Genomic DNA, 52,253 nt, shown 5'->3' with positions numbered 1-52,253 from the left:
CACATGTTATGATAATCCCCTTTGCAGCTAGACAGGACCAGAGAGGAAAACTGCCCAGTTAGGACCGAGAGGTGTGCTAGAGGCTGAGAGACAAAACTTGGGGATAACTAACCAGGGACGGCAGGAACCCCCCAGCCCTCAGCCTTGCGGTAGCAGGAGGGAGGAAAGATCCTCCAGCGCCACTCCCCGCCCCCGCCCTCCCCCTTTTTCCCCCTCTCTCCTGGGCCCTGGGCATCGCACCCCCACCCCCGCAGGGCACCCCAGCCCCAGCCTTGTCCTCCTGCCCCCCCGGCACCCGCAGCGGGGACAGCCGGGGGTTTCCAGGCACCGGCACCGGGTTTGGCGTTGGGTTTGGTTTTGACTCTTTACCCCCTGACGCTCGCTGTGTGAAGAAGCAAATCCCTTGGAGGTGGGGGAGAAGTGGCTTCCGTGACAACGGAGGGAGGAGGGAAATAAAATAAAATCAAACCATCCCCAAATTAAAAAAAAAAAAAAAGGAGAGAAGAGCCAAGAAAGCACTTGCTTCTCATCATCTCTCAGGGAGAAAAGCCAACCCTGTTCTTCTTATGACCCTCTCCTGCGGGGAGCAAAGAGAAAGCAGGTACCGGGGCAGAGCTCCGAACAAAGCGGGGTTCACGCTGCCCGGACCCCATCGCCACCCCGGGTAGCAACGGGAGGGGCGAGGGGGGGCAGGAGAGGCTGCCAGGGGGAACCCAGGCAAAGCCAAAAGCTCTCCACCAAAAGCAAGGAGCAGAAATGAAAGTTTCGGAATAGCATCCAAAGAAGTGCAAAGGACCGGACCGACCAGCGCTCCCTCCGCGGCGCATCAGCCCCTCGATGGTGCGTTCGAGGGATGTGACCGTCCCCGGCCCGCTGCATGGAGAGGGGTAAAGCCACGGAAAATCCTTGCTATTTATTTATTTATTGGAAGCGATGTACGGGTGACACCCAGAAGGCATCTGAGCCCTGAAAAAAAAAAAAAAAACGGCAAACAACACCTCTGGATCCAAACAAGAAGAATGAGACAGCAGCCTTGACCCTATGCTGGGAGGAAGGTGAGCAGAAAGAAAGAAAGAAAATACAGAAAAGCCATGCAAGCACCAAACCTGTAGATTACTGCAGCATTTTTTTTTCCTTCACTGAGGACAGATATTTTACTGACAGCCATGCAGCATAAAGGCATCATGCTGATTGTGTTCTTGGAATATTTTATTTCTGACCACGGGGAAGCAGGTAAGCAAAATAAATCAATATTGCCATTCATGAAACAATTTATCCTAAGTTTAGCAAGGGGAAAGGGGATAAAAATCAGGTCTGTTTGTTAAAAAAACCCCAACCAAACTATGTTAACATCTTTATTTTAGATTGGATTTTTATAAGCAACCTGGGTTAGTCAATGTATACAAATGCTGCTTATACCCTGCAATACACAGTTTCATAGCTCAACCTCCTCCCAAATAACTATAATAGGATGTACAGTTTCATACATCCTAAAAAAAAAAAAAAAGTATTTTTGTAAACAAAAGAAAAGTAAGAGAGAAAGAAAGAGGTAGATGGATTCAGATATGCTGGATATTTGTTTTGGGCTTGTAACACTGCCTTCCTCGGCAGGACAAGAGTGAAACGACAACATCCTTGGAGAGCATCGCTGTCAAAATCTGAATTATTATCTGTTAACTTCATTTTGCATCATTAAAAGTCAGAGACACTGTTTAGGAATTACTATTTATCCAAGACAGTCCATTCATTCAGTGTATTCCCTGATTTAACAGTTAACATGCAGTGGACAAGATTAAATTAGCATTAGAGAGAAAATGGATTAGGACAGAAAGAGAAGTTGATTAGTTGTATGTGTATACATGGGTGTACAAATAAGCATATATAGGAATGATACAGCTGTAATGGTATTTACACAGGGACCTAAAAAAACTGGATTATGATGAAGACAAAGTCCATAAGAGAAAGGAAGCAAAGCATTAGATTGTTTTCTTCTTGTTGTGGTTTAATACATCTTTAAGCTTAAAAGGGATGAATTATGCAGATCAGGTCAGAAAAATAAAAATAGGTATTGATAAAACAACAGTATATCCTTGGTGACTTTCCCTTTGAGATACTGGCTTGGGATCTCTCTTTCTGTCCAGGAAAGCACACCAGTGGTTTAAATTTCACCTGCATGCTCAGTGTTAGCACAGGAACAACACTGACATGCGGTGATTTGAAAGCGACTGGAGTGTTCAGCTGCCCTGCAAGCTCCAGTGAAGTCCAAGGCAGATCAGGTGCCTTCACCTCAGATTATTCCCCAGTCAGAACCTTTTTGATAACACAGACAGACATCAGATTTCCATAACTGCAAGAGTTATTTTCTTAAAAACTGAAAACAGCTCATGAATTTACAATCCTGTTGTATTATCCGGTGACTCACTTGGGAAAAGGGCTGGATATTACAACATTGCAGGGAAGGAGTGGAGGGAGGACACAGTACCTTCGTCCTCTTAGTGTCTTATCTTGAGCATTCACTAGTTTTCCAGGCTAGGACTCTCCCTATAGGACACATATGTTGATACATAGCACAGAAAGGTTACAGAGATGTCTTGTGAAGTTGCTGATAATGTTGCGGACAGCAGTCTGTTATAAACTAGCCCACATTTGCTCTGCATCCAATTCACAAAGTGAAAATGAGTCTTCAAGGAAATGCAGCCCACAGCTGCCTGCTTGGAAAGCAAATTTGAGGGGAGAGAGTGCATTCTGTGTGGAGCCAAACACACTCGTGTTTAGGACATAGTGAATAACAGTGAAATAATTGGATATTGAAGGCAATGACACTAAGGATTCAGTATCACTTTAAATAAATATACGCTGCTTGGTCAAAAGGTTGCACACACCATCAGCCTGTCAGAGCACAAGGGTTAGCCCTTATTTATCTAAAAAAATTTTTTTTAGAAGCAATTTAAAAATCTTGAATTAACCTTGAATGTTTACAGGTCCTGTTACTCACAGGGTCAGTACTGCTAAGACTAAGCTTAGTTCAGACAGTGTTTAGCCAATGTGTGTAAGATGATTTGGAAATCTCAGTCTTTTTCTGAGCAGAGGTGTACAGGGAAGTATGTTTTTAAGCTACTTGATCAGCCTATACAGTAAACTCACTTTTCAGCCCTATGGTTGGTCTCTTCTGGTCTGAAGTGAAACAAATTGATGGGGCAGTTGTGTGGGGAGTACATGGAGGACGAGATTTGTGGACAGGATAATATTTGCCTTCTGTCATCTCTGTGCAGAGAACACAGTCAGGATTGTCAAAATTGGCTACTGAGGTCTTTAAACATAATGCCAAGGGGAAAAAAAACCTTAGTGATTAGGCTGGAGGAGTGACCCAGGTTTTATATTGTGAGATGTGACTCTTGGGTGATCCTTCCTCTAGTCTTACGCAGGTGGAGGGTGTTGTTCCCCTCAAATAAAGTCTGCAGTGGTTTTAAAACACTTGCACATTGGGACAGTGAACGGGACTGACAACAGCTTGGGCTCTTGCTTCAGCCCCGGCCAGCCCAGAGCTCCCCAGGGGAGCAGCACCCAGGGAGCAGCTCCCCCCCAACTGGGACCCTCCAAAAGGAGGCATGGAGTGGTCAAAAATGGCCATTTCCAGCACCAAGCTTAAAATCAATTGCAGGACCAGCAGGGTTTGGTTTTCTCTGCTCCAGGGTTATTCAGCTCACCGGGAAATGAAGCTGTAGGTGTTGGAGCCCATCCTTGCTGCCGGAGGGATGATGCAGCATCAGACTGCAACTGGCCACCATGGGATATTGCCCAGACCTGGGACTTCATTCTCCTGTCCGTGCCTCAGCTCATGGAGGCAGCTTGGTTTCGTAGCACATTCAGAACTTCACCTTTGGGCTATTTGTGAAGGCTGGTTCATTAACTCCAGTTGTGAGGGCTATTTTAATGCAGAAATATATCAGTCTACTCACAAATGGATGAAGACTTGCCAAACTTACTGCATCTTGGACCCAGACAAACCACTTCTGTTGGAACCAGCATTAAGGGATAAAGTTCTCGGTCTGATTAATAAAAACTTGAGCAACTCATGTCCCCGGGTTAGGTAGCTTTAAAAGAACATTTCAAAGTTTTCGGTTATTAAAAAAAAAGTTAAAGAGATATAGAACAAGTGAAATCCAGGATGGACATACATGCTGAAACTGCTCCATCAAAAATGTAGCAGAAGATGCCCAAAGGAACTGTGAAATTCACTCTCCTATAGGAGGCTTGAACACACAAAATCATATGGAAAAGCAATAAAAATTCCACTTCAAATCGCTCAGAAAATATTAGGCATCTTTTAATACATCATCAGGCTTTGACTGAGTTGCCGTATGACCTTTCTTCTGTTTGGTATCCAATGGAGGGTGAAAAAAAAAAACCCTAAAAAAACCTGAACCTGTTTTTAGTTAATGTCTACAACGTTCTGTCACATTACAAGGCTCTGAAGTAGGAGATCTCTGTTTGAAATGGTGTCCCAGGAATATCAATAGTATGACCTCCCTTGAACTGTATGATTCCCTAATCATCAGGTAACACCATTGTTACACCACGTGCTGGGCATGTGCCATTGACCTGCCACTTTGTGGCACAGCTCTGAGGGACCAGAAAACAAACAAATAAATTAATCATACCATTTATGGAGCCAAGCCATCCTCCATGGAGTAAAAGCTAATCAACTTCAATAACATGCAATGCCCATGCGCAATCAAACTGTTTAGTTCTTGATGAATTATTGAGTGAGTCCTCCTGGCAGCTGGGGTAAGATGTTTGTTCTCCTGGCTGCTGTTTCTCTTCTGCAGCAATTCCCTCTCCCTGTCCAGATTCAACATTTCATGTTGTTTCCACAGAATCAGTGAGTGATGGACAGGCGGCGCTGTCCTTGTGGCCAAGCAATGTCCTGCCAATTGATTTCTTTAAACACAAAGCTTTTAATCGACTGCAGATTTTGTTCTCCAAACTCTCTCCTTCTCTAAAACTGCTTTCTGCTAATTTGCACTTTGTTCTTCTCCCATTTTCCTAATGACACAGCAGTTCAGACAGGAACTGTTTATTGATGCTGTTGCATTAGCAGTCAGGGCAGATCAACCTTCTTGTGACTGTTGTTCAGGAGAACAGCCATGGTTTTCTTCCTTTTCCAGGTTCAGTTAAAAACAGCTGAAAAACTCAACACAAGACTAATAGCCCATTTATGGGAAATATAAAAAGCAGCCATTCCTTTTAAAAGATGTTTCCTTTTTTACTTTCTCACATTCTTGTCTGCAAAGCTTCCCCTGTATAACTCCTTAAATGTAGAATCCCAGCAGCCCATTTCCTCTATGAAAGCTTGAGTGGTGTGATCCATCAATAGAGATGGACTTTCTTTTAATTACATGTTATATTTATCCATAATCCAATAGCATTTGTAACGTGGACCCATTCTTAATGAAAACTAAGCAACCTGACTCTTAATCAGAGCTAATGCTTCTTCAAAGCTCAGCTGCAAGACAAGTCCCACTTAAATTCTCTGGAAGCAAAGATGAGACCTTTCTGCAGCACTGAGCAAAATCAGTTAATATCCAATCTCCTTTAAACACAGAAATTGCTACGCTTTCCTTATTTCCAGTAATTTTTACCAAATAGCTTGGACATGAACATGAACCTACATGCCACTTGCAAAGACATTCTTGATGCATGCAGTTGTAGCTCATTCTATTGTTGCAATGATAGATTTATCTTTATTTCAAGAATTCTGCATGACTCAGTGAAATTCCCCCTCCAGGGCAGACAAAAATTTGGAATTTCAGATGCTCTGCAAAAAGGAAGAAGCTCTATACAACTTGTGTGGAAACCCGAGTGCTTTCTCAGGACAAAAAGACTCAGAGAAATTGCAAGGAACTTCCCAGATAACATCTCTGAAGCTCCTGCTGTTCCCCTGTAACTGTGCTAGGCTCAGATGGAATAAGAAGTTCATAATCAGAAAGAAAATACACTGAAATGGTCATCAAGCAACCAGGATGGTGTGAGGACTTGGTGGAGGATCCCCAGTAGTGCTACAAATCACCTGCTCAGTTGAAGTTTGGGAGCAAAGAACAGAACTGATAGAGCCAAACATCTCCATCTTCTCTCCCGTCCTCTCCAGCTGACTTCTGCAACTCCTCCTCTCATGAAAAGCCATCTCTGTGCTGGCACAGGGAGTGGTGGTGGGACTGAGGAGGGGCAGCTTTCATTCCTTTGATCTGAGGAGCATTAGGTGCACATGTAATTCAGGCACTACTACCCTCTAAGTCAGTCTCCTAGAACTTCACTGGGATACTAAAAGAAAATCTTGGCCAGCCCACTCCAGCCACTAGTGGAAAACAACTTTCACTAGGAGGAAATCTACTGTGATCGGACACCCCCTCCTTCCTTGAGGCTGCTGCTTACATTGTCTGTAAGGCAAACACAAATCCAGTCCAAGTTCCTTTGACGGTGGCTTCCACCTGTTTCTAAGAGTAGTCAAGAGCATTTTTGGATGATCTGCTCCCTTGTTATCTGAAGCTTAAGACTACCTGATACTGTACATAAGCTAAAATGGTGTGCACCATTGGTCAATGGGATTCAGTGGACATACAGCAACTTCATTTTGTGTCCTAATCCTTGCATGCAAAATGCATGAGGTGTTTTCCAAAACAATGTCCATCTCTGACCTTTCTTTTCTAGCCTGTGCAGAAATATCACTGAGGAACTAAGGACAGAAGCAACTCAGAGGCAAAACTGTACCTGCTGGACACATTTGTTCGCCTTAAACATTCCTTTGGGAAAAAGGGACATCAGTTTCATCCAACTATTAATTAATTATTAATACATTTACAATTTGAGTATTTTTATAGGGCTGAATTAGAGAGTCTTTTCATTGACGTAACTTGATCTTAAAACTAATTTTGCCTGAGGAAAGGCTGAATATAAACCAAGTAGGAATTTTAAAATTTGACCTAGAATGTTGAACTAACAGCTGACCTTTGAACTGCTCCTCGATTACCCAGGGTTTACGGTCATCCTACGTTTCATTGGAAGGGTCATTTCCTGCAGGACTTACATCCAGTCATCTGACTTGTGACCTCTTGGATTAGATTTATGACCTTGCAAGGTCAGTTTTTAACTCCTTCTAGACTGTTAAATTGCAAAGAGGACATTGTATGTCATTACAAAAGCAGTTCTACCCAGTATGGTAGTAAGGTTGTGGAACGACCTTTAATTTCAGTGTCACAAGACACTACTGATTTCCGAACAATATTAAGAATTTGTAGTTATCCCTACCTTTCCTTAATTTAGAACTAAGTAGATATATACACTGAAGATACCAAAAATTTGCCAGTATTTGCAAACTTGGAAAAACAGGATATAGTCACCTACCTCCATGTCAAGGTATTTAAACAAAAGAGAGATTGATTTTCAGCTCTGCTAAGTATTAACAACTCCAGCTGATCTCAATAGGAGCAGTAGAAACTCAACACCCCTCAGAATTATGCGAGTAACACATAATTATAGAAATACATGCTTTCTTTATATGTTTGTACATGTAATTAGTGTTTGTAATTTGCTGGGCACAAATCATCTCTTATTGTATCTACAGTGTATAGTACAGTCTGACTTTGCTTTCTGATGACAATGAAAAGAAATGTATTGAATAGATTCAGTCATCAGATACAGAGCTTTACTAGAGTCAAAGTAAGAAAACACAAGATTTCTGTGGTTAAACATACGATTCAACAGACCGATGCAACAGCATTTTCAACTAAAATCAAAGTTAAGCGCCATAAGCATGAGTTTTCTAAAGACTTCAGTTTCTGAGTTAGGCACCAAAACCAAGGACCAGATTTATTGAGCAACTCCCTCCAAACTTTTCATGGAAAGATGAAGTAGCTCTCCTTAGAAGGAATCCTCTTGGATGTCAGTCCCCACATGAGGACTCCAAACATCTGCATGGTCACCTGTGTTACAGTCTGAAAACTATTAAAGAGATTCTACTCAGTTGTGTTTCTTTTGCCTGTCTTTCAGATCCCACGAGGCCTCGAGCCTTCCGCTGTAATGGCCATTCTTGCAACCCTCCGGTGGGAAACCTTGCAACCGGGAGGACGCCAGTGACTCTCACCACGTGTGGCCAGAACAGCACAGAACTGTACTGCTTCTACCCCAACCAGAACCTCTTCCATCAGGTCTCCCATGGCTGTGGGCAGCCTCGCTGCACCAAATGCAACGCCAACCAGCCCGATAACTCCCATCTCCCTGCCGACATGACAGATGATTTCTTTGCAAACCCTGTCTCCTGGTGGCAGTCTGCCCAAGGGGTACACAGGGAAGAGATCAGACTGGACTTTGAAACAGAATTCTACCTGACCCACGTCATTGCTGTGTTCAAGTCACCTCGCCCAGCTGCGATGGTGTTGGAAAGATCCCAGGACTATGGACAGACTTGGAGGCCCTACAAGTATTTCTCTGTCAACTGCACAGCGACTTTTGGACTCCAGGATGATCTCGTTGAGGAGGGCTCCATGTGCACGTCCAGGTATTCAGATGCAGTGCCCTGCACCAGAGGAGAGGTAAGTGATAACTGAGGTTTGGACTTAAGTTTAATGTCAAACAGCTGAAGACCGGCTGAAAATCAGAGAGTATGTGCTCAAAGAGATACTCTGCGTATAAATTAACCAAGGTAGCCCATTTGCAAAGGCTTTGTGTTAAAAACATAAAGGGGAAGAAGAAGAGAAATTATATATCAATGAAAATGAATGGAAATGCTTTAACAAATTTCTTCTCATGAGAGTTGCACAGGATAGAATTAACTTTGCCTAATTTTACATCGCAGATGCCAATAACTGAACTAGAATTCCAACAAAATAGATGTAGGGAAATATACATTTGTAGAGTCTTATTTATCCAAACTGGTTTCCTATTTTAGGACGACATGAACTGCATGGTCTTTATTTTTTGTCTCCATATAAAAAGTCGTAGATGCTTGGATGACTTTTAAATAAATCTTTCCCCTAAGTTTAATGTCACTTTTCTCACTGGGGGTGACCACTCTGATTGTATCAAGCCATAGACTCCAGAAATGAAACCATTTAGAAGCAGGTAGTGGAAGCGAGCAGCCAGGTTTCATTATTCCACAGTGAGAAAAGGCCCTCCCTTGGTATGAATATTCTGATGTGCTACTAAACATATGCAGAAGGCTTTCTTTTAAAATAAATGTACAATTGCTCTGATAAATTCCTCTGACAAGAACACTGACTGCTTAGTAACCAGATACTTAGTTTAGTTATAACCCTTTTCACTCATCAGTCTTGAAACAGATTAGATAGGAAAGATGGTAAATATAATTGGTATTGTTTTATAGAGGAGACACAAAGACATAAAGGGAGACTATAAGACATTCTTGTAGTCACGACAGAGGCTGGAGTCCTTTCACTTCCTTCTCTCTTCCTTAGAGAAGTCACAATCCTCCTGGTTTCCCTGTCTGGAAGTGATCATGCAGGTTTGGCAGTAACACTTTGCTGCAAATTAAGCTCAGGTGTGAGGTGAATGGTCCAGATAGGCTTCAAAACCACAGTGGTTTCAGCAGCGCATTTCAAAATGTGCTTGAGAAGAAAGAAACTAGTGTACTATACCTGAGACAGGGAAAGAGCAGAAAGGAGAGACTGAGTTCATCTTTGTGCAACAGGCTGGGAAACATCTCTGCATATTAGAAATTAGGAGCAGATCATCTGACTACTACACTGGCCTGTTTCTGGAGTAGTAATTCTGCTGGTTAGTTATGATACATTTAAGCCAAATACATTCAGATTTCTTCTGTAGAGAGATTACAATTTGCCATGTCAATACAGAATCTAGGCAACTAATCTAATTTTCCACTCATGTGCCTTCCAATCAGAAATCTGGAAGTACTTTGCAAGGTCTATTTAATGATCTTCAGCACACATATAATGGTCTCGTTGCCATTTCGCAGATGGAGAAAGAGCAGCACAGAAAGGTGAAGTGTTTCATGGTAAAACAGGACAATTCTGCTTGAGTAAGGAATAGAATACAGGGTCTGAGGCAAATGCTTTGGCCTTGAACGCAACAACTCTTCCTTCTCTAGCACACTACCCTCTGTTGCCCTGCACTATGTTGGCTTTTGTGCTTACTTAACCTTGGGGAATATCATTAAGACCATGTGTTGCTGCTACAACAAATCTTAGAAGTGGATGGCAGAAAAATCAAATAATGAAACATTCATCCAACACAAGCCTTTGTGATTACAAGTGTCAAAATGATTCTGTCAACTTGGGCAGCAACTACACTGAAAGGAATATGTGTATGCTCCATCAATCTATGCGGTGGCAGTATATGTTAGAAAACAATAGTAATAGTACCCTTGCAGATCCCAAATACTTTCGTAAACTGTTGCATGAATTGAATATGTACAGAGGTTGCTTCCTCCATGGGACGGAGAGCTGAAGCTTTAAAGCAGCACCCAGAAATCTGTACGGCAACATAACAGAAAACAAGGCAAATACTGTTTCATAGCACATTAACCCAAAAGGATTCTGAAGTTCTGGACAGACTTTAGAGAGACCTCTTAATCAGTACATGAAATGCCACTACGGCAAGGGCGCAAAAGCGTCGGGCTTTCCAGGTCAGCAATATGACACAGCGGATTCTTTTGTGAATGAAAATAAAGGAAGGCAGGGTGTAGTTATTTAAAGTGATACCTGATTAGATTTGCCACAGTGACACTGCTACTCTTATTACAAGTCTTGCAGGAGCTTTGCCCATGAACTGCAGTTTTACAACCTTATTGTAAAGATGTCACAAACGTCACCAGGGCATCCCCTCAAGCACTGACTCACGACTGACTTGGAAAGAAGCTGATTGAATCCCCACTGCTACTTTCTGCAGTGTTCTGTTTCTTTTTCACCTCCACTGTGACCTACCCAATTACCGATGCTGGCATAGCCTTGGACTGCTGAGAAGCTCACATCATAAGCTGACAGCATTTCTGAAATGATCAAAACTGTTTCCAACTTAAATGCTAACCAATGCTCTCAAATAAATCCCAGTTTTCTCTACTGAGGGGATTGAAGTTATTTCCACTGCATGATACTGAAGTTTTTCTTGGGCATTGTCTTATTCATGTTGAGAAAAGACACAAATTCCTTTTTAACAGGGCACAAAAGGAATCAGACAAGGAGATGGATTACCAAGAAGACTTAGGTTTAAAACCCATGTGGGACACATCATGAAACAAGATTTCAGGTCAACTGGCTGCCAGAACTGAGAATGTAGGTGTGAAAGGAGAAGGTGGTAGAGCTGCAGTAATATGTAAATAATAAATAAATAATAATAATAATAAATAATAAACCAAGATGCGTCTCCCCAAATCAGCACACTCTGGTCATCCTTCAAGACCACTGAAAGAGGCTTTTCCTGGGAGCATGATGGGAACCTTGAGAGAAAAGAAACTTTTAGGAGACTAAAATAGAAGCAAAAGACACTTGGGTGAGTGATGTGACAATGTCACAACAGAACACAATATATCACTGATTTAAGGTGTATCTCTTCTCTGTGGTAGATTATCCCTCATCGTTCACCTCTGACAGAGTCACACGTCTCCGTTCCATCTAGATAAGGTACAGTTGAGAGAGAAGATGCCATGCACTGGGGAACAAATCCTGTAAAAATACAAGGAGATGACTTCCTAATGTCCCCTTTGCAGTTTTCTTTGGCATTTACTAAATCACTTACTTCTGTTCAGATCCAGAGCACTTCTGCAGCTAGAATCTCTCTACCTGAGATCCTAGATCCCCCTATCTTAATTCTTCTGGCAAAAAAAATCTTGCTCTATTGATGATTTCTGGTCTTGGACGCAAAGCAATTTCTTCACTGTCAATTGCCCACACATCATTTTCTTCAAATGAAACACTACAAAACCAATACCTAACTTCCTATGCTTATAAACATTTCTCAGTGAAAATCCTCCACTAGCTTATCTTAAGTCCTGACCGGCCTGTTATAGTACCCCACGTTTTGCCTGTTGACTTCTATCACTATAAAAAATTATATATTAAATGGGAGCAAGTGCTTCTAACCTTTATCCTCTTGTTCAGGGAGAATATTCTTAACTATTCTTAAGGGAGGAGAGTTGCTTGTATGCTCATCAGCTTCAGTATGCCAACCTCCACCATAACGTCGTGAACTAAAAACAACCCCACCTTTTTGAGGTCTAATATAAATGCAGCTACATGCAATGATTACACGGGGTCCTATGCATCGACTGAGACCTTTTTTACCTACTTGTCCATCCCTCTGTTTTTCTAATTTACCGAGCACTGTTCTATATAGTCATGGAGCCTAAAGCAAACCTTCAGCTCAGCTAATGTAAATCAAAACTGTGGGCCAAACAAAAGAAGAAATTACCACAATGTTGCATCAGATGTTAGTGTGACTTACAGTTCAAACATCATATGGGGGAAACAGGGACCAAAATATTCCAACCTGCATCCTGACAGCACGTGCACTAAAGGATCTGAGAGATTAAGAGTACATTTTCAATAAACTGGAATATCAGCAAATGAAAACAAATGTTCTCCTCCATTGAAGACAATGTTTGCATGAAAGGAAGACATTAGCATGCAAAGCAGGGCAGGACACCGACCTACTTATAACCACCAGACCCAAAAGGAGACCCTTCCCCTATTGGGTCTAGCGAGTGGAAGGGAGTTTTGAATCAAAGGCTGATTCATTTATGTGAGTGTCTGTGTGACAGATGACACCAATGAAGTGTGATATAATAAACCCATTACTGGTATTCACTGGGGGCTGGAAGAATTGTGTATGCCTGAATTAAGTAACTGGTTTCTATGGCAACATGTTAAGTGTGCCTGGTGCAGAAGACCTGTTCATTCTCCGTTTTGTATCCTGTGGTGACCTCTTTAGGGACAGAAGTCCCCAGCAGTGCCTCTTGTCAAAGATAAGTGGACTCACTTTGTAGCCGAAAGACTTTTAATCACTCTTCTAAACACACTCTGTGCATCAAGACATGTTGCGATGGGATGCGGTTCTGTCTTCCTCAAAAGCTGCCAGGTTGTTCAGCCAGGGTCAGCCCTATGGACGGCCTTTTCCTCTGCACCAACACTGAAGTTCTCTGCAGCCTTTCTCCAGCTAAAGGGACTCCCTGAGCAACACTCATGGGACCACTCGCACAGACACCCAATGAGGCCAGGGCCAGGGCTCTGTGTGGAATGTATGGGATTTTGTTCCAAGGACCTACATGTTTTTCCTGTCTTTTCTCAGGCTTTTCTCTAACCGTATTCATGCCAAACCTTTTGATAAACACAAGAGGATCCCCCCCCAACACACACGCATACCTCGTTAACTGGCAACATCAATAATTCAAGAGGTGACCACTGAGGCTTCAGTGCCTTCTTAAAGGTCTGATCTCATATGGCAGTGGGGTCACTGGAAAGAAACATGCTCAGCCCATCACAAGGTTGAATTCCTAGCAGCTAAGATGCAAGGGCAGGGTTTTGCACTGCAATGAATTGTCCAACAGTCATCAGGACCAGCCTATTGAAGTTGCATGATGCTTGGGTTGTTCCGACTTCCAGCCGGAAAGGATTCCAGGAGGGATTAGTCACTAGTGAACGTAAGTGCCCAAATGTTATGACTAGGGCTGTCTGTTCAGCATTTCGTTTAACTTGAACTGTAGAGGAGATAAAATGCAGAGGCGAGTTGAGAGGAAGCAGTTAACACCAGCAGTGTAAACAAGCAGATAGCGCTGCCAGGCCCTGCGTCCCTGGAGGAAGAATTAAGGGGCTCAAGGATTTGTCTCTGAAGGGAATTTGAACTGACATGAGACCAGTCCAGCATTCCCATCCCTGGCAAGTGAACTTCAGGAGGGCACCAAGTGTCCTACTCTGACCTGGTTTGCAATGAGCCATTTCAGAGGCATTTGGAACCTTACTAACCAGCCAGAAAGACACAGCAGGGTTTTTTTGAGCGTTGCTTCTACATTTCTTGAACGTACGAGGCAGCAGGTATCAAATTAATTTTTCTTCTCACTCTGTTTTATAAAACCTTAGTGGAGTTGCAGCTGTGACTTTTTTTTTTCCCAAGTCTCAACTGTGAAAAAAAAATTATTTAAATGCTATGCATATTAGAGATTCATTGTTGTAATTTTCAAACTCCAGGCAAAAGAACATTTCATTGTTTGCTCTATAGTTGTCCACACATCACTGTCAAGGTGAGACGATACCGTTGGCTAAGTCTGTTCATGCACAAGACTTCAGCCAAGACTTAGAGATACAAGTGGCTCCGCATATAAGAAATGGATGGTCTCTTATGAAAGTACAGTCTTTCCCTGTCATCATATTGGCAGCAATGCCTAAATATTAATATTAATGCCACACTGACCGGATTGCTGGAATAACCTCAAAGCAAATACAATCTGAAGGGACATTGACCATTTCTGGTTTGGAAAACACAGAATGAATTCAAGATGCCACTCTCTTGGTAGTAGCTGAGTTTACCCAGATCAGAGAAATTTTAAAAAAATCAAATGCACAATTATTTCTTTAACAAACTGTCCCATTCTATACTGGCTTTTAAGTTTTATTCTCTGGAAGGAGAGAAAAGCAATGGATCTTGACTAAAAACCACTTTTCCACAAATCCTCAGAATGGGCCTCCTAATAGCTAAGAATAGCTGAACTTTCTTTGTGCTCCGAATAGTATTTCAAAACAGGGAAAAGTACTTCTTAGTACAGACTACTGTACCACAAGATGGAAGAATTCATTTTAGTCAAGGGGCTCCATCAAATAAATCAGTGGACATTTGCCACTGGATAGGAAAAATTCTGAGACAATTGTTTACAATTCCTTTAGGAGCAAAATCAACTCACATAAAAATTTCTTAATGAAGAGTTTTTAGGACTGACGTGAGTTTTTATTGCAGCTTCCTTCTGACGGGCCCAGTATAAGCACACAGACATTTCTGACCTCATTAACCTGATTGTGTGCAGCATGATCAACACAGCTTAAGAACGATTTGTAATATCAAATTCTTGTTCTGCACGAGGATCTTCTTTTGCAGGAGGCCATGCATTGGCACTGCTCTCCATTTCTGACTCATGTTTCTTGACCTTAGGCTATGAGCTTGCAAGGGGGAACCTTTGCTGTGTCCACATCTTTTCTAACTAATACTGGCTGGAAGATCAGGTTAAGAAAACAGAATTATCTGCATCAAGAATGGAGAAGCAAAACATATGGCAAGAAATCAAAAATCTGAGACACTGTCTCTGGAATGAAGATGATCTCCTGACTGGTGATAAAACATCTCCCTCTGTGAAGCCGTGCCAAGTTGTGTACGGCAAAACCAGCCCCCTAAGAGCAGCTCCCTGTTTCAGCTTTGCACACTCACAGCATTCCTTGCTCTCAGAAAGGTCAGGAGAGGACAGGGTAGCGACCATCTTTTTTTGAGGTGCAGCTGATTGACTTTTGAAAATGAGAATGACAAATATGCGCTTGATAGCAGATATGCAGATAAGCGTGAATGTCCTACTCAGCATTCAGCTCCAGTGGCAGCTCCTGATTATAAGGGAAACTCAGGATCTAGGATCTATTTCCACAAAGGGCTGAGACTAAAGAGGTGCTGAATAGCCTCAACTTCCACCCAATTCAATAGAAGTGCAAAGATTTTAGTGTGTCCTTAAGTTGTCCAGCCCTCAGCAGACTTAATCACCATTAGATTTTCTTCTGCAGCTGTGCATATGTTACTTTTATGAAAGCTGCACACTGATGTTTAGAGAAATGACTGGGAGATTTCAGAGCAGTCTGTTACAGTAAAAAAAAAAAAGAACAGAGCTTCCACAGAGCTTGATACCAGACAGAGATTTAATTAGATGAGAAATAGCTTTACAGTGAACATTATGGGGAAGCTCTTTTTCAGAACTGGGTGGAAGTTGAGGGTATTCAGCAAAAATAAAATTCTTCCCTGTGCCGTATAAAATTATCAACCTGTATATACAACCAGCACCAATCTGTCTCTAAATTTAGGATTCATTTTTTCTTAGGGAACCATAAACCCAAATACATGCATTTAAATATAATAATCTGTTTTTAGGACAGAAAAAAGTTTAGGGCTTGAGGGGATTTTTTTAGGTAAATTATTAATTTATGGGAAAACAATGCAGGGACATGTAAGGTGAGATACCAGATCTGTTATAAAATTCATCCCACTCTACAATTATTTGAATCAATACACATAGTAGACTAATAACTTCAAATTATGGATTGTAACATATTGCTCTTGACAGTAGTGCAACATGTAAGGAAGATCTAACAACCGGCACTTTAATGTGAGAAGAAAGATGCAATCAAATATTTAAAAAATACTAAAAATGAGCCAAGAGGTGGTGGTTACATTATACTCATCCTTGTGCTCAAGGGTTTTAACCACCAGTATTTCACGAAGAATGCGTCCTCCAGGAGAGAGTGGAGAAAATTCCATTTTCCAGTTTCATGTGTCTACGAAATAATACTGCTAACCTGATTTAGATACTAAATAAAACTGTGCTACCTCTGTGCAAAATGCATCTCATCTAAACCTGCTTACATCGGCCCAACATATCTGCCTTGATTCTACTGATACAAAATATGGTTGTTTAAGAAAGTCCTCGATATCTTTAATTTTTACCATGTTCAGGAAGGCTAATTCCTTAGTGGTTGTTGAATCCAAGAAGAACATAAAAACGCTACTCCCGAAAGACTTCACTAGTGTTATGCCACCCAAATCAGATCTTTAACACTTAACCAGTGTTGCCTTGGGAGAGATGAGGACAAACAAATCAAGTCTCACCACTGAGCTTATTCCAGACAGAAATGTGTCATGAATTAATCATACAAACAAACTCTTGTACTTCAACTGGAATGGAATACTGTTTTTCCTCAAAAGGGTGCCACAATCGCCATGGGACATCCAGGCTATTAACACCTCTACTCACAAATAGTGTTCAGAGTTATAAGGGGATATGGAAAATACCAAAGCAGCTCCCCTCAAGAGATGCAAAGCCAGAAATGAAAATATTTGCAAAACAATAAACCCACGGGGAATCCAATCTACTTCCAAGCTGTCAAGCAAAGAAACAAAAAACAATACAGCTTCATGAAAGCAAATAGCCCAACGCAGAGAGACAAGCACCCAACAGCTGTTCTTTTGCCTGAAGAACTCGGTGCTACCTGGATGCCAATTAAGACATGGGGAGGCTGGATAACTGACTGGAAATCCCAAAATGTGAATCCATCTCTTTAAACTTATCATACTGTATTCAAAATAGGTTTCTAGTAGGGCAATACAATGCACAAGATTTCCTTCACAGTTAACACAGCACAATGCAAGACTGTTGTCATCAAACAGAAGTATAATGCCAGAGACATGGAGTAAAAAGAAACACTTTGGCCATTATCTAGTAATGTATTTCAGAGCAGCCCAGTAAAAACTCTTGTTCTTCACCTTGTTCACCCTTTTCTCTGTCTCCTGTGAGGAGATCCATAGTTGTTCACAACTGGGTGCTCTGGGGCACAGAGATGTTAAACCTCTTGCCCACTCTTGTCTAAGGAAGTCACTGGCAGGGCCAGCACAGATCTTGCAGAAGGTAATGACAAACTGATTACCTTTTGTCAGATATCTTGTCCTGGAGCAAAGTACCTCTAGCATTTATGTTCTCAAGCCAGTGATCTGTTAGGCATCCTCTGGAGAGCTAGCCTGAAAGGAGGTACCATTTTTACTAAGCATCTATATTAGAGAATCATAGACAAGAAAGACAAGTGTGAAAATAGAGCTTGTAGAAACTGCAAACTGAACAGGCTACTTTACCCTTGGTTCCTCTGTTTTATGCAAATTTAAAACAGTTTCACAAGGACTTTTAGCCATTAATAGCCTAGTAGTTAGTTCTTAACCCTGCTTTAAGTTTTCTGAGCTTAGAAGGCTCTGCGGAACAATTCCATCCTGTTCACTGCCTTGGTCTTAGATTAATTGACTATGTGGGAAGAAGATGTGTGTGTCTGTACACGACCAGGTGCTTAAGACTCTGAGAAACCACTCCACTTCTGTGTGGTCCACAGCAGACTGGGAAGAAGGAGACAGGGTTCCTAAAACTGTTTTACACTAAAAAGACCAGACCATCCTGGATTAGGGGAACCGGACAGAGGAGATTTGGTCTTTATCCTGTGAATCCGTCAATAAGGGGAATGCTGGGCACCTGGACAAAACAGAATGGGCCATTTGCTTATGGTTCCATTGACTGGGGGAATGTAGACGCTGGGGTGGGAAGGCCTGGGCTCTTTTGTCATGGCTGCATTGGTCAGGGGAATGTAGGCACCTGCATTGCACAGCCTGGGCAGTCTGCCCACAGCTCTGTCAAACAAGGAAATACAGACACCTCTGATCTCACCAAACAGGGCTATCTGCAGCTTTCTAAGTAGCTGACAGTATAAGAGAAGGGAATTAAAAGAAAAAAAGAACAGAGCTAATCAAACAGAAAATGCCGCGGATAGGTGGGAAATGTACCATGGCCAGGTGTAGCTCAGTGCAAAGTCTGGCAGCTGATTCTGTTAGTTCAAGGGGGTTCATCTCCTCATGTGCCATCAACGTGCAATAGAATTATCTTCCAGGCTCTTTTCTGGCTCCTGCAAGGAAAAAGGAGCAAAAGCATTTTACAAGCTGCAAGTATTTAAATTGGTTGGTCCGCTAGAAAGAAAGAAAAATAAAAACATGGAGAGAGAGAGAAAGAGGGAATCCCTATGGGAACAAAGCTTTCACTCTGCTAACGGAGTTAGTCAGACAGACACTGTCACCACTTATAAAGCAGGGCTAAAGAACCCCGAGGGCAGGTCCCTCTGCTATAATAGAAAAATTCAACTGGAGGAGAAAATAGCTCTCAAATTGGAGTTAACATATCCACAGGGGACATCTAGGCCTGGGAACAAATGCAGCCAGCTCTCTAGTTCACTAGCCCAGACTGGTGCAGCCCTCTGTTGTCACCCTCTCCCCAAAAGCAACAGAAACAAACACACCCCGAGATACAGAAGGGTAAAACGCTGCATGAGCTGCAACACAACATGTCCCTTTAGTCACTGTTCAACACCAAATTAGAATTGTGATACTCAAAACCGAACTGCTGCCGCCCTGGAGAACACAGCATAAAAGCTGTGGTAAAAGAGTAACAACCCGCAGTCAGGAGGCACAAAGTGCCTTTGGTCCTGTGAACTCACTGTGTTGTAGCTACTTTTCTCCTGATGAATAAATTGATTTGCTTTGTTTGGGGACCGGGTTCTCCCAGTGCTTACTCACCCTAAGCCAAGCTGTGTTTTCCAGCCATAGTTCAAGTGGCCAAGCCAAAAGTCTGATCACGGTTTTTACTTCTTTCACGGGTCCCTTTAGTGCCTTAGTTTGCCTGACTCTAGAAGTCGTGTTAAAGCCGTGTTCCTAAAATGCTTTGAGAATGGCATTAATACTGCATTTATGCCAATAAACCTTGGATTTGTCTGAGTGACGCTGTTGTCACTTGGCTCAGAAACACAAAGAAGTAACCAGCACTTGACAAGTTACCACATACTGGCTGAACTGCAAGATGTGACTGGGCTTAGTAACTCCAGGGAAAGATGGTTAAACTAAGGCATTTCCTACCTCATATCTGAGACAGGATGAAAACAAGTACACGGCCACCTGCTGGGGCTTGGCCAGCTGGTGGTAACTCAGCTGTGATGTTCTGGAATCAGTCACAGCTCCAAAACTGCTTAGGAAGAGTTTTCCAAATAGGAAGTATTACCTTTTTCCTGAACATCACCTCGGGTTGTTTGCTGTGTGTGCTGTCCTACATCTATTCCTGCATGGGAATCTTCTGTCTTTCAGGTGATTTATCGTGCCTTAAGTCCAGCTAACAAGATTGAAGACCCCTACAGTCTTGAGGCTCAAGATCTCCTGAAACTCACCAACCTCCGTCTCCTTTTGTTAAAAAGACAGGAATGCCCATGCCACGATTCAGGACTGGTAGAGAAACCTCAGAGATTTGCCCACTATGCTATTTATGACCTGATCATTCGGGGAAGCTGCTTTTGCAATGGGCATGCAGAGGAATGCGAGCTTGCCAACAGGACGGGAGTCACGGAGAACACGGTGAGTTCTGGACATTCACCAACTTAGTAGCCTTGTTACCTGCTTGTGCTTTCTCAGCCTAACGGTACATTTTGTGTATGATCCTGTCCAGCCCTTCCTAAGCCTATCTAAAAAAGGGCAGCACTGTTAAGCCACATTAGTGTAACGTAAATGACTCTCGGAAAAGATTTCTTACAAGCCCTGCTGCAGTTCCATGTCTATTAATTGCATTGCTAGAGATGGGTACTTCTAAAAACTCTGGACCTCACAATATCTATAAATTATGAAGGGGCTTTGTGACTGGAACAGAGATCCAACCCCAAATACAGTGAATGAAATCTCCTACCTCTATACCTGCATAGAACTGAACTAATCTCTTTGACGCAAAGACTGCCTGAACAGAATTTCAGCATGAGATCTCAAATCTCAGATGTTCTGGGTTTGTAAGACATGAGCAGCTCTGTCATCCTTAGGGTTTCAGCCTTTACATTTAGGTTTTCAGCCTTCTGTGGTTTTGTTACTTTCACTAGCAGTCTTCAGGATGCGAAAATAATTTCCACTCTCCCTCCTTTTACCTATTTAGCTTGATATATGCTGGAGTATTTTTTTAACCTTTTTTAACCAAACCTTGTAGGAAGATTCTTTTCTAGTACTCTGACTAGCCCCTGTTCAATCTTTTACCTGCGTTTGGCCCTGGATGTGCAGAAGATGCGAGTTGTGTTTGTATGTGTACTCAGATGTTGTGATTAAGAGGGAATGACCACTGCTTCCTTTTTGATTTAGCTGCAAGTGTTATATAGAAGAACTGTAACAACAGTCACAGGGAAATGATGTTAACCAAATGTCCAGGTACTCCTAAACACATCGCGGGCAGAATTCCAGCCTCTTTAAACTAGTCAATGGCTCCGCTGGTTCCAGAAGGCTATTTGTCTCTTCAATGGGTTTTAAAAACCAAAATAACTCTTAGAACTTTGGTCCCTGGTCCACTCTGACATAATAGACTCAAGAAACACATCCTCAGCTAATTTCTGACCCTTTAGATATAGGGCACACTTGACGTTTTGGTTTATTTTCTTCTGGAATGTGTATTCACTGACTTCCTTTCAACTTTTCTAGGTCCGGAGGTAGATATTGTAAGATAATTAGGACTGTATGAGTTTCACAATATTTGCAGAATCATTTCTGAATCAGTCCCACCTGTGATATAAATGTAAGGCTCAGCTACAGTATTGTGGCGCTAGATGATATTATCAGATTCTGTTTACTACAAGTATAGACTCAATACATAACTGTGTGGAGAAAAGCTGTTTAAAGAGTGCATCATCCCGACTGCAAACTGTTAAAAATAGACATAATGAAAACAAATACATGACTAACATGCTAAATGAATACATCTGGTAGAAGAATAAACACTCGGCCCATCAGAAAAGGAAAACACAATATTTTGTATATTACTGGCATAACTACTGTAAACTATGACTGGACTTTTTTCTCACTAGTCACAAGGGAATAAAATCTTTTTCTGCCATCAATGACTTCATGGGGCAGAAGGTGAAATAGTTTTGATGAAATGCACTTCATGAGTGACTCATGTCCCAGGAGTTGGGAGGGTGGATGCATCATATCATTCGCACAGGCACAGATATTAGCAAGGCTTTGCCTAAGCAGGGATTCAAATGCAGCAGGAAGCGAGAAGAGCCTTGCAGAGCTTGAACTACCCCTAGAATCCTACATAAGGGCTGGGAAACACCGTAAGTGAGCTGGTCTAAGTCCTTGCACTAAGGTACGATCAAGCATACGTAAGCCACTCACTAGTGAATGCGTGTTCGACTGGTTTTTGAAAATCTCTGAAGAAGGAGATTCAGTAGCAACCCTGAGCAGTTGTTGCCATTTTGACAGCTGGAAAGCTCTTCCCTAGTGCCTGCCCAAATAACCTCTGCTGCAAATGGAGGTGATTCCTTCTTGGCCCCACTTCCCCAGTGATCACAGAGAACAGTTAATTCTCATTCTGCTCGACTTTCACACACACAGTGACTCAAACGGGACAGGGAAAAGAGATGTTAAAAACAAACGCTGCGTGTCCAGAAATAAGCTGATTCATTCCACTGGCCACATCTGGTATTTAAAGAACCCATGGGCAGGGAAAGTCTCAGGACACACAGTTTTTAGTTTTTAGTGTGGGCGATATCACAGCATGAAAGCAGAACGGCTTCATGTTTACTGGGCTGCTGTCAAGTAACCAAATAAAATGCTGGAAAATACAGCCCTCCACTGAAAGGCTTAGGAAATAGGAACTTCAGTCTCTTAAGAGTTCGGAGTCCTTCTACAATGCATTTCTTTTCTGTAGTTAACAAAAACAAAACAAGTCCATGCAGAAAACAACTGTAGTTGTTTGCCATGGGACAGGCCCAAAAGCTGAGGTCATTCTGCACTGTCTTGGAAGAGACATAACTGTGCTAACTTGTAAGTCTGCTCTTTTTACTCTTGAAAGAAATCTCTTCCATTTGTAATAGTTCTATCGCTGCTAGACTGATACTATATGGAGGCTAAAAAATGGAGAAAACTAAAGGCAATTTCTTGACACTTTTGAACCAACACTTTTCAACACCATTTTGGAGGGACCAGATGATCTATGACTACTGGTGATTTGTCAACGACCAGTTTATCTGCGGGTCTGTCAGTTCAGTCACGCCAACCCATTCAGCTTCTGACTTCTCCACCGAGGCTGCCGATAAGAAATGCAGCTCTGTGAGAAGTAACGTCACGGTGTCATAGAAACTGATGGAGACGAGACAACTGCAAATTGCAATAACGCCCTCCAAACAGCACATCATTCCTTACAGCTTGAAATCCTACATCGTTTCATGCGTGTTCTCTCTGGTCAAAAGTAGCTTGTGAAAAAACTGAGTAGAGCAAGTTTCAAAGTCGACTTCTACAGGACCCAATGGCAATGTCCTTTCACTTACTGTTTTGGCAGAAAACAGTAATAATTAGTCTTTCAATGTGTCTTTTTTTTCCAACAAGCCATGTACCCACCTCAAGACAATTTATCTAGATCACACTTCCCTTATGAACTACTGAGAATAACACATCAGACAGCAGAAAAAACTTTGAGAAATGAAGATGGGAGCTGTAAACAATACACGAGAAATTTCTGGGGGAACATATCTTGAATTTGGTGTTTGTTGCTATTGACAGTGATATTTTCTTGTTTTCTATTTCCTTTCCTCGGCCCAAAAGAAAGAGACACAGAGATATCACAGCTTCTTATGATAGCTAAAGACAAAATTCTCTTTTCTGAATTTCACAGCCTATATTATTCAAACTCTTACAAGTAGCTCCTTTGTCAGTGAGGGAAATTATTGAGGTTGCATTTTGCTGCAGAAACTACAGAGAAGCATTTTCTTTGAAATGGAGGGCATTAATATGCCCTTATAAGGGAAACAAATGCCAGGAGCTGGCCGCCTGAATACACCTACTTTTCGTCCACCATTGGATGCAATGGGATGTAATCCTGCCCCAGGTCTGGCTATTGCAGGATGTACAGTTACATGTTGCTCTGCAGTAAATTGTTTCTTTATTAAGCTCCTACAGAGTTAGTAAGAGCTGTCAGGTTTAGGATCGGCTTTGATGACACATTTTAGCTGAGTCCAGGGCTGCTTCCAGAGCGAAGTTTGCAAAGCAGAAAGTGCACGTGGACAGACCACAGAATCTAGACCAAAGTCCTTTCTGTTTGCCAAACATTTCACAATTCTCTTTCTAGTGCATGAGAAGTAAGTACGGACAGAGGAAAGCAAATTTGGATTAAAATGTTTTTGTATAAAGCATCGGGTTTTTTTACCTGTTAATTATTGATACCTACATTGCCAGGAAACTCTTACAAGTTGCCTCGGATGTTTCTTTTGCTTCTTTATCCTGTTTACAGAGACAAACTAGACTCCCTTTGGGTCTGATCCTCCACAATTAAGCAAATGGAAAGTTCTCCACTTACTTCAAAGAGAGCAGGATCTGGTCCTAAGTAAAATTCCTTGTTTGGCGTAATGGAGGTTACATAAGGTAAAACTTGTTTTTCTACAGCAATTTTCTAGGTGATTTGGCTGTCGTATCCCTTGCAAATATTACCTCCTCTTCAAATATCTTGTGCAGTTCTACTGATAATCCCCAGCTCAGTTTTCACATTATCTGATCCAAGCCGTGCCAGTCTGTTCGATGTCCAGCACTCCGAGATGCAGGAGGGGTTCTGTGTTGTAGTGGGCAACTCAAAGAGCAGGTTTTGTTTGAGAAAAAGTGAGGCCATGTACATCAACTATGTGAGTTGCATCAGGAATGTTACCAAAAATTAAAAAAAAAAAAAAGAGAAGATAAAATATTAGAAGAACTTCTAGATCACGTCAGAATAAAATCCCCAAACAAATCCCTCTGCTGATCTTTTTCCAAAAATTAAAACTGACTACAGATGACAAGCTCTGCCTATAATGATCTGAAGACATAGAAGATGATCATATAAATTACAGAGCAAAAAGAAGCTATGAATTACATGAACTACATGAAAAGACAGTGGTGTCACTGACACCTTTGCTACCCACAATGGACCAAAGTATTTCACAAGAATTCTGGTGGGAACGTGCAGGTGGATGAGAAAATTTCAGATATTTGTGTTCAGAGATGACAAAGAAGCTGACAGGGAAGCATCATGGAAAGGTTCTCTTTGATTTTCATGGATAGTTCTAGTGAGTTCCTACTTTCCCAGGGCAAAAAGTGCTTCACAACTGTGACTTTAGATGACAGGTAAGTTCTCAAACAATTAGGTAAAAGTTGGGAAAGGATATTGAGACTTGTAAGTCACATCTTCCAGATCCTATTTCATCACATTCTCAGAAAAGTCACCAGAAACCTTAACTGAAGAATACTTAAATAAATCTAAAAAAATAGCCTTTCTAGATATCCTATGCTTCTCTTGTTCTTTTAGAGTGACTGTGAGGACGACTGGCACATTCAATTAATGCCTCCATTACCGCCAAGAACTAGTTCTTGGCCAACCTAAAATCAACATCCCTGTCCTTCTGAGTTGTTAAAAATTTGAATCCAAGGAAAAATCTGGTACATATTCCCCCTTTATTTTAGATATATTGTATCCTCCAAATTCAAGCACACCTCTGAGTTAATGTACGAGGTGTTCCTTTTCAAAAGTGAATTCGTTTTGGTTGGGTTTCTTGCTACATCAGGTATCTCCTAGAATTGCTCAAAACCTGCAGTGTATTCCTGATGAAAAAATCTGAAAGCTTTCAGAGTCCTGTTCAGTACAGATTTAGATTCTGTAATCTAGGTTCCTCTCCATAGTTTTTGTGAACATGTCTGGTTTTGCTGGCTCTTCCACCACTAGACTCAAATTATAACAAGATTGTCATCATTCATACCATCAACGTTATGTTTTGAGTATCTATGGTTTAGAGAATAACCACAATTTTGACGGTATGATCCATACAGTGGTTCAGTCAGCAGGAATTCTGAAATTATAAAATCAACAAGTTTTCCCTACATTTTATTATTGTTGTGGAACTATGTTTTACTACTGCTGAAGTCCGAATCAGAAAAACATGCCTATTCAGGAATGGTGTTTAAACACATGTTTAAATGCTTTCCTGAATCAGGGCTCAGCGTAGATCCACCCATGCAGACATTCATGTTACTTGTAGGAAACCTTCTCCTATTTTGTGGGATGGGGTAGCAAACAATTTCATATCTGACATTATTAGCCTTTAAACACAGCTCTTCTTAAAAGCCGTGTCTATGGGTGAACTATTTAAATGTATTTTAATGTTATTACTTGTTCACTCACTGTGCTAGAAGGGTCCTGGGGATTAGCTTTGCGCCCTTTAGGGGTTTAGAATTATTTTCTTAAAATGCACACGTTTTCTGCTAAATCATGGACTTTCTCACCCTTTTTCTCACTTTCCAGTTTCCTTGTAAATTTGGCTGGTCCTGCACCTTTTTCAGCCCTGCCCTTTCCCCATTCTCCAAGCTGGAGCCATCTACAGAGAAGCTGCAGAAAACTATTTTTCTCTTGGCTTCATCTGTTCCATTACTCAACATAATTTCACTTGAATGGGAGCGATGCATGCTGCCAAGTTCACTCAACACAGAGGTAAAAATTCAGAGAAGAGCTCCTGGTCCTACTTTGGGAGTGGATTTTCAATCACACCCCTGCAGCCACTGTGGATTAACCAGTAGAAACACAGCTAAGTCCAGACAGTTGCTGGAGTTAGCCAGACTTATTACAAAGTACATGACAGAATTATTTTGCCTGTTGAATGAACAGGTCACATCCAAACTTCTCTGAACTGTCCACAGTGTGCTAACCCATTATACCTGACCTGTAAATCTACAAATCCTTGTCCATATCTCAAAGGCAGAATCTAGAGCTTCTCCCATGTCCTCCTCCCCTGAAAACTAATTCTGGGTCTTTCTGCAGCAAAGTTGGCAGTCAGGCCAGACTGTTCGGTGGCATCAGGAACAAAGCCTTGAACAAGACCAAACTCACTTGTGCTGTTGACTTTCAGATTTGTGGTATTTACTCGTTACACTGTACTTCAGGCATTCACCTAGTAAAATACTGAGCTTCACTCCTTCTTCTGCTTCCTTCGTCCTCAAGACGCTCACCAAGAGCTGGTGACCTGCTGTAACTCAGAGGCTGCATGTCAGCATGACAGCTGTCACTTGCATGCAGTTTGTTACAGATTGATGATGGAGTTGTTGGCACCGTGGGTAAAAAATAAGAGGACAGCTTAGTCCGAAAATGAATAAAAATCCAGTTAGCACTGAGAGAGAAAACAATAAGAAAGTAGAGTGAAATGTGGGCTAAGTCGCAGCCACATGTGTGTAAAGGCTGACGGAGGTGAATTCAGGCAGAGGATGGGGTTGTATCTTGAAACTGTCACAGGCTGAGTTCTGTTCCCTCACATGAAGCATGAATTTTGTACCTCTTCCGGCCTATTTATCCTGTTCTTTTGTTACTGTTCAAAAAGGGGCTTAGTGATGCCAGTCTGAATATTCCACTAAACGAAATCACTTATTTTTGTTCACCATTACCTATTTAGTGAATTTGGAACCAGTGGCAGCTCATTCACTCACTGCTGTGGAGACCAGACCCCGTATGGGCTCGGGTGGCCTTGCCACAAGTGTCCCAGCTCTACTTGGCCCTGCCAAGTTCCCTCAGACTTGATTTACCAAAGTGACCAAGGATGAGCCAGAAATTCAGTTCCCTCAGAGAACACCCATTTGCATACTAGTTTTTAGACACATACACTTATTAGACCTTTCCCCAGAAATGAGCAAGTGACATAGGAAAATACTGGCTTTTTTCATTCCTGATGAGAGCAGGAATATGAACTGTCAATCTACCCACAGCAGGCTCTGTAATCTGGGACTTACTCCCAAGCCACCCATTCTTTTAGGTCTTTATGAATTTGAAAAAATTGAAGGAAATTTTTAATTTGGCCTCCTAAAAGTCGTACGTGCTCTCCTCGGGACCTGATATGGAAGGATTTATTACAAATCTGCATGGATACATCTCTTCATTGGGAGAGACAGCAGAGCCCATTTGAACTATAAGAGAAACAAAGCAGAACAGCAGACACGGGTTGGTATTTAACCACTCAAAATGACCCAGAAAGGGTCTTTTACTAAAAGCAGGTAAGGGACTAGCCTCTGATGTCATTGCAAACTGCTGTATCCAAAATTTCTCTGGCAACATTACAAAGTGAATGCAGAGCCCAAAGACAAACATTTTCTCCGGATCAGCAACAATTGCTGTGTTCTGGAAGGCTTCCAAATTTAACCTTCATTCATTAGGAAAAAAACCCCATAACAAACTGAGGATAGCCCAGGAGAAAGAGCAACAGCCACAACATTTACTGAAAGGACAAAAGGTAAAAGAAACTAAATGGGCAGAGAGAAAGCAAGAGGCTTCAGGTATTGTACAAAGCTGAACAGAGTTTAGGAAAAATAAAAAAATAAAATTTTTCGGGACGAACAGATGGAAAATGTCCAGTCTCTCAGCTGTGGATCACAATTCAGGTGAAGCAACTATGTGCGGCCAAAGGTGAATAAGTATCCTGTAATTTCTTGGAACCATTGTAGAAAAGCAGAATATGGTTCTACACTATTTGTTATAAACCAACCAGAAATTACTGAGCCACATGGAAGAACTACTGGATGAAATTCATAACTTAGTAGAGCAGGTCAAGCTAAATGAATGGAACTGATCCTCTTGGCATTAAAATCCATGAAGCTATAACCTCCTCTATGTCCCAATTCAAAGCTGCTCAGGTGGTAGATGTACAAATCAAAGCTTTTGGCAGCAATACCAGACTTGTAACAGCACGACTGTACTGTGAGGCAGATGAGGTAATTAATCCAGATTAAAAACACTAGTGCCAACGAAAAAAAAAAAACAGTTTTAACTTTTTTTTTTCACATGGTTTAGTTTCACAGCCCCATTTACATACAACTCAGGGCATGATGCAGGAGGTGATAGCATAAAAAGAAGTAGCAAGGAAAGCAGAAATGTTTCAAATAGAGATTGCCCTCAAAGACATTATATCATGAAACCACAGCCTGAGAATCTAGCTGTTATACCAAGAAATGAAAGCAGAGCTTGCTTTCAAGTGGTCATTAAATCCAACGTGATGGTGACTGAGAGCATAGCATAGCATTTTTGTTCTTTTCCTCTAGCTGAAAGTATGTCAGTCTATAAGCTTCTACCCTTTGCAAAAGCTGCTTAGAAAACTGGAAGCTTGATGTGGCCAGAATATCAGTCTTTAAAGCAACAGCTTTCATCTTTCAAAGCTCATAGCATGTGCATTAGTGACATGAGTAACCCCGGCTGAATGCTCTGGGAAAGCAGAACTGCAAGAATACAAACTGTTACAGGTTATGCATGTAGGACTTCAGACTGGTTTTACAAAATCGGAAGGTGTCTATGATCATGCAGTCTGCCTGCCTGCTAGTACATCTATTTCTCCGGTCCATTCCCCACAATAACTTTGGAAAGCACCATCTAGTTTCAAAACAATCTGTCAGAGCAACTGAACTCTCAATACGATGATGCTCCAATGAATGGGAATGAACCTTGGAGACAACCAGAGTTATCACAGTAATTAGGAGAAGCAGATGAAGGGAGGTGTCATAAAAATAAATTCCTTAATATGTCTGAGGTATTCAATTATTGCAGCAATGAGCACATACAGACCTAAATACTTTTGTATCTAAGGATCAGTGTATGTCAAATGATGCAGTGTCACATATTAAACATTGAGGATAAAGTGAAATATGAGAGGTGTGAAACAGAAATCTCTTGGATCTCAATCTTTCTCCTGCTATACCAATACATTTGTATCTATTCATATAAATCCCTGTCATATACTAAATTGGGCTTTAGCTGAAGACTGGCTATGTTTCCTAATTGCTAGCCTGAATCTCATGGAAGCCCATGTTCCTCACACATTGGTTTCAAGATCGCTCCACTTGGATTGCCAGCTCCAAATCTAGAAAGCTGAAGTATTTTTTTTCCTCAGATGCCTCCAAGCAGTTGGATATCCTAAAGCTTCCAATAACATTAATCCAGTAGCAACTAAATAACTATTATCAGGGTCCTGAAGGCACTAAAAGGACTTAAATGGCCCTGACCAGCCCTGTCTCTCTGTCCATTGGCCTGAGGGCTTCATTTAAGCTCAGCCTTGTTAGCCCTTGTTTGAGTTATGCTGGAGATGTGCTTGTCTGCATCCCGGATGGACCTTGGGCCTTTGCTGCAGGCAGCTTCCCCCTTCATGGACTCCTTTGCATGTGTTGTGCCTCCTGGATGGATTTTGAGCCCATGTTGTGGGCTTGTTTCTGGGCCTGTCTCTTGCTGCACCTGCCTTGTCCCTGGTCCATCCCCTCACTGTGTCTGGGGCCATCAATGGCCTGTGGTACCAGCTCCCCGCTGTGCTCAGGATGGTGCCCCCTCAGCAAGAGCACAGCCTGTGCTGTGGTAACGCTCACCTTACAGCTCTACAACCTTTAGTGAGCAACTGGTCCTTGCTGCTCCCTGACAATCATCTCCTCCATCATCACTCGCTCCTTGCAACTCTTCCCTGCTTTCTAGACCTGTGTAGTTTCCCTAAATCTGTACTTCTCTGACTATTTTTCTCTGTCTTGGTGTGATCATCTTTATGTTCCAGCGAGATCCAGCACATCCTGAGATCTTGTATTTGGTAGAGAGCAAAATCTCGTGGGTTTTCTGACCCACTTTTGTGGGAGAGGTGTGGGTTTACAAGTCAGGGACATGCCTGCACTCCTCATGTTGGTGTTGAGTGCGAGTCTCACATTCTCCCTTCCCTAAGCAGATATCCCATTTCCTATTTTATCTGCCAGCTTCCTGTATTTCATTCTTGTTCCTTCCTGGACTTTGGTTGCTGGCTGCATCTCCTATCTCTTCCTCTCTAACAGAACAAACTGTTCGTCTTTTGTTACTTACAGCCACCTCACCTGCCCTTATTTTACCACATGCTTAAGTGTAACATCTCTTCCACAGCTCAGTTTCTCCTGCATTAACCAGTCGTTCTGCAATGAACCACTGACATCCATGAATCACCTTTCTTGTCTGTGTTCTACTTGAGCTGCGTCTCTGCTATCTTCTCATGTTCAGCTCCTTTCTGTACTTCAGTGTCCCCTCATGTTGCACTCTCCTCCTGATCTGTTTTCACCTATGAATCTGTGTGAAAAAAACTTCCATGGCATATCCACCCACACTTAACACTCTGGCAGACTTGTTTTCTCTTCCATTATCCTTTACCTTTGCCCCAATAGTGATCAATTCTCTTTTCGTTGTTCTCAAACCTACACAAAACAGGTTACTTCTTGGACCTAACGCTTCCCAAAAAATTCCACACCAGCTCCCCTGTTAATTCTCCCTGCTCAATGGCTCTGCTGGCTGCTTGGCTTTCCAACCCTTTTGTCTAAGCCAGTCATCCTTCCACATATATTTGATAAACTGTTCAATAGCGAGGATCACAGGCAGGAAGCTTTCTTTATGCCTCTGTTCTACTCACAGCATGCCATTCCCAGGTAGCCTCCACAAACTACAGTTTGCAACGAACAGGTGGGCAATGAGCAAACTAACACATTTACGTACCCCCAAAGAACAACCAGACTCTTTCTTTCTCACTGAATTTTCCTATTGGCTTTCTGAATAATTGTTCACGAGTGTTCACACCATCTGTGCTGTGCACTGTAAGCACAGGGTCCTGTGGAATATTTGATCGTGTCGTTCAAGGCTACAAGAAGATTGCATGGTTTAATTCTGCCATTTCCCAGCTGTACAATCCAGCATTTCTTTCACGTATTTTTTTTATATAGTGAATGAACAGTTTGTGTATATATTTCTAAAAAATGCAATGGGACAACTTACAAATTTTGCATTGAAATTCACCAGCATTTTCCTAAGAAGTGACTGGATCTAAGATTTTAGTTCTGATTCATTTTGGAATGAGCTCTAAAGTTCAGATAGAGTTTGAAGTTTGGGGACATTAAAACCTATGGTTTTGGGTCAGACTCATCTTCTTTTCTCACTCCTGGTCCTTTTCTCTGTTCTATGGCTTCTGAAAAGCAGGTACTGTGTCCACAGGGCGGAACTTACAAGCCTGAAGAGCCAAACCCAAACAGGGAGAAGCCCAACACTGTTGCTTATTAGTATTTTTGCCTTTGTCTCTATAATTTGTCATCCTATTTAGCGCTCTGAACACAGATGACTTTCTTGCACAGAGGTCTGGAGAGGCGTCACGTAATGTGCTCCACGCTGTACCCTCCTGAGGTTTACTGGTGCTGAGCTCTGACAGAAATGCAAACCCTGAAGTCTGTGCTCAGTCTTCCGTGAGGAGGCAGCCAAGCGCTCTGTGCAGCAGCGACGCTGCCAGCTGGCCGCGGAGGGACGATGGCATCAGCTGCGGCCTGTCCCCTCGGCGAGCTGCATGACAGATCTGGTCCGGGAGGATTAGAAACCAGGGGAGCGGAGAGCAAATTGCTGCAGGGAGATGAGTTTGGGGGCAGGGGAACATGTTCACGCGACTGCTCTTTTGAACGTTTCTCTCTCGATCCCAAGTTACCTGCTACGTGAGATGGGGGAAGTGAGGGCTGCAAAGAGAGAGGCTGATTTTCAGGAAAGACTATGGAGAAACATAACTCACATTAGTGGTGAGATTAAAGGATTAGATTCAATTCACACTCCAGTCAAAATGAAATTTCAGCCTCTGCTTTTTGCGTAACGTGCAGTGGGCCAGAGCTATGACAGAGGTTACAGAATTCAGCATCCTCAGCAGCGCATGGAGGGAGAGGGGCCCAGTCCCTGATTTCTGTGCTCTAGTACAACTGTCTCCTTGCATGTGAAATACACACCACTAATTAGCAGCTTCTCTTGTGATGAGTGTAGAACATGACCTATGGTACCACGTTTCCCTTTCTCCAACTCCCTATGTCGGATATTTCCTCAGATAATTTCTCCGGGAAATCCTTTCTCTGAGGCACTGCAAACAGATACTGGAATCCTATTTCTTAATTAAAAACAAACAAACAAAAAACCCCACAACATAAAAATCCTCCTGTAAAGCACTTCTTGGATGCTGCTTGATATTACAGAATCTGGTGCACCAAATCACAGCCAGGAGTGGAACCGGCTGTTATATTCCTGGTGTGTGAAATGACTTGAGAACAGAACCAGTTTCAAGAGTAAGTTTCCATTTGAAGGCTGGCCTAGCTCGGTTTCCAAGGTCAGGTTTCTGGTGTGAATACCTGATTCCCAAACCGACATAGATTAGAATATTTCTATGATTAAAAATAATAATTGTGTTCCAATGACAGCAGATAAGTACAGAGGAGGAAGGTTACTTTTTCGGGTAATTTTTCAGGCAGTTGGTTACAGACAGAACTCTACTATTCAGCCACTTTTAGTCAAGGTTTTTGCACTTTTTTCTTTGCTTCCCTCTCAAATATTTTGTAGGCTGTTGTAGCTTAGGTAGGTTTATATGCTTAGTGCTTGTAGATCAGCCCCATTCTTCAGCCATGACAGCTTTTGCTTATTTTTGTTGAACATCTTCCGGTTTCTCATTTATCTGGTAATAAGATGTTCAAACCTGAACACAGCATTGCAGGTACGATTTCCTGTCCACTTGGAGTTACAGTGCTCTTAGTTACATAGCTCAAAATTTTACTGGGCCATTTCTGCTAACCTATCTTTTATATATATATATATATATATATATTTCCATATATAAGTTGGTAGGTTGATGTCTACTGTACCTAATTCTCTTCTAACATCAGTGCTTTCCTCTCACAGAATGTGTGGTCTAGATTGTTTTTGTGTGGGTGTACTGGTTGGTATTTTTCCAGGTTTAATATTTTTGCTACATTTTTAACTGTGCTGGGAGGGCTAGGATTACTTGCCTATTCTTCTAACAATTTATAATTTAGTAATTCATGGTGATTTCATTGCCCTGTATTTACTCTCTCTTTCAGACCACTGTTAATGTCAAATAAGGCAGGGTCCACCATTCTCTGTTAGCCTGTCCCCTCCTGACACTCAGCCCTTCAATCCGAGTGTATTTGACACATGCTCTTGCCCTGAATTTGTAAGTCAAAACAAGCTGCATTAGCTTACGCAATTTAAATAGCCTAGAGGCTGTTCACCAATGTAGTAATAAAATAGACAACTGGAGAGTTAAAAATAGTTGCCTCATGCATTTAAACTGGAAGACAGAGGAAAAATCTACATTTTTGGTGACTGTGTGAAGAGATAAAGCTCCACAAGTCCCATCTCCTTGTGAGACCGGTGGGTGTTCCAGCATGTTCTTGCCTGTAGCTATTTGAATGTGTTCTCTTTTCCCCATTCCCCGACAGGTCCATGGGAAGTGTGTGTGTAGACACAACACAGCAGGTGACCACTGTGAGAAATGTGCACCGCTATACAATGATCAGCCCTGGAAGCCGGGAGATGGAAAAACAGGGGCACCAAATGAATGCAAAAGTAAGTGGGAGGGAGTTTACTGATCCAGGCGTTCAGGATGAGCACTCACCGTGCCAGGCAAAGTTCCCTAACAAAGGCTCCTGTCCATATACACTAACGTGCTATTACAGAAACCAGGCATTGATGGAAAACTTCAGTCTGTATGTTGTTTCACTGCAGCTGACCCATTCGGGCTATTGGGAAGTGGAACTTACAAGGCACAAATCTGTTCTTCATGCAGCTACATCTGCTCATGTGTTTTAGCATTCCATGGTTTCGTGCAGGGCTTATGATACCATAAGATTGGTTTGGTTTACTGTAAGAATTCCACCCAAGCTTCTGACCAATTCCACCAATTCTCTGACCTTGCTGGGATTGTTCAGTTGTGTTGCCATTTCTCATTTTTCGGAAAATCAAGGATTGCCAGCAGATGAAATGTATTACAGTCAGATATTTCCTCCATGATTCACAGTAGGAAAACAATACCAGTATTGCTGTGTCTATTATATAAGCCCGAATATGTTCTCCTGTTTCCCACCAGAATGTCGCTGTCACAACCACGCCGACAGCTGCCACTTTGATCTGAGCGTTTGGCTGGCGTCAGGAAAGCGCAGTGGTGGAGTCTGTGACAACTGCAAGCACAACACAGAGGGACATCGGTGTCAAAGGTGCAAACCAGGGTTTTACCGGGATAGGGGGAAACCCATGTCTTCTCCAGAGGTCTGCAAACGTAAGTGACTATTGTTACATGTGGTGAAGACGAATGAATGGTAGAAGAATCATTCAAAGAAAGAAGTCAATAACTCCTATAGAAGTAACTAATGAGTATTACTATCCTTTCTTTGTATTCTTTTCCTAAACAACAGGTTTTTGCTCAAAGGTCATCTTCCTGATTGTCTGTGTCTATTCCTCCCCCGATATCACACATTTTTTTGGTGATAACTGCTACAGATCTCCAAATGCACTGCATTCTGGGGAAAGGGACACTATTCTTGTGCTTGCATTTAAAATAATATGGTTCCTTTTTTCTTGAGGCATATTTAGCAGTTTTCTTCTGCATCTTTCAAGACTGCGTGCGCCTATGTGTAAGCTATTGTTAAATTCTACTGTGCGACATCTGTGCACATAAATATATATAATAATAGCTGCAAGAGGTGTAGGAAGCATGAGACCACCTCTTCCTGAGTAGATATACTCGGGAACAAGCAGAACAGAGCTCACTCAGACTTATCTCCGGATTCTACAGCTGCATTATGAGGTGCTCTGCCCAAATTAATTGCCACATTAACACTTCAACTTGGGCACAGAGGCACTAATGGTTGGGCACAGAGGCACTAATGGTTGTACACAGAGGGTGTGCAACCTCTGGATCAAGGTATTTTGCACCCAGCCCAAATCCCCCTTACTTAGTGTGAACATTTCCTGAGTATCCTGCCAGGCTTCACATATCTGATTCCATCTGGCATCTATTTCGGAGGTTGCCATTTCCAACAACATACATTGTTTCATTTCTCCCTTTGGACAGTTTTCCTTCCCCATAGCTCAGACATCAGTTGCCAGCACAGAGAACTTCATCTTCTGTCATCTCTACTCATGCCCACTGGCATCATGTGCTTTTGAAGCTTTCCTGACCCTTTGATGTTCTTCATCAAGATGCCTCTTAAACATTCAGGTTATAAACGCTCCTCTCCTTAGGACTGTGTGGCCTGTGATATTGCTTAAACTTTCTGTGCACAACACATCCTATTTTTCTGCTCTTTTGTATTCCTTCCACTGGATCTTAGTGCCAGCACAGACCGCTTCCATATGACCCCTTCTTTTCGATTTTTCAATGTTCATCACAGAACGTTGTTCAGCAAACAGAGCTGGGGTGAGCTGATTAATTCACCCTGTATCCCATAGTGTTCTATGGTGGCCCAGTTCTAGTTCTGTTTCTACTCTGAGCAGATTTGCCACAGGGAAATACTGTAATGAGAACAAATTGTTGTGTTGGAAGATTTGGTACCTGAAAGAACCTTTGTATGAACTCTTGTATTTAACAGCAGGGTAATGGTGTAGTAACCAACATCATGTAATATTAGGTAACTGCTAAAGTCAAGGAGCATTGGAGAGCAGTGAGGAGGAAAAAAACATGGCTCGAAAATACAGCCTATTTGTGTGGAAACCCTAGAACAGTCTGCCTGGATGAAATCAGACCTTGACTGTACCTCTGCCTCTTTTGTCCTGTCTGGTTACAGGCCTCTCGGTACCTCCTGCCAATACTCTCTTCAGAAATTCACCTTGCTGAAAGAGCTTTATTCCTATCGTGCCAGACAAGGACAATAATGTTCTTTTCACCTGGAAATGTGCTGCTGCCAGCAGAAGGCCTCCAAATACAATTGTTTCCACTCTGACCTCCATGCTCAGGCCTAGACAGCTGCCATCCCGCTTTAGCCACCTACAAGTTGTGTCTTTTCTAGGCTCCCTGTACAGTCAGCAGAGAAACGGTGGGACCTGTAGGGAATGATTTATTGCAGTCTCATGTAGAAGACTTAGATGAGCTGAATTACACTCTAGAGGATATCTGTTTTTCTTCCTTCAGAGGTATTCTAGCCCGCACTAGGGTTTCTGCTGGTTGAGATGAATCTAACGGGTTTGATTCAGCCTTGATGCAAATAGCAGAACATGACCCTATCTGCATGACTTAAGTCAATGGGACCTTTCACCAGCATGTAAAGGCACACGTGAGTGCTTGCCGTATCAAGGCATAAGGAAAGAATATTGCAGTTCACTCTAGAGAGCCACAGCTTTTACAGCAGCCTGGTGTGTGCACGATGCCTGTACCTGTGTGGAAACAGAAGGGATGCTGCAGATCTAACTACAGTTAAGAGAAACCTGGGAGGGGGTTGGTTAGTCTGTGCCTTTTTTATTTGAGGTGAGGAGAATTCCCACAATGACGAATTACCTTAACAGTGTCCTGTATAATGAAAGAACTGATCCCCAAACACTTCTCCATGTGGTTTGCAGGCGGTTTGTGAGTATGCATTTCATGTTATGCTGTAGCTGTGCAGAGAATTTTCAGGGAAGGTTTTGCTACTTTGGTTATTACCAGTGACAGCAAAACCAGAAACACCAGTGCAGACAAGCAGAGTTGTTTTGGTTAGAACAGACTCAGTTTGATAGACAGAGATTTCACCTTCAGGACCACCATCAACTCCTTATGCCTCGAGATGATATTAAATTGAAAGGCCTTATACAGGATCTAAGATAGAGGCTCTCTTCTCCATCCTTTAGGTTGCAAAACTTGCATTGCTATTAAACTTAACCTGGCGTGGTCTGAGTAAATTGTTCAGGTTTTTTGACACTAAACCCAAGTCTGGTTACTCATTATAAAAACAGTTACTGTTTTGAGAATTGCTAATATGTAAAAATTAGAAATTAGACCACCAGGTACGTTTCTCTCATACCTCAGCCTGCTGATCATAAATTGAAGAGCTGCCACTTCTGGATTAGCATGTTTGTGAGGATTTAAATGTACCAATTCCAAGGCATCATCTCGCTTGGAGTAAACCACCCAAACGGTGCCAGACTAACAAAACTAAATGAAAAACCCACCTACTGGGCAAGTGCTGAAAAACAGTAATAAACTGCAAACAGCAGACTGAATGGATGATTTTGGTGAGAGCAACCTCATCCTCAGCTTCCCATTTTGAACTCAGAGGAAAAAAAAAAATCCTCAATGGGAGATCAAAACTTGACCCTTGTGTACAGTAGATACTGAGCTGGGAAAGGAAATCTGATGAAAAAGCTGAATGAAATGCTGTGCTAATCCCTTTGAGAAAGCACGCTTGAAGAGTGCTCTGCCATCCAGAGCAAAGTCTAAGTTCAGCTGTGACATCCCCCTCAGGCTCCCAGGAAGTTAACAGGATGCTGCCCAGGCCCAGAAGGAGTCTTTAAGCATTAGTCATAATAATGAACAGCATTCTCTCTTAATCGCTGCTAAGAAAAAAAAGTTGCATAACAATTGGATGTCCTGGCACTACCCAAACCAGCCTTCGCTGACCCTCCAATGTGAGACTGCAAAGACATTCCCTTGAAAAAAAAAAAACCACCTTGAAATTTGACGTGTAAGTGTCAATCTGCTATTCCTTTTTGTCTGCAGGGGTAGCCTGCCTCTGACCCCTTTGCTTCTCCTGCTCCTAGCAGCTGGGGATGAATGAGAGCCAGGTCATGTGCAGAGCCTTGTTTTGACACTGCTTAGATCTATATTAAAAGAAAAAAGGCATGAAAAGAACCCCAGAGCAAGGCACACACCTGCCTGTTATTGGGGGTGACAACACAGGATTAAGTAGTTTGGATATAGAGTTGTATGGGAGCTTTGACTTGGAAGCCTAATCGTTTCCTAACCAATGGTTAGAAAAGCTGCTGTATCCTTGGCTCTTTCCTGTGGCTTATTTGGAGGCTTAAGGGATCCTTCTGAAATGGCATCGTCTTTTGTACTCACCCTTTGCTTAGCTTAAAAAATAATGCAGGCATGTAGACCCATTAAAAAGAGTCTCCAGGAAAACAAGCTTTTTTACTCTAAGCACAAGGGTTGAAAATTAAAATGTGCCCAGATGCATGTGCACACACACTCTGAAAAGCTCTGATTCTCATCCTTTTACTTCTGAGCAGAGGGAGCGAACTTTTAATTGTAATATCACAAAGGCCTGATCACATCTCAGTTCAAAGTCTGTCTTAATCAGCCCTGACCACACACACAGCTGTCTATCTTATTTCCTTCATTTATGAAACATCACTGGCTGAGTCAATCCCCAGATCTGACATACTGGAAAAAATGCCCTGATTTGGTCATATGCTCCAAAGATGCACGTGTGTGTATTTCAGATTCAAAAGGCTTTGCTTGATTTTTTTCATTTTGCCTGTTTTTCATCGAATAGCCAGTCTGCTCATAGCTGAATCTTAAGCAGTATTATTAGACAGAAATTTAAGGCAAGACACCTCAAAGTCTACTGAATTATTCGGAGCACTTGCTATTTTCCTCTAAGTTGGGACCATATTGTTACAACTAATATTATATTTTACATCTGTGTCTAATTACGGGGGAAAGACAGCTGTGCTGAGGGCAGACATTTATTGAGGACTTGAGTGGAGGCTGCTGTATGAATTATTCATTTTTCATTATTCCTTGTCTCCTCCTTTTTACAGTGGTTTCTGACAAAACAAACATAGTAGAAGAGTGAGACTAAAAGACAAGAGGATGCTTTGTGATACTTTGTGACCGAAAGCCAATTCTAAAGTACAATGATGAAATTTTTCATTACACTGCTGTCAAGGGGAGAACCCAAATAAACCAGCCATCTCTGAGCCAGAACTGTCTGCACACCGTCCCTAACATAATTGATGATGCCTTTGACAAACAAGGCCATTGTCATGTCGGCTGGTGTTTTGTTAGACAGGGAGGCGGATGGAGAGAAAACTAGGGTTTGCCAAGAGAAAAGAAGCAAAAATCAGCAGGGAAAGATGCTGTTTTGTCAAATATTGGGAAATGTAAAAGGGTGAGGTTTTGGAAACTTGCTTTAATGTTGTGGTTTTGGTTTTTTGTTTTTTGTTTTGTTTTGTTTTAATTGTGAGGTTTATCTGCAAATCTGTGGTACTATTAAAGAGATAAAACTCAGTCATCAACAGCTGCCCCCTTCAGCATGTGACATGTGGGCTCTTATTTTGGGAGTTACCTTAGATGCACAACTGGGATTTTGGCCATAATACGCTGGAAGCCAGACAATGTACACACCCAAGCTGAAATGCTAAATAAACACAGACTGAGTAAAACATTTGCAAGCCACTTGTATAACTCATCAGACAGTGTCATACATTTATTGGTTCAGCTTGCTCTCTGATCCACCAGAAGCTGCCCCAGTTTCTAGTGGTGGAATATGCTCCACAGTTCATTTGGGAATATTAGTTTTCCTGAACTATACCCCCAAAATGGGAAGAAAAAAAAATAAAAGAGAGCATTTTTTTCCTACCTCCTCATCAGCTTCTGCAAATGCTGTCAGTCACTGTCCTGTAATACTTTCCTTAGGGATAGGATTGGAGAAGGTCTCATCTTCCTGACTCAGGATCTAGTCTCGGTGATAAGCAGTCTAAAGATACTGATGATTTACCCATCTGTTATGTGGCCTTAACTGATGAAACCTGAAAACCAGAAATAAAATGGGAATAAAGATGGACCCAGAAGTTACAGAAATATAAGAAATTTGAGATGGAAACTCCACAGGTAGATCCTACATACAGAGATGTTACAGTGAAGTCAGAAGCCTGGATTCAAGCCAATCCAGATGTTGGCAACCTCTTACTTGTTGTGGCTCAGGCCTGTTTGTAGCAAAGGAAGCGTTTGTTTCCCCTCCTTATCCCCAAATCTATGACATCCATTTTTTTCAGTGATGGAAGGAACTAAGTGTCTTCTTTTTTAGGGTGATGTAGTCAGCTCTGCAAAAATCTGGGCAAAAATAATTCAGGTTGAGCAGCAACAAATCAGAACTTGCCTTTGAAACTGTCAGTGTTAATGAGCACTTCATTGTTACACCTGCTCTCCAGAACTGACAGCAAAATCCCTGGGTTTGCTCCCAAAGTCAAGACTGCTTTGTGGCAAACAGGCGAGCCTGCTGCCATCCGCCAACCAGCTCATTGTGTTGAGTACATTGCCCATGACAGCACGCTTATTTTCTGTCCTTAGGCTATTGTGCTAGTGTCCCTTGAAAACAACGGACTCAGATCCATCTACATCAGAGTGTAATAATATTATTAAAAATATTGGCATAAAGAACACAGGGCATGGTGAAAAAAATATGTAGTAAGCAGATCATAAGAGAAATGCACTTTAAACAAAATTGCTCACTCTTTTTCTCATATGATTTTCAAAAGATATTTTCTTTTCTTGAGCATCAAATATGAGGTTGCAGATGAAAGTGAATCTGTCCCTGCTACACTTAATACTCTTTATAGTCATATATTTGGAAAATAATGTGTGGAATCAGAGTGTTCATTTGGTCTCTTATCTGTGAGCTCATGAAGAAAAGTAGTTTGATTAGAAGCGATGATGGGCAAACTTAAAAAGCTTTGGAGATCATGTTTGGTTCAGATAAGCATCCAAAAGGCTGGCCCCTGATCCAAGCTATCTAAACACTTTGGGTGTCCAGCATTTAACTGAAAATCTCTGTTAAAGCAGGTCTTAGCCACAAGATTTTTATTTCTGCCCTCTTCCAGATAGATGAAGTAGTGATGCATTTCTTTTCTTTGTCTCTGCTACAAGCAAAAGCCAGGGCACGCTGCCTTGTTAATATAAAAATTAGATTAAATATAAAGGCCTGGAGTTCAGCTCAGTTCTCATTTTAATCAAACTTGTTTGAATATCAGAAATGAGTGGGTGTGTTTATTGCTTGTACAGGGTGTTTCAAAAAAGATGGATCCAATTTCAAAGCAAAGTGATTTCAAATTGGGTCCATCTTTTTGAAACACCCTGTATTTTACCTCTGCAGAGCTGTTGTCACAAGGCTTGACCACCTCAGCCTCTGACCTGATGAAGAGGAGTCAACTGTGTTGGCTTTGCACCACCCCCTGTATATGACTTTCCACCTCACTCCCTGATGCTGTCACATTGGGAATGTACCAGAAGTGTGAGATTATGACGATTTATTTTCTATGAAGGCAAAGTTGCCCACAGGAGCTGTAACTGTTTTACTGTCAAGTTGCCTTGAGTTGCCAGCTTGGTGTCAAACTGGCAATAGCGTTTACTAAGATCAAGGATTTTTTTCCTCTTCTTTGCTCATCTCTATTTACAAGGAAAATATGTCTAGTGAGTTTAGAGATCTTCTCTCATTCTCTCTGCCTTCCTCATAACAAATCTGCTAATGTATTTATACAAAAAATTTCATCAGCTTCCTTACACACATACCATACTGCATGGGGAGATACATCCATCAGAACTCACACTGAAGGAAATTTGTGGACTCTTTGGAGGTAGAAATTGAAAAAAATGTTTCAGATCATCTGAACCACCTGTGTAAGCCACATCTAGCCCCAGAGGAAACAGTAGGTTTGTGATCTCTCTGTTCATAGGAAAGACAACGTAGGCTATATCTATAATATTTTACCCCATCCATGCTAGTGAATCTTTTTGCAAAATGCTAAATGTGAATCCCCGTTATAAATAAACACACAGTGAAGGCTTCCTGACACCTCTTCAAAATGCTGTATGGTCAAGGTTTGTGCAGTAGGGAAGAACCAACTTCACACATAAACGGGTCCCAGTTGTACTTGTTTTGCTGTGTTTAATGAGTTAAAAAGAAACAAAGATAATATCGCAAATGTAGGCTGATGATGCAATGTTTACCGGTTCTGACTTAAAACTACTGAGCATAAGGAAGAGGGCACGAGTTTATCAGCCTTGCAAAAATGTCACTTAAGCAGATGGCCCCTGGGCACACAACCCCAGTCACCTCTTATCTCCACAGCTTGCGCCTGCCAGCCCGTGGGTTCGGCCAATGCCACGTTCAGCAGAAGCTGGCGCTGCCACCCCAAGACAGGATTCTGCTACTGCAAACCAGGTGTGGCGGGGCCCAACTGCGACAGGTGTCTCATGGGCTACTGGGGCTTCGGAGAGAACGGCTGTCGCCCTTGTGACTGTGCCAGAGACTGCGACCAGCATACTGGAAACTGTTTCAATGGGTAAAGAAGCCCTTCTTCGGGTTCACTTTGGGATGGGTTCTGTGAAATAAAACAAAGATTAACTGAAATACTGCAGCAGTGGCGGTAATCGGAGGATGCTGGAGGGTGCGCAATTGTTTGAAAAGGTGGCTGTAAGTCATAGAAGGTTTCTTAGATTCCATTTGGTGGCTGGCACATTTTAAGTCCATTGTATTATCCAAGGCAATCTTGAAAAGATGACTTTTTGCAGTAATAATAGGCAACACCACAACCCCCTGGAAACATGTACAGCATCTTTAAATACACCTGTTTGCCTTGGAAATAGATGGAATAGTCTGGAGAGCTTGCCTCTCATCTGTGCCCAGGGTAAAAAGAATTACGAGGTCTCTCTCTTGTTTCTAGAGGGCAGGGATCTGTAACCCAAAACCGCATTAATCAGTATAGAAATGCTATGATTTGCTGGGTGACTGCAGTTTTATGGGTCCTGCAGGTGTCCTCAGTTCCTAGTGACATTAACAAGTTGTCACTAACTTCAAGTTGCTTAATTTAGTAAAAACAAACAAATGAAGGCAAAAAAGGCCCAATATATAGTTATCTTAAAAAAAAAAAAGCTAAGTTAGCAGTGGTAAGGCCTAAATAAAAGCTTAGATCTTGTGATCTCTCTATATGGCATGAGGTCTTGCACTTATTTTCACTCCCAACCTGAAGAAAGCAAGTTCATCTGGCTGGATACAGCCCCATGCTACAGACACCTGCTGCCCACCCATCTTGTGTCCTGACCAAGACTTCTGGTTTATCTGTTCCCCCAGCTATGACAATGAGCCATTCTTTAACATCCCCATTGGAGGACGAATCCCTGACCTTGTGCAAACGCCAACGAATGAGAGCGAAGAGGACTGGAAATGGAATGACCATGAGCAGGGATTTTCTGCACTGAGGCATCCAGGTACAGCCCAGAGTCTGAGAACACCGAGGAACTGCACTCAGTGCCAGTTTTTTCTTCTCTCCACCCTGACTTAAATTCCCCCACTCATCTCTAGCTTGTCTGCCCCCCTATCTCCTGGCAACATCTGCCAATATGAACTACATAGGTTATCATTACACTTTACATTGTTATTTTCCAAACCAAGGGTACTATCCAACTTTGGTTTTGGAAATTCGTAACTCGTGAATAAGATCGTGTGGAGAAAATACTCTCCTTTTGTTGTCTTAATTATCGTCATAATGCTTATGATTTTACACAGCTACTTCTCAAGCATTCAGTTGCTGTTCAGAACTTCAAATGCTACTTGTGAAAAGATCATGTCATTTATCACTGAAATGCACCACCACTGGGGTGGAATGCAAGTGATTTGAAGATTTCGATATTCCTCATAGCACAACAGCTCAGGAGAGAAAGTCAAGTATACTGTGCCCAACTAAAGTTACAAAGTAAGTGGGCTTATAGAATGAGGTGGAGCCTATAATACTAAATAGTTCTCAGTATTCTTGCCCTATATGAAGATCAACACTTAACAGCATCACTGGCTTTGTAAGACCCAGAGATGATAGTGCCACCTATTGTATATCTTGACTTTTCTGAGATGGATATTACCTTAATATTGGCCAAGATCAGCATTTCTTAGCTTATGGGATCAAACAAGGGTATTATTACTTACAAGATTTACACCTGCATCTGATTATTACACATCTTTTTATTAGTATCAGTTTATTAACTACAATAGATCCCATGAGTGCTGGATTTTACCTGACAGTACCGACCAGATTTCAGAACAATTATTGTATCATCTAACAAGAAACAGATTTGCAAATAACTGAGCTCACTCTCAGACTTACTCTTATGGCCCATGCAGATTATGGGACCTATATACACATAACTTTTTAACTGAGTATCATTTGCTTTTCTTTTCTCTCTCATGTGCCGGCTCTTCTCTAACCCTTTGTGTTCTGTGGTTCCCCTGCTAGAAAAGTGTGTGTGTAAAGAAAAGGTGCTTGGAAGTGTCACTGACTTCTGCCAAATGAAATATGCTTATGGTAAGTGGGTAACATCCCCTCAAGGTATGACGATTTCCCAATGTTCTCTCTATGCATGTTATTAGCTGACAGCTATGAAAAATGACAGGACTGGCTAAGCCATGAAATAAAAGGTAGGATTTCTTCTGCCTTTTTTTGTGTAGTGACATGTCCAATTTCCAATCAGAACTGAATAGCATTTTTCATGCAAGGCTCCGTGGTGTCTCCTTTCCACCCCATCAGCTTCACTCTTTACAGCAGGAGCACTAGAGTTGTAGCTCAGGGTTGGCCTCTACATCAAGAATAAATGATAAAATCCTTGCATCTAAACTGCCATTGGTTTGCACTCATTATGCACGTTCTAATGGCCATGCTTATTTACCAAGAATGCATTTAATACTGTGGTTTATGAACACCGGGTTCATGCCATCACATGAAACAAGAAAGGAAAGCTCTGGGTTGCAAAGTTTGATGTGCTTGTGTCATGACCCAACAAAGCCTGTTTGCGAGGCTGATCTAGATGAGACTACCCTGCCAAAAAGTGATGGGATCCTATTAAATTAAAGGAACAGAAATTTATCACGGCAACCAGATGTTGGGCCACAAAACAAAAATGCTTTTTCTGGTTTGTTGTGCAATCGTGGAATTTTAGCCATGTGACTTGTCTGCAGTCTCATGGGAAACGTCTGAACTTCCTTCCTGCAGCGCAGACAGGACAAAATCTTTGAGAGGCCGATGTTAAAATTCAACGCAAGTTTTCGGACTGCGAAATATAAGGCCTAGAATCAGTGTACTTAAAATCTGCTGCTGATCTGGTTTTTTTCCACCCTTCCTAGGTATATAAAAAAGTGCTTTCCTGTGATATCCAGGCATTTGACATCAGCCCATTAAAAAGTAGTTGCTGAATAACATGGTGAAAGGATCTGTTAACTACTTCAATAGAAAAATCTAATTTTTCTTCTCCAAATTTATTTAGAAGAACCATGACTGAAGTGGACAAGCATTGGAATATACTTCCTGTATAACTGCCATGTTTCTTCATGTATTCCTTTAAGGTGTTAAAATTCTACCTTTCAGCAGCATAAACCAAAATTAATTTAGAAATTCATTGTTCTCTATCTTGATATATTTTCTGGCAGTGATAAAAGCAAGAATCCTATCAGCTCATGACAAAGGGACCCATGCAGAAGTTGTTGTGAAAGTGAAGAAGGTCCTGAAATCGGGCAAAGTGAAAATCGCTCGGAGCAACAGAAGCATTTACCCCGAATCCTGGACCAACAGGGGATGTACATGTCCCATTCTCAATCCCGGTAAGGACAAAATGCTTATCAGGTATTTTCCTTCCCCTGTAAACAGGGCTGACAATTCATTATGAACATTAGTTATTGCTACTTAACACTTTCCATCAGGTCTTTCTGAGGCAGAGTCCTTTGACCCATGCACACCAAAGAGGGACTCAATACACAGCTGCAGTAAAAAACATCTTATCAGAAAAACAAAGTTTTACCAGAAAGCCCAAACGTCCCTCACATCATGCTTTACTTCTTTTTGGAAAAACTAGACATTATTATGAAAATTTTGGGAAGCAGAGGGAATCTAACTTCTTCTATGCTTTTGGAATGGTTTCAAACAATGAAAAGTCAGTCTTCTTCCTTCTACTGTAAATTCTACTGCATTCAATGGTTCATTCCATCAAAGCCCTAAAGCTGACAAGCTGAAGCATACTGGAAAACAACCATGGGTGAGGAGCATAAATGCAAATGAATTTCAAATCAAGTAAGACAGGAAAATCTTTAATAATTAGAAAAATAAACTTTTAAGTAAATAAGCCCCTCTTTTTATAACCAGTTTAAGATCGGTCTCTGAAATAGAGAAATTCTGCATTTTAGTTCTATTTTCTTCTATTTATTGACTAATTTTTTTTTTTTTTTCCCCTAGGTACTGACTATCTTATAGCAGGCCAGGAGGACTCTAGGACCAGCAAACTCCTTGTGAACATGAACAGTCTGGTGAAACCTTGGAAAGCATATTTGGGAAAACAAGTATCAGATATTCTTCGAACTGGGTGCAAATAATTTCTGCCTCAGAAGTGACAGTGCTGAACTTTGCCTGTTAGTGACACTGCAGTGAAAGGTGTAGTTAGTTTATGCGTTTCCATTCAACACACTCCTAGCAGAAGCAATGAAAGCAGACTCACCACCCTTTCTCCTTTCACATGCTTAGACAGGAAACATGGAACATGATTACTACTTTTTTTTTTTTTTTTAAAAAAAAAAGGGCACAGCCTTATGATACAAAATTAGTGCATCATACATAGCTTACAAGTCAGTTCTTAATTTGAGCTTGATTCCGCACACCCAGAGAATCATTTTACAAGGCAAAACTAAAAATATGGATTAGTGTTTCCATACTTCAGGTGAGAGCCTGGTATTAATATGTATAAGCTGCTTACATAATGCATTCATTACTTGGGTGTAGTTTTCTTTGTAAGTGACCACTAACAGGCAGCAATTTCTTTCAGCTTTACAAGTGGCATAATACTAAGCAAGCATGTCAAATAATACTTACTTAAAAGAGCTCAGATTGATTTACCATCAGACCGCAATGATGCCAACGTAACAGGTTGCTTTCTAGAAGGCAATATTATCCCATTGCTGAACAGAAAAAACCTAACGCGACTTCTCCTAGGACAAGGTCCTTTAGAGCTGTGCATTGCTATCATAATGTGTAGCGCTGAGGTCTGCTACAGAAACCACCTTGGCTCAAACTTGATTCCAAATCCAGCCCTCGCTCTCTAAGGTCATTTTGCTCTTTGCTGCAGCACATCAGTCTGTAACACCATGAAGGTTTCACAGCGATTGCCACTAAAAAGCCTTAATGCTAAGAAAGAGTCAAAACACATAAGGAACGAGCAGCTGCTCTAATGTTGAGATTGTAAAGCTGCAAAAGCTACAAGGGAGAAGCAGAAGGAGGTAAATGGGTTGGCTGGACTGTGCATTACACAAGGTATCTATAGTTACTGGGAGAGCAACCAGGCTATTCGAGCTGCGCTCAAGACCACTGGCATTTGATGGTAATTAGTGCTTTCACTCTGCTTTATTTCTCTTGGTCACACTGCAGTTTAAGACACTGAAGCCAGGCTTCCTTCCCCTTGTGCCCGAGGATTAAGTTTTCCTCCACAGAATTACAGTAGTGGTAACATCCGCACTCTAGGTAAAAATAGTTCTGTCCTGCAAAAAGTATTCTTTCTAAAGCAATTTTACACTGTAGGTAATTAAGAGGTAGCTACTTAAACCATTGCCTAGCAGAACATTTTGAGGGAACTGTAGCTTAACATCTGTGTCCGCTGTTCAAGGACTCACAGTCAAATGAAACTGGTTGGAGCACATTCCCTCATCAAGTAAAGCAAAAATTATGAGTCTGTCTATTCTTTCAGAGCGTTGCAGAGAAAAAGCGTGCACGAATGCTACTTTTGCGTATTTCTATTCCATGTCTATTTTTTTCATGCTCTCAGGAAAGACGAGATATCTTCATTAACACTGTCTGGCACATGGGGTATCTAGAAAAACCTAATACTAAGGCAGAATGATGGAAGTCCCAGTCTACAATTTAGGCCATCAATTTGTTCTCTTTATCACTGGAAATCTGAAAAACCATCTGCTTTCATTCCATTTGTTGCTCTTTTCCTTTTAACCTCATATTGGTTGAACAGCAGAAAAATCCTCAGCTCATTTGGAAATGGATGACAGGCAGATACTTACAAAATAAAAGCTGCACTTTTCTCCCAGCAGTGCATGAACAGTGTTTCTTCCTACACCCTTTTCATGAAGTTTCCCCCCCTCCTTTGCCATCGCTTTCCCTCTTTCACTTCGTTATTTATTTGTTGTTAACTAAAGTGGTATCCCACAACGTGGCATCTCCAACAAGCCATTTAATTAATGCAATAAACCACTTTTTTTAACCAAGGAATTTGGCTTAATTTGAAATGTCAGCTTACAGAAATTAAAAGCATAGCAACCGCTTTCTTTACTGTCTCCAGAAATCATCTCACAACAAAAAGATTGACTAGTTCTCTTCCAAGTATCAATAAAGATGTGTACATGAATTTACAGTCTGTTCTCAAAGGGCCTCTCAGAATAAATGAAAATCAAGTGTAAATTTAGAACTAAGCTAAGGAACATGCTTTTCAACACAGGCTATTTTACCTGCAGGGGATCTTATTTAATGACAATTATATTCCATTTTGGTTTATAGTCAGTACCATATTAAAGCAAACTCTCATAGTCCACTGTTTGTGCCAGATTGGTGATTTTGTGGGGAGGGTAAACATCTGTGTAGTTCCTTTCGGTGGATGAGTTATTTTTAACATGGCCATTTACAAGCATTTCTAGCTACTGCTAGTAGAAATACTATTTGCAACAAGAATATTGATATCCTGGTGCGTTCTCTTGGGGCCTACTATAATACAGCAATTAGTGACTAACCAAATGCAAACACCATTGTGTGCAAACAAGATAGACATCAATATATCACACATTTCAGATATCTCAAAAGTAGGTGATACACACAAACACATGAGTAAACTGTAAAGAAGTAGAGTGGGGGAGCCCAAAAATATTCAGCTAATTTATTCTCCTTCTAATTCCCCATTCTTTTTGAATCTCTGATTTACTTGCTGGTACCTGCATGGCTAAGTCTACTTCATTTCCCCCCATTAGTTAGAAACATTACACACTTTGTTCCAACTACTAGCTCGTGTTAATGGCTTTGCTGTACAGAGTAGCAGGTATTCGACAACCACAGAATTTAATTTGAAAGTGAAAAATGAAAGCATATTAAGGTGAGTCAACACTGCAAGTTGGCTTTTTATTGGTATCACTACTTCTGCTAATCGGGTATCTCCAAGTTCACAGAGAAGAAAAATAAAAGAACTGTGCTACCACGTGCAACCTCTTTGTTCTGCAGTGCTACAACCTGAGTAGCCTGTCTGAAAATAAGTATCTAAACAGAAATGAACAGCATAGATCAAGTTAGAATGGCAATTGATTAAAGAGGAGATGAGAAAGTTTAAATTGATTACCATGAGACTTTGGAAAGGAAAAAAGTTATTTTCTTGTGTACTGGTACCTGGAATGAAGACAAGCATGAGACAGTGCAAGATGACATCTGTCTTCCTAGTAGAAGCTGTTACATATTCCTCACAACAAGCAAACAAGGTCATACATAGTAAATGAAAAGAACCACCACAGAAGATATGGTATTCCTGTACCAAAAGAGTTGTTTTGTAGGCGTGTGTACAACATCACATATCTTGTGATCCTCTCTGTGACTGTGTCTTAGGTGGCACAATAATACAAAGAATACTAACATGGAAAAAAGGACACACTTGCCCAATACAGAAGTGGCTGGACAGCTTCTTTTAGCACATCTAAAATGGGGCCAGTCTTTAAATAAAATGGCCACATGAACAAGCCCACAGCACCCAGCTCGACAAGGTGCCTCACAAGCAGTAGCAAGCACGTACCCCACAGTAGCAATGACGTATCACTTGGAAATCCTGTGTAAGGGTGAAATAAAAGCCTTTACCCACAAGAAAAGAAGTCTGGAAAGCTGTGGAAAACCTATAATAGGGCAAGTGATAGTCTGAAGCAGAAGCATGTGTAACTTTCCACAGATAGGAGCAAACTCAGGACTGCTGGATGTCCAAGTAGCTCCACAACAGCTGTGCAGCACATGTGTCCATGAACATACGATCATTCTGGACCCTCGGAGCATCACAGGAGTTCATTAAATGAACATTTTGAGTGCTAAGCCCTAACTCCAGTGGACTGACAAATTGCTACTAATGCTCCTCTGGCTTCTGCTCTTGGAAAGCAGCTAAGAAGGAAAATGTACCTATGCACAGCCTTTCTGCATTGCTCTTCGAGAGGGGCTCACTGCTATGAAGAATAAGTTTTGTCTGTAGCATTTACCATGTCTCCTAAGTTCTCCATGCTGCTTGATGTAAGTTTTCTTTGAATTGATATAATTCACATGATATTCTCCCTCAAGTCCCCCAGACCTGGAAAAGTTGGTGTGTTATTCGTTATGTGTTGTAGCACTTTTTTTTTTTGTACTTAAAATTTCAATTAAAAATACTTGGACACTTAAATTGATATTTTTTGATTGATATATTGATCTATTTTTAAAAAATGTAAACCATGCAATCCTCAAACCACATGTACATGAATTCTTTTTAAGGTAATAAACGACAAATATTCCAAACATCAGGTTCTCGCTTTGACAGTGTTAGGCAAGTGGAGAAAAGCATTTAGCTAATAAGGCAACCACGAGACATTATTTTTCTCCTGAGCAACTTACCAAAAAAAGTACAATTGGTATGAGGAGATGTACAGATCGGAAACAAACCAAGTAGTTAATTTATGTAAATGGCATGTTAATTCAATAACTCATCAAAACCCAATCCTGCAAAATCTTGCATCTAGCTGCTTGCAGGTGCTTAATTCCCATAAGAAATATATGCAGGAAGTTTTACTTGTTTGAGATCTAATGACATGTTAAAAAAAAAAAAAAAACATAACAGGTCCTAAAACTGCTCCTTTACAGAGTTGGTTTGTGGGATGCAAGGTATGAAAATAGAAATGGATGACAGGTGGGTGGAAGATGCTTTAGCTACAAATGCTCAGGACTTAGGTAGACAGAAGTCCGTCTGTGTCGATCTCCACACTTAAAAATCAAGCCAGTGTATTACAGACTTACCGTTGCAACTCCACATTATAGTTCCATTTACTCTTTGGGGTCTTGTACAAGTTCTCACCTCACTTGTCAACTTCTATTGAGAAAACTGTCCCTCTAAGACCCAGTCTTCATTCTTCACACATTAATGACACTATAAATATTGCCATCATTCTTTTGTCTTACAGCTTAGTGATGAGAAACTTTATGTTGTATCACTTTCAAACACACAGGTCTGAGTTTTAAGATAGAATTTTCATCCAGGAGACCGCCCCTGTATATTGGTACTAGACAGTATCTTTCTGTCAAGTGTAGCGCTGTCATGACAAGTAACACAGGCCAAAATGGGACAAGGTACAGCAGAAGTTCTGCGAGCTCAGATTCTTGAGGAAAGTTAAGGCAATAACAGACAGGAGAAAAATCACAGCCCTACATGAGGCAGCCATGGCCATACATTCCACTCCTGGCACCACTGGGCAAAACTTGCCACCTCAAGTTTATTTTCCATGAATTACAACTTTTTTTTTTTCCAAGCAGCAAGCACTGCACTTTCCACAAGCAGGAGAAAATGTTTGATAATTTCAATTAAATTAGCAAATGGCAGAAAATT

General features: G+C 41.5%; 1 protein-coding gene across 2 annotated transcripts; it reads left to right on the top strand.

Annotated features, from left to right (window-relative positions):
* Window positions 1–589: 589 nt before the first annotated feature.
* On the top strand, window positions 590–51,023 carry LOC135993144 (netrin-4-like). 2 transcript variants are annotated; one of them, XM_065642783.1, is made up of 11 exons: window positions 590–1,055; window positions 1,150–1,233; window positions 8,047–8,588; window positions 19,930–20,193; window positions 34,102–34,228; window positions 34,749–34,937; window positions 42,703–42,916; window positions 43,705–43,841; window positions 44,861–44,929; window positions 46,048–46,218; window positions 46,847–51,023. In XM_065642783.1, the coding sequence occupies exons 2-11, from the start codon at window positions 1,167–1,169 to the stop codon at window positions 46,981–46,983; spliced, it is 1,917 nt and encodes a 638-aa protein (XP_065498855.1). In that variant the 5' UTR covers window positions 590–1,055; window positions 1,150–1,166; the 3' UTR covers window positions 46,984–51,023. The 2 variants fall into 2 exon arrangements, with proteins under 2 accessions (XP_065498855.1, XP_065498854.1); XM_065642782.1 differs by having other exon boundaries at window positions 590–1,233.
* The last annotated feature ends 1,230 nt before the right edge of the window (window positions 51,024–52,253 follow it).

This window comes from Caloenas nicobarica, chromosome 11 (genome assembly GCF_036013445.1).
Source record: "Caloenas nicobarica isolate bCalNic1 chromosome 11, bCalNic1.hap1, whole genome shotgun sequence".
NCBI classification, from domain to species: Eukaryota; Metazoa; Chordata; class Aves; order Columbiformes; family Columbidae; genus Caloenas; species Caloenas nicobarica.
This window is presented reverse-complemented; position numbering and strand designations above follow the sequence as displayed.

What these genes read in the sequence shown, in the direction of transcription:
- LOC135993144 (XM_065642783.1), top strand. Translation starts at nt 1,167, where the DNA reads ATGCAGCATAAAGGCATCATGCTGATTGTGTTCTTGGAATATTTTATT. An exon ending in CGGGAGTCACGGAGAACACG is followed by an intron (nt 20,194 to 34,101) that starts GTGAGTTCTGGA and finishes ATTCCCCGACAG; the next exon opens with GTCCATGGGAAGTGTGTGTG. An exon ending in TTCTCCAGAGGTCTGCAAAC is followed by an intron (nt 34,938 to 42,702) that starts GTAAGTGACTAT and finishes TTATCTCCACAG; the next exon opens with CTTGCGCCTGCCAGCCCGTG.